The sequence below is a fragment of the Lolium perenne genome, chromosome 2, assembly GCF_019359855.2.
Source record: "Lolium perenne isolate Kyuss_39 chromosome 2, Kyuss_2.0, whole genome shotgun sequence".
Classification (NCBI taxonomy): domain Eukaryota; kingdom Viridiplantae; phylum Streptophyta; class Magnoliopsida; order Poales; family Poaceae; genus Lolium; species Lolium perenne.
The window spans coordinates 248393725-248465557 of record NC_067245.2 but is presented as its reverse complement, the minus strand read 5'-3'; the positions used below and the strand labels follow the sequence as shown (position 1 = coordinate 248465557).

The 71833-nt window shown below is 42.8% G+C and overlaps 3 protein-coding genes across 13 annotated transcripts; 1 reads left to right on the top strand and 2 right to left on the bottom strand.

Annotated features, from left to right (window-relative positions):
• The first annotated feature begins 33615 nt into the window (after positions 1-33615).
• Positions 33616-36048, top strand: LOC127335538 (uncharacterized). The gene is made up of 6 exons (XM_051362214.2): positions 33616-34044; positions 34521-34653; positions 34961-35080; positions 35172-35236; positions 35679-35766; positions 35847-36048. Exons 1-6 carry the CDS (start codon positions 33853-33855, stop codon positions 35936-35938), a joined length of 690 nt encoding a protein of 229 aa, XP_051218174.1. The 5' UTR covers positions 33616-33852; the 3' UTR covers positions 35939-36048.
• A 1681-nt stretch (positions 36049-37729) lies between these two features.
• On the bottom strand, positions 37730-47496 carry LOC127335537 (uncharacterized). 11 transcript variants are annotated; one of them, XM_051362206.2, is made up of 20 exons: positions 47110-47493; positions 46730-46788; positions 46534-46615; positions 45974-46041; positions 45698-45767; positions 45283-45364; positions 44743-44807; positions 43209-44252; positions 43059-43121; positions 42908-42954; positions 42737-42782; positions 42573-42652; positions 42209-42325; positions 40550-40631; positions 39401-39526; positions 39175-39255; positions 38786-38911; positions 38541-38663; positions 38255-38313; positions 37730-38181 (listed from the first exon to the last, which is right to left on the bottom strand). In XM_051362206.2, the coding sequence occupies exons 1-18, from the start codon at positions 47410-47412 to the stop codon at positions 38616-38618; spliced, it is 2589 nt and encodes an 862-aa protein (XP_051218166.1). In that variant the 5' UTR covers positions 47413-47493; the 3' UTR covers positions 37730-38181; positions 38255-38313; positions 38541-38615. The 11 variants fall into 11 exon arrangements, with proteins under 11 accessions (XP_051218166.1, XP_051218164.1, XP_051218165.1 ...); XM_051362204.2 differs by having other exon boundaries at positions 37730-38174; XM_051362205.2 differs by having other exon boundaries at positions 38255-38301.
• Positions 47497-49085: 1589 nt separating this feature from the next.
• On the bottom strand, positions 49086-53142 carry LOC127335536 (receptor-like serine/threonine-protein kinase ALE2). The gene is made up of 8 exons (XM_051362202.2): positions 52982-53142; positions 52142-52261; positions 51912-51989; positions 51437-51808; positions 51094-51345; positions 50512-50895; positions 50074-50314; positions 49086-49981 (listed from the first exon to the last, which is right to left on the bottom strand). The coding sequence occupies exons 1-8, from the start codon at positions 53037-53039 to the stop codon at positions 49282-49284; spliced, it is 2205 nt and encodes a 734-aa protein (XP_051218162.1). The 5' UTR covers positions 53040-53142; the 3' UTR covers positions 49086-49281.
• Positions 53143-71833: the final 18691 nt, after the last annotated feature.

Below are 71833 nucleotides of genomic sequence, written 5' to 3'. Positions count from 1 at the left end.
CGAGTGCACACACACATTATTAGAGGCACCCGCGCCTTTGCGCATAAAGTGCATGCGTATATATATAAGTGTGTTTTTTTGGCCACCAACGATATATATATAGATCGAGAGAGAAAGATTGAAATATATATATTTATCCCAAAGAAATATGTTCAGATATATATTGAAATATATGCACAAATGATATGTGCAAGGTACGTATGCCATGCGCGCATGCACACTAATTGTATATATATTATGAGGCAACTTAATCAAATGTGTTTTCATTCGAGAGAACTTGTCAAGATTCAAGTTAATTAATTTATCAGCGCGCTAGCTAATTAGTTGGTCGCCTGCTTGATGCGCAATTAATTAAGTGTCGTTGGCCTATATATATATATGTAGGGTTTAATTAGGGTTTAGGGTTAGCTAGCTAGGGTTTTAGGGTTAGGGTTAAGGTTAATTAATTAGGGTTTAGGGCCTAGGGTTTAGGGTTTAGCAGGGTTTGGGGTTGGGGTTTAGGGTTTAGGGTGTAGTGTTTAGGGTTTAGGGTCTAGGGGTTTAGGGTTTAGTGTTTAGGGTGTTAATTTAGGGTGTACGTTTAGGGTATAATTAGGGATTAGGGATTAGGGTTTTAGGGTTTAAGGTTTAGGGATCATCGATCGAGTGCACACACACATTATTAGAGGCACACGCGCCTTTGCGCATAAAGTGCATGCGTATATATAAGTGTGTTTTTTGGCCACCAACGATATATATATAGATCGAGAGAGAAAGATTGAAATATATATAATTTAACCCCAAGAATATGTTCAGATATATATTGAAATATATGCACAAATGATATGTGCAAGGTATGCCATGCGCTCATGCACACTAATTATATATATATTATGAGGCAACTTAACCAATGTGTTTTCATTCGAGAGAACTTGTCAAGATTCAAGTTAATTAATTTATCAGCGCTAATTAGTTGGTCGCCTGCTTGATGCGCAATTAAGTGTCGTTGGCCTATATATATATATATGTAGGGTTTAATTAGGGTCTTAGGGTTTAGGATTAGCTAGCTAGGGTTTTAGGGTTAGGGTTAAGGTTAATTAATTAGGGTTTAGGGTCTAGGGTTTAGGGTTTAGGGTTTAGGGTTTGGGGTTTGGGGTTTAGTGTTTAGGGTTTAGGGTCTAGGGTTAGGGTTTAGGGTTTAGGGTTTAGGGTGTAGTGTTTAGGGTCTATGGTCTAGGGTTTAGGGTTTAGTGTTTAGGGTGTTTAGGGTGTACGTTTAGGGTATAATTAGGGATTAGGGATTAGGGTTTTAGGGTTTAAGGTTTAGGGATCATCGATCGAGTGCACACACACATTATTAGAGGCACCCGCACCTTTGAGCATAAAGTGCATGCGTATATATAAGTGTGTTTTTTGGCCACCAACGATATATATATATCGAGAGAGAAAGATTGAAATATATATATTTATCCCCAAGAATATGTTCAGATATATATTGAAATATATGCACGAATGATATGTGCAAGGTATGCCATGCGCGCATGCACACTAATTGTATATATATTATGAGGCAACTTAATCAAATGTGTTTTTATTCGAGAGAACTTGTCAAGATTCAACAAGTTAATTAATTTATCAGCGCTAATTAGTTGGTCGCCTGCTTGATGCGCAATTTAGTGTCGTTGGCCTATATATATATGTAGGGTTTAATTAGGGTTCAGGGTTTAGGATTAGCTAGCTATGGTTTTAGGGTTAGGGTTAGGGTTAAGGTTAATTAATTAGGGTTTAGGGTCTAGGGTTTAGGGTTTAGGGTTTGGGGTTTGGGGTTTAGTGTTTAATTAGGGTTTAGGGTCTAGGGTTAGGGTTTAGGGTTTAGGGTTTAGGGTGTAGTGTTTAAGGTTTAAGGTCTAGGGTTTAGGGTTTAGTGTTTAGGGTGTTTAGGGTGTACGTTTAGGGTATAATTAGGGATTAGGGATTAGGGTTTTAGGGTTTAAGGTTTAGGGATCATCGATCGAGTGCACACACACATTATTAGAGGCACCCGCGCCTTTGCGCATAAAGTGCATGCGTATATATAAGTGTGTTTTTTTGGCCACCAACGATATATATATATAGATCAAGAGAGAAAGATTGAAATATATATATTTATCCCCAAGAATATGTTCAGATATATATTGAAATATATGCACAAATGATATGTGCAAGGTATGCCATGCGCGCATGCACAGTAATTGTATATATATTATGAGGCAACTTAATCAAATGTGTTTTCATTCGAGAGAACTTGTCAAGATTCAAGTTAATTAATTTATCAGCGCTAATTAGTTGGTTGCCTGCTTGATGCGCAATTAAGTGTCGTTGGCCTATATATATATGTAGGGTTTAATTAGGGTTTAGCGTTTAGGATTAGCTAGCTAGGGTTTTAGGGTTAGGGTTAGGGTTAGGGTTAAGGTTAATTAATTAGGGTTTAGGGTCTAGGGTTTAGGGTTTAGGGTTTAGGGTTTGGGGTTTGGGGTTTAGTGTTTAGGGTTTAGGGTCTAGGGTTAGGGTTTAGGGTTTAGGGTGTAGTGTTTAGGGTCTATGGTCTAGGGTTTAGGGTTTAGTGTTTAGGGTGTTTAGGGTGTACGTTTAGGGTATAATTAGGGATTAGGGATTAGGGTTTTAGGGTTTAAGGTTTAGGGATCATCGATCGAGTGCACACACACATTATTAGAGGCACCCGCGCCTTTGAGCATAAAGTGCATGCATATATATAAGTGTGTTTTTTGGCGACCAACGATATATATATAGATCGAGAGAGAAAGATTGAAATATATATATTTATCCCCAAGAATATGTTCAGATATATATTGAAATATATGCACGAATGATATGTGCAAGGTATGCCATGCGCGCATGCACACTAATTGTATATATATTATGAGGCAACTTAATCAAATGTGTTTTCATTCGAGAGAACTTGTCAAGGTTCAACAAGTTAATTAATTTATCAGCGCTAATTAGTTGGTCGCCTGCTTGATGCGCAATTTAGTGTCGTTGGCCTATATATATATGTAGGGTTTAATTAGGGTTTAGGGTTTAGGATTAGCTAGCTAGGGTTTTAGGGTTAGGGTTAAGGTTAATTAATTAGGGTTTAGGGTCTAGGGTTTAGGGTTTAGGGTTTGGGGTTTGGTGTTTAGTGTTTAATTAGGGTTTAGGGTCTAGGGTTAGGGTTTAGGGTTTAGGGTTTAGGGTGTAGTGTTTAGGGTTTAGGGTCTAGGGTTTAGGGTTTAGTGTTTAGGGTGTACGTTTAGGGTATAATTAGGGATTAGGGTTTTAGGGTTTAAGGTTTAGGGATCATCGATCGAGTGCACACACACATTATTAGAGGCACCCGCGCCTTTGCGCATAAAGTGCATGCGTATATATAAGTGTGTTTTTTGGCCACCAACGATATATATATATATCGAGTGAGAAAGATTGAAATATATATATTTATCCCCAAGAATATGTTTAGATATATATTGAAATATATGCACAAATGATATGTGCAAGGTATGCCATGCGCGCATGCACAGTAATTGTATATATATTATGAGGCAACTTAATCAAATGTGTTTTCATTCGAGAGAACTTGTCAAGATTCAAGTTAATTAATTTATCAGCGCTAATTAGTTGGTCGCCTGCTTGATGCGCAATTAAGTGTCGTTGGCCTATATATATGTAGGGTTTAATTAGGGTTTAGGGTTTAGGATTAGCTAGCTAGGGTTTTAGGGTTAGGGTTAGGGTTAAGGTTAATTAATTAGGGTTTAGGGTCTAGGGTTTAGGGTTTAGGGTTTAGGGTTTGGTGTTTGGGGTTTGGGGTTTAGTGTTTAGGGTTTAGGGTCTAGGGTTAGCTAGGGTTTAGGGTTTAGGGTGTAGTGTTTAGGGTTTAGGGTCTAGGGTTTAGGGTTTAGTGTTTAGGGTGTTTAGGGTGTACGTTTAGGGTATAATTAGGGATTAGGGTTTTAGGGTTTAAGGTTTAGGGATCATCGATCGAGTGCACACACACATTATTAGAGGCACCCGCGCCTTTGAGCATAAAGTGCATGCGTATATATAAGTGTGTTTTTTGGCCACCAACGATATATATATAGATCGAGAGAGAAAGATTGAAATATATATATTTATCCCCAAGAATATGTTCAGATATATATTGAAATATATGCACGAATGATATGTGCAAGGTATGCCATGCGCGCATGCACACTAATTGTATATATATTATGAGGCAACTTAATCAAATCTGTTTTCATTCGAGAGAACTTGTCAAGATTCAACAAGTTAATTAATTTATCAGCGCTAATTAGTTGGTCGCCTGCTTGATGCGCAATTTAGTGTCGTTGGCCTATATATATATGTAGGGTTTAATTAGGGTTTAGGATTTAGGATTAGCTAGCTAGGGATTTTTGGGGTAGGGTTAGGGTTAAGGTTAATTAATTAGGGTTTAGGTTTAGGGTTTAGGGTTTAGGGTTTGGGGTTTGGGGTTTGGGGTTTAGTGTTTAGGGTTTAGGGTCTAGGGTTAGGGTTTAGGGTTTAGTGTTTAGGGTTTAGGGTTTAGGGTCTAAGGTTTAGGGTTTAGTGTTTAGGGTGTTTAGGGTGTACGTTTAGGGTATAATTAGGGATTAGGGTTTAAGGTTTAGGGATCATCGATCGAGTGCACACACACACACACATTATTAGAGGCACCCGCGCCAATTTGTGCATAAAGTGCATGCGTATATATATAAGTGTGTTTCTTAGCCACCAACGATATATAGATCTAGAGAGAGATTGAAATATATTTAGGGTTTAGGGTTTAGGGTCTAGGGTTAGGGTTTAGGGTTTAGGGTTTAGGGTTTAGTGTTTAGGGTTTAGGGGGGTTTAGGGTCTAGGGTTTAGGGTTTAGTGTTTAGGGTGTTTAGGGTGTCCGTTTAGGGTATAATCAGGGATCAAGGATTAGGGTTTTAGGGTTTAAGGTTTAGGGATATCATCGATCGAGCTAGTGCACACACACATTATTAGAGGCACCCGCGCCTTTGCGCATAAAGTACATGTGTATATATAAGTGTGTTTCTTGGCCACCAACGATATATAGATCTAGAGAGAGATTGAAATATATTTAGGGTTTAGGGTTTAGGGTTTATTAGGGTATAGGGTTAGGGTTTAGTGTTTAGTGTTTAGGGCTTAGGGTCTAGGGTTTAGGGTTTAGTGTTTAGGGTGTACGTTTAAGGTATAATTAGGGATCATGGATTAGGGTTTTAGGGTTTAAGGTTTAGGGATCATCGATCGAGCTAGTGCACACACACATTATTAGAGGCACCCGCGCCTTTGCGCATAAAGTGCATGCGTATATATATAATAAGTGTGTTTCTTGGCCACCAACGATATATATAGATCGAGAGAGAGATTGAAATATATATATATCCCCAAGAATATGTTCAGATATATATTGAGATATATATATGCACGAATGATATGTGCATGGTATGCCATGCGCGCATGCACACTAATTGTATATATATTATGAGGCAACTTAATCAAATGTGTTTTCATTCGAGAGAACTTGTCAACATTCAAGTTAATTAATTTATCAGCGCTAATTATTTGGTCGCCTGCTTGATGCGCAATTAAGTGTCGTTGGCCTATATATATATGTAGTGTTTAATTAGGGTTTAGGTTTTAGGGTTAGCTAGCTAGGGTTTTAGGGTTAGGGTTAGGGTTAAAATCCCCTAACGATAGATCGAGAGAGATAGATAGATTGAAATCCCAAAGAATTAGAGGACCCCTTGCACAAGTGTTGGCCATCTATATATAATATGAATCCCAATAATGTTCATACATGATAGGGCATATGTGTGAAGCAATTTTTTTTCGAGAACTTGTAAAGATTCAAATTTATCAGTGCTAATGGAAACTAGTGCACATTAGAGGACCCCCTCTTACACGTGTTGGCCATCTATGTATAGTTTGAATCCAAATAATGTTCATACATGATAGGCTATATGTGAATCAATTTTTTCTTCCAAGAACTTGTCAAGATTCAAATTTATCGGTGCTAATGGAAACTAGTGCGCACTAGACGAGCCCCTTGCGCAAGTGCTGGCCATTACATATAGTTTAAAACTCAAGAATGTTCATACATGATAGGCCATATGTGCAAAGGAATTTTTTCCCGTGAACTTGTCAAAATTCAAGTTTATCGGTGCAAATGGAAACTAGTCCAAAAAATTACATAGAGGTCCAAGAGAACTAGACAATAACTAATAGGACCTGCAACTTTACAAAAAGGACCCCAAAACATATAGAAGAAAATCAATCGAGTCCTTCTGGACCGCACATCAGATCTCTGCTCCGCATCCTTTCCAGCAACTCCGTCGCCGGGGACGCACCACTTGGGACGGTGTCGCCGGTAGTCGCCAGTACGAAGGAGAAGAAGGGCCTCAGCAACGGCACATTGGCTCTGAGAAGGGCCGCTGAAAGGCCAAGATGTTCACGGGCAAGACGGATGACGCCGTCGTATGCCCCGAGCTTGTGAACGTTAGCAGCTTGACTTCCCCATTGGCCAGATCTGAAGCACTGACCAAAGCAAGCCTCACCGTTAGCGCCATCACCTTGATGGCACCAGATCGGGGTTTGGCCGGCAAGATCCGCCAGATTCACCGTAGGCCAGATCTGAAGCCAATGACGAGATCCCCGACTCCATTGCACCATTCTGCTCATGGGAAACACTGGATCTAAGCTTACAACAACATGAACTCCCTCGGATCCAAATTAACTGACTCAACTTTGCTTATCTAAATATGGATGTATCCACACATGTTTTTACTCGAGATACATACACGTCTAAGGAAAGTTGAATCAATTAATTTAGTTCGGAGGGTGTACGATATACAGAGAGAAGTCGGCCTCGTCTCCGGCCGGCGAGGCTGCCGGAGAGAAGGGCGAGAGGAGCCAGGGGAGTGGGAGAGACTCGAGAGAGAAAGAGAAGAGGAAGAAATGAGAGCTCCCTGGGGAAGAACATTATTTTTGTCGTTCTGCTCGTAGCTTGAAACTGAGAATTTCGGCCGCGCCCCAAATCATCCCGCCGCATCCATTCGAAAATCCCGTGACCAGTTTTACCCTTTTAACCATGGTCCGGAAGCTACAACCCACCGACCATGGAGGGCTCATTCGGTAACAATGAAATATCTTGCCTAGATCCCGAACCCTCCCCACAGGCCCACACCCACCCACCAACCATTCGCCCCATTAGCTCAAAAATACTCTCACACGCCAAAGCTCTGACTCTCTACAATACTAGATCTGCTTCGCCGCCGGCATACTCCTCCACAGCGTAGCCTTGATCGTGTTGGCTGTCCACCCACCTGATCCGCTCCCCCGCCGCCCTCGCCACCGACGGATCTGCTTCACTGCCGACCTCGCCACCGACGGATCTGCTTCACCGCCGACCTCATCCACAGCGTAGCAATCAATGCCTTTCCTGTAGACGCACCGGATCCTCTCCAACGGAACCGTGTCTACTTCACCGCGCCCCCACCCCCTCCACAGAAGCCGATCTATTCCACCGACTACCTCGGCGCAGCGGCTGTATCAACTTCACCGAATCCCTTGCCAGCCAACCAGATCTGCTTCACTAACGCCCGCTTCTACTGAAACAGGGTCGACTCATCGTCTCCCGCGTTCGCCGCCGCTAGAATGCAAGTTGCCGCCCCCGTCCACCCCGCCGCAGCTTGGTTAGTACGCTGGCCCGTTAGATCGCGGTGTTTCTTTAGCCATGTTTTGTGTAGTTATTTGCAGATCTCATATGCCATTAAATTTCTTGATGTGTTACTTCGCATGAAGTTCGTTTAAATAGTGTACAGTACCAAAGCATTATCCGGTCGCTACCATCCTGTTCATTCTACTGACACCTGTGTGCATCCACATATTTATAGGGGACCCATTCATTTGCTGCCAACCATTTTTGTACTGCATGCTATTCCTTTTATAGTCATGCTATGGGCATTTCCAATCTGGTTGTTCTTATACCACGTCATTAGCTCACCGCTAGCCGCTAGCTGTTTTCTCGTGTCTGCTATCCTTTTACTGCTTTTATAATCATGCTATGTGCATTTCCAATCTGCTTGCTCTTATACCTCGTCTTTAGCTTATAGCTATTTTTTTCCATGAATGCTCCTGTCGCACAGCTTGTATAGTTATTGCTGCGTGCATGTCTGGTCTTTGTATTATCGTAGACTAACTTGTCAATGTTATTTTTCCTAGGGATTGATCAGGCGAACCACTTATTAGAATATCCAACATTAACAGCGGGGACGCTAGGGAAGGTTGGAATCTGAGTTCTTGGTTGGTAACTTTGGCAGTTTACTTCCGTTATTATCTATAACCTATATGCATTGTTCCTTATGCAAGAGATAAACACTTGGAACCCTGCCATAGCAATGCCATCCATGCTTTACTATGTTTCTGCCTATTTGATATGCTTGTCTTGGAGCAACTGCGAAGGTGATTTGAACCTGACATTTGGTCATTCTTAATGCCAGTTTACTTTATGTGGAAAACCTTGGCATTACCCTACTCTAAATCTGAATGTCTGAAATTCGTATCTCATGCAAAGCAACATCTAGTTGGTTTTAATCTGATATCTGGTAAATATTGGCTTATTCATTTGGCAGCTCAAGTTTTTTGTTATTTGAAACCAGCTGATTTGGTCTTAAATGTGATATCTAAACACAGATTAAGGACAATGGAGCAGGAGGATTAGCATTTCACTTGATGGCTGAACCTAAAATGATTGGCATGTCGACCACGACTAGTGCACGCAAGAGAAGGACCTGCAGCGAGCCAGTATGTTCTGCTACATGCTGTTATCTAATCTCTACATTGCGTAATACATGTTTGAATAGTTAATTGTTGTAACTATTTTTGCAATATTACCAGAATGCAGTTTTAGTGAAGCAGTCATCATTAGAAGATAGTCGCCAAAGCGACCCTGTGCAACATTATGATGTAAGTCTGCTTAGTACAAGTTCCATACATTGTCTTATTTATGCAACTTGTTATTATCTTATATCTACATTGCATAATAAATGTTTGAATAGTTCACTGTTGTAACTATGTTTGCAATTACTAGAATGCAGTTGTAATGAAGAAGTCCTTAGTAGAAGATAGAGCGCAAAAAAGGTTCCGGCGTGAGCCTATGCAACGATATAATGTAAGTCTGCGCTTAGTACTTGTGACTATCTCATATCGACAATGCTTAATACATGTTTGCATAGTTCATCGTTTAACTCTTTTTGCATTATTATCAGAATGCAGTTCTGATGAAGCAATCTTCATTAGAAGAGAGGCCCACAAAAAGTTCTGATCTTTGTTCTGATGCATCCTCTCATAGCCGTCAACCTAGACCATTCTTTTCATCAAACAGTGAACATCTCAAGGCTGTACTTTATAAAAGACATGGTATTGCTGCTTTAAGGTCTGTAGCTGATATGTTGACCAAGAGTACACAAGATTCAATCAAGGCGATTGCCAAATGTCAACGTGTTATTGATGATGCTAATAGAAGTCCTCAATGATTCTATGTAATTTTTTTATTTGGGCACATTAATTGCCTTGTAATTTTCCTAGTTATTTTATTTGTATATGTAATTGTGTGTATCATTGATATCAGATTTTAGGCTCATGAAATTTAATGCAAGTTGACTAGTCAAAAAACCAGGGCCCTATAACAGATTTGGCCGGCCCATTAACAGTAGTGTGGGACGCACTTTCATTTTGGGCCGGCTCACTTACTTACTGGGCCAGCCCGTTAACAGGAAAGTGGGACCCACCTGTGCTTTTGGCCCGGCCCACTGTCTTGTTGGGCTGGCCCACTTGCTACATGATGGACCCCACATACTAAATGGGCCGGCCCTTTAAGAGGAAAGTGGGACCCACCTGCGTTTTTGGCCCGGCCCACTAGCGTGTTGGGCCCGGCTCTTTAACTGGAAAGTGGGACCCACCTATGCTTTTGGCCCGGTGATACGTCTCCGACGTATCGATAATTTCTTATGTTCCATGCCACATTATTGATGATATCTACATGTTTTATAAACATTATATGTCGTATTTATGCATTTTCCGGCACTAACCTATTAACGAGATGCCGAAGAGCGAGTTGCTGTTTTCTGCTGTTTTTGGTTTCAGAAATCCTAGTAAAGAAATATTCTCGGAATTGGACGAAATCAACGCCCAGGGTCCTATTTTTGCACGAAGCTTCCAGAAGACCGAGGGGGAAAGGAAGTGGGGCCACGAGGCGCCGACACAACAGGGCGGCGCGGCCTGGCCCTTGGCCGCGCGGCCCTGGCGTGTGGGGCCCTCGTGTGGCCCCCTGCGTTGCCCTTCCGCCTACTTAAAGCCTCCGTCGCGAAACCCCCAGTACCGAGAGCCACGATACGGAAAACCTTACTGAGACGCCGCCGCCGCCAATCCCATCTCGGGGGATTCTGGAGATCGCCTCCGGCACCCTGCCGGAGAGGGGAATCATCTCCCGGAGGACTCTTCACCACCATGATCGCCTCCGGAGTGATGAGTGAGTAGTTCACCCCTGGACTATGGGTCCATAGCAGTAGCTAGATGGTTGTCTTCTCCTCATGTGCTTCATTGTCGGATCTTGTGAGCTGCCTAACATGATCAAGATCATCTATCTGTAATTCTATATGTTGTGTTTGTCGGGATCCGATGGATAGAGAATACTATGTTATGTTGATTATCAATCTATTACCTATGTGTTGTTTATGATCTTGCATGCTCTCCGTTATTAGTAGAGGCTCTGGCCAAGTTTTTACTCTTAACTCCAAGAGGGAGTATTTATGCTCGATAGTGGGTTCATGCCTCCATTAAATCTGGGACAAGGATGTAAAGTTCTAAGGTTGTGGATGTGCTGTTGCCACTAGGGATAAAACATTGATGCTATGTCCGAGGATGTAGTTATTGATTACATTACGCACCATACTTAATGCAATTGTCTGTTGTTTGCAACTTAATACCGGAAGGGGTTCGGATGATAACCTGAAGGTGGACTTTTTAGGCATAGATGCATGCTGGATAGCGGTCTATGTACTTTGTCGTAATGCCCAATTAAATCTCACAATACTTATCATATCATGTATGTGCATTGTTATGCCCTCTCTATTTGTCAATTGCCCGACTGTAATTTGTTCACCAAACATGCTATTTATCTTATGGGAGAGACACCTCTAGTGAACTGTGGACCCCGGTCCTATTCTTTACATCGCATACAATCTACTGCAATACTTGTTCTACTGTTTTCTGCAAACAATCATCTTCCACACAATACGGTTAATCCTTTGTTACAGCAAGCCGGTGAGATTGACAACCTCACTGTTTCGTTGGGGCAAAGTACTTTGGTTGTGTTGTGCAGGTTCCACGTTGGCGCCGGAATCCCTGGTGTTGCGCCGCACTACATCCCGCCGCCATCAACCTTCAACGTGCTTCTTGGCTCCTCCTGGTTCGATAAACCTTGGTTTCTTTCTGAGGGAAAACTTGCTGCTGTGCGCATCATACCTTCCTCTTGGGGTTCCCAACGAACGTGTGAGTTACACGCCATCAAGCTCTTTTTCTGGCGCCGTTGCCGGGGAGATCAAGACACGCTGCAAGGGGAGTCTCCACTTCCAATCTCTTTACTTTGTTTTTGTCTTGCTTTATTTTATTTACTTTCTTGTTTGCTGCATTATATCAAAACACAAAAAAATTAGTTGCTAGCTTTACTTTATTTACTGCCTTGTTCTCTATATCAAAAACACAAAAAATTAGTTACTTGCATTTACTTTATCTAGTTTGCTTTATTTACTGTTGCTAAAATGACTACCCCTGAAAATACTAAGTTGTGCGACTTCACAACCACAAATAATAATGATTTCCTATGCACACCTATTGCTCCACCTGCTACTACAGCAGAATTCTTTGAAATTAAACCTGATTTACTTAATCTTGTTATGAGAGAGCAATTTTCTGGTGTTAGTTCTGATGATGCTGCTGCCCATCTTAATAATTTTGTTGAACTATGTGAAATGCAAAAGTATAAGGATGTAGATGGTGATATTATAAAATTAAAATTGTTTCCTTTCTCATTAAGAGGAAGAGCTAAAGATTGGTTGCTATCTCTGCCTAGAAATAGTATTGATTCTTGGACTAAATGTAAGGATGCTTTTATTGGTAGATATTATCCTCCCGCTAAAATTATATCTTTGAGAAGTAGCATAATGAATTTCAAGCAATTAGATAATGAACATGTTGCTCAAGCATGGGAGAGAATGAAATCTTTGGTAAAGAATTGCCCAACCCATGGACTGACTACTTGGATGATCATCCAAACCTTTTATGCAGGATTGAATTTTTCTTCGCGGAACCTATTGGATTCAGCTGCTGGAGGTACCTTTATGTCCATCACTTTGGGGGCGGCAACAAAGCTTCTTGATAATATGATGATAAATTACTCTGAATGGCACACGGAAAGGGCTCCACAAGGTAAGAAGGTAAATTCTGTTGAAGAAACCTCTTCCTTGAGTGATAAGATTGATGCTATTATGTCTATGCTTGTGAATGGTAGATCTAATGTTGATCCTAATAATGTTCCTTTAGCTTCATTGGTTGCCCAAGAAGAACATGTTGATGTGAACTTCATTAAAAATAATAATTTCAACAACAATGCTTATAGGAATAATTCTGGTAACAACTATAGGCCATATCCTTCTGCTAATGGTAATAGTTATGGTAATTCTTATGGGAATTCTTACAACAATAATAAGAGTGTACCCCCTGGTCTTGAAGCCATGCTTAAAAAATTATTAGTACACAAACTGCTTTTAACAAATCTGTTGAGGAAAAGCTCGATAAAATTGATATTCTCGCTTCTAAGGTTGATAGTCTTGCCTCTGATGTTGATCTTTTATGAAAGTTATGCCTAATAGGGATATTGATAATAAGATTGTTACTACAGCAAATTCCATCCAAGTTCGAATTAATGAGAATATTAGATTGATGGCTGAATTGCGTGCTAGGTGGGATAGAGAAGAAAATGAAAAACTTGCTAAAGAGAATAATGTAGCTAAAGTTTGGACTATTACCACCACTAGTAATGTTAATGCTCAACATGTTGCTGCACCTCCTACTAATAATGGTGAAAGAATTGGTGTTGGCAATGTTCCTACTCCTAGTGCAAAGCGTACAAAATTGCCTGAAATTGCTAAAACTGCTGAAACTGCCTGTGCTAAAACTGCTGAAATTTTTTCCAACATTGGGGATGATGATCCCATTGCTGTAGCTCATAATGATTTAGATTTTGATGATTGCCACATCTCTGAAGTTATAAAGTTCTTACAAAAACTTGCTAAAAGTCCTAATGCTAGTGCTATAAATTTGGCCTTTACAAAACATATTACAAATGCTCTCATAAAAGCTAGAGAAGAGAAACTAAAACTTGAAACCTCTATTCCTAGAAAGCTAGAAGATGGTTGGGAGCCCATCATTAAGATGAGGGTCAATGATTTTGATTGTAATGCTTTATGTGATCTTGGTGCAAGTATTTCTGTTATGCCTAAGAAAGTCTATGATATGCTTGACTTGCCACCATTGAAAAATTGTTATTTGGATGTTAATCTTGTTGATAATGCTATAAAGAAACCTTTGGGGAGAGTTGATAATGTTCGTATTATGGTTAACAATAACCTTGTCCCCGTTGATTTTGTTGTCTTGGATATTGAATGCAATGCATCTTGTCCCATTATATTGAGAAGACCTTTTCTTCGAACTGTTGGTGCTACCATTGATATGAAGGAAGGTAATATTAAATATCAATTTCCTCTCAAGAAAGGTATGGAACACTTCCATAGAAAGAGAATGAAGTTACCTTTTGATTCTATTATTAGAACAAATTATGATGTCGATGCTTCATCTCTTGATAATACTTGATTTACACTTTCTGCGCCTAGCTGAAAGGCGTTAAAGAAAAACGCTTATGGGAGACAACCCATGTTTTTACTACAGTATTTTTGTTTTATATTTGAGTCTTGGAAGTTGTTTACTACTGTAGCAACCTCTCCTTATCTTAGTTTTGTGTTTTGTTGTGCCAAGTAAAGTCTTTGATAGTAAGGTTCATACTAGATTTGGATTACTGCCCAGTTACAGATTTCTTTGCTGTCACGAATTTCGACCTGCCTCTCTGTAGGTAGCTCAGAAAAATATGCCAATTTACGTGCGTGATCCTCAGATATGTACGCAACTTTCATTAAATTTGGGCATTTTCATTTGAGCAAGTCTGGTGCCATTTTAAAATTCGTCTTTACGAACTGTTCTGTTTTGACAGATTCTGCCTTTTATTTCGCATTGCCTCTTTTGCTATGTTGGATGAATTTCTTTGATCCATTAATGTCCAGTAGCTTTATGCAATGTCCAGAAGTGTTAAGAATGATTATGTCACCTCTGAACATGTTAATTTTTATTATGCACTAACCCTCTAATGAGTTGTTTCGAGTTTGGTGTGGAGGAAGTTTTCAAGGATCAAGAGAGGGAAATGATGCAACATGATCAAGGAGAGTGAAAGCTCTAAGCTTGGGGATGCCCCGGTGGTTCACCCCTGCATATTCTAAGAAGACTCAAGCATCTAAGCTTGGGGATGCCCAAGGCATCCCCTTCTTCATCGACAACATCATCAGGTTCCTCCCCTGAATCTATATTTTTATTCAGTCACATCTTATGTGCTTTGCTTGGAGCGTCGGTTTGTTTTTGTTTTTATTTTGTCTGAATAAAATGGATCCTAGCATTCATTGTGTGGGAGAGAGACACGCTCCGCTGTTGCATATGGACAAATATGTCCTTAGGCTTTACTCATAGTATTCATGGCGAAGGTTGAATCTTCTTCGTTAAATTGTTATATGGTTGGAATCGGGAAATGCTACATGTAGTAATTCTAAAATGTCTTGAATAATTTGATACTTGGCAATTGTTGTGCTCATGTTTAAGCTCTTGCATCATATACTTTGCACCCATTAATGAAGAAACACCTAGAGCTTGCTAAATTTGGTTTGCATATTTGGTCTCTCTAAAGTCTAGATAATTTCTAGTATTGAGTTTTGAACAACAAGGAAGACGGTGTAGAGTCTTATAATGTTTACAATATGTCTTTTATGTGAGTTTTGCTACACCGGTTCATCCTTGTGTTTGTTTCAAATAACCTTGCTAGCCTAAACCTTGTATCGAGAGGGAATACTTCTCATGCATCCAAAATCCTTGAGCCAACCACTATGCCATTTGTGTCCACCATACCTACCTACTACATGGTATTTCTCCGCCATTCCAAAGTAAATTGCTTGAGTGCTACCTTTAAATTTCCATCATTCGCCTTTGCAATATATATCTCATGGGACAAAATAGCCTTAAAAACTATTGTGGTATTGAATATGTACTTATGCACTTTATCTCTTATTAAGTTGCTTGTTGTGCGATAACCATGCTTCTGGGGACGCCATCAACTCTTTGTTGAATATCATGTGAGTTGCTATGCATGTCCGTCTTGTCTGAAGTAAGAGATCTACCACTTTAATGGTTAGAGCATGCATATTGTTAGAGAAGAACATTGGGCCGCTAACTAAAGCCATGAATCATGGTGGAAGTTTCAGTTTTGGACATATATCCTCAATCTCATATGAGAACACTAATTGTTGCTACATGCTTATGCATTAAAGAGGAGTCCATTATCTGTTGTCCATGTTGTCCCGGTATGGATGTCTAAGTTGAGAATAATCAAAAGCGAGAAATCCAAAATGCGAGCTTTCTCCTTAGACCTTTGTACAGGCGGCATGGAGGTACCCCTTTGTGACACTTGGTTAAAACATCTGTATTGCGATGATCCCGGTAGTCCAAGCTAATTAGGACAAGGTGCGGGCACTATTAGTATACTATGCATGAGGCTTGCAACTTGTAAGATATAACTTACATAATACATATGCTTTATTACTACCGTTGACAAAATTGTTTCATGTTTTCAAAATAAAAGCTCTAGCACAAATATAGCAATCGATGCTTTCCTCTTTGAAGGACCTTTCTTTTACTTTTATGTTGAGTCAGTTCACCTATATCTCTCCACCTCAAGAAGCAAACACTTGTGTGAATTGTGCATTGATTCCTACATACTTGCATATTGCACTTGTTATATTACTTTACGTTGACAATATCCATGAGATATACATGTTATAAGTTGAAAGCAACCGCTGAAACTTAATCTTCCTTTGTGTTGCTTCAATACCTTTACTTTGATTTATTGCTTTATGAGTTAACTCTTATGCAAGACTTATTGATGCTTGTCTTGAAGTACTATTCATGAAAAGTCTTTGCTTTATGATTCATTTGTTTACTCATGTCATTACCATTGTTTTGATCACTGCATTCATTACATATGCTTACAATAGTATGATCAAGGTTATGATGGCATGTCACTCCAGAAATTATCTTTGTTATCGTTTACCTGCTCGGGACGAGCAGGAACTAAGCTTGGGGATGCTGATACGTCTCCGACGTATCGATAATTTCTTATGTTCCATGCCACATTATTGATGATATCTACTTGTTTTATACACATTATATGTCGTATTTATGCATTTTCCAGCACTAACCTATTAACGAGATGCCGAAGAGCCAGTTGCTGTTTTCTGCTGTTTTTGGTTTCAGAAATCCTAGTAAAGAAATATTCTCGGAATTGGACGAAATCAACGCCCAGGGTCCTATTTTTGCACGAAGCTTCCGTAAGACCGAGGGGAAAGGATGTGGGGCCACGCGGCGCCGTCACAACAGGGCGGCGCGGCCTGGCCCTTGGCCTCGCGGCCCTGGCGTGTGGGGCCCTCGTGTGGCCCCCTGCGTTGCCCTTCCGCCTACTTAAAGCCTCCGTCGCGAAACCCCCGCACGAGAGCCACGATACGGAAAACCCATCGAGACGCCGCCGCCGCCAATCCCATCTCGGGGGATTCTCGAGATCGCCTCCGGCACCCCGCCGGAGAGGGGAATCATCTCCCGGAGGACTCTTCACCGCCATGATCGCCTCCGGAGTGATGAGTGAGTAGTTCACCCCTGGACTATGGGTCCATAGCAGTAGCTAGATGGTTGTCTTCTCCTCATGTGCTTCATTGTCGGATCTTGTGAGCTGCCTAACATGATCAAGATCATCTATCTGTAATTCTATATGTTGTGTTTGTCGGGATCCGATGGATAGAGAATACTATGTTATGTTGATTATCAATCTATTTCCTATGTGTTGTTTATGATCTTGCATGCTCTCCGTTATTAGTAGAGGCTCTGGCCAAGTTTTTACTCTTAACTCCAAGAGGGAGTATTTATGCTCGATAGTGGGTTCATGCCTCCATTAAATGCAGGACAGTGTGAGAAAGTTCTAAGGTTGTGGATGTGCTGTTGCCACTAGGGATAAAACATTGATGCTATGTCCGAGGATGTAGTTATTGATTACATTACGCACCATACTTAATGCAATTGTCTGTTGTTTGCAACTTAATACTGGAAGGGGTTCGGATGATAACCTGAAGGTGGACTTTTTAGGCATAGATGCATGCTGGATAGCGGTCTATGTACTTTGTCGTAATGCCCAATTAAATCTCACAATACTTATCATATCATGTATGTGCATTGTTATGCCCTCTCTATTTGTCAATTGCCCGACTGTAATTTGTTCACCCAACATGCTATTTATCTTATGGGAGAGACACCTCTAGTGAACTTTGGACCCCGGTCCTATTCTTTACATCGCATACAATCTACTGCAATACTTGTTCTACTGTTTTTTGCAAACAATCATCTTCCACACAATACGGTTAATCCTTTGTTACAGCAAGCCGGTGAGATTGACAACCTCACTGTTTCGTTGGGGCAAAGTACTTTGGTTGTGTTGTGCAGGTTCCACGTTGGCGCCGGAATCCCTGGTGTTGCGCCGTACTACATCCCGCCACCATCAACCTTCAACGTGCTTCTTGGCTCCTCCTGGTTCGATAAACCTTGGTTTCTTTCTGAGGGAAAACTTGCTGTTGTGCGCATCATACCTTCCTCTTGGGGTTCCCAACGAACGTGTGAGTTACACGCCATCACCCGGCCCACTATCTTGTTGGGCCCGGCCCTTTAACTGGAAAGTAGGACCCACCTGTGCTTTTGGCCTGGCCCACTATCTTGTTGGGCCGGCCCACTTGCTATATGGTGGACCTCACATACTAAATGGGCCGGCCCTTTAACTGGAAAGTGGTACCCACCTGTGTTTTTGGCCCGGCCCACTATCTTGTTGGGCCGGCCCACTTGCTATATGGTGGACCCCACATACTAAATGGGCTGGCGCATTAACAGGAAAGTGGGACCCACCTGTGCTTTTGGCCCGGCCCACTGGCTTGTTGGGTCGGCCCATTTGATCTAATGTGGACACCACGCACTAAATGGGCCGGCCCGATAGCAGGAAGGTGGGACCCACATGCTAATTGGGCCGGCCCAATAACTTCTTGGGCCGGCCCACTTGCTTTAAGGTGGACCCCACTTGGTAAATGGGCCGGCCCGATAACATGAAATGGGTCCCACATGTTTTGTGGGCCGGCCCTTTTGCCTGTTGACCGGTCAAACGAGTGCATTCGGCCCGGCCCACATGCTTAGTGGGCCGGCCCATTAATCTTTTGACCAGTCAACCTTAGAGGTTAGGCCCGACCCACGTAACTAATGGACCAGCCCAGCTATATAGTTGACCGGTCAAACTAATTCAGCTGGCCCGGCCCGCAAACTTAATGGGCCGGCCCGCTTAAGACGTGGCAGGCCTCGTGTGGGCCTACCATCTACCACGGGGTTTCAGCGGTTAACGCCGTTAATCGCCGCTAACGGCGTCACACGTGTCGGTTGCATGACGTCGGCGATCAACGGGCTCCCGGAAACACTTCTGCAACGGTCCGATTTTCCGTGGCGGAAGGGCGCCCAAGCGCGACGGACCGAAAAAATCGTCGTAGGACTTTGCCTGACGCAGTTTCGACAACAGAACCCATATCGTCGGGTTAGGCCCATAGGCGATGAAAAATACCCCTTAGCGGACGATTTTGAGACGTTGTCTATCAGAACTTTTCTTGTAGTGAACTTAGTTGGGGACCAACAATCCAAAACTTGATCAATAGGTGATTGTTGGAGGGCATTGGAGACTTGGCTACATCATGAAGAATTAAGTGGTCTTCATCATTTATATTATCTCAAGCCAAGTCTTTTAGTTATCTTGCTTATATCATATATTCAATGTTCCTCCTTGCGGTAACATGTGCTCAACTCATTTATATTGAAAGTTACTCGCCCCTTTGCATGTGTTAGTTTTGTTCCTAACATGTGTTTGTATATGTTGTTCCTACTTGCTTTTCTTGAGAAATCAAGTCTATGCATGTTGGGTTGCACACCATGTATTTGTGTTTGTGTTGGAGCCACTTTGCATCTTCTTGTATCTTATGTGGCTCTTATGAGCGATTAATGGACTATCCCATTTTGGGGGAGTGATATTCCTTTGGGAATTTCATGATCCTAACAATGTGTGTACATGAGGAATATAACTTAGAATTGATATTGCAAGATTATCTAGTCTCTATATGGTATGTCATCTTCATGAGAAATTCAAATTCCAAATGTCCATAATATCTCTAGTTGGATCTTATTTGCCTCTTGTGAAAATAAATTCCTTATCACATTATGGGGGAGTAATAAGCTTTGTGCATATTACAAGCCTAGAAAATGTGAACGTTTGAGGTTGTGTCACATAGAATTGATATTGTAAATTATCTCTCTCATATGTGGCATGTTTGCTCAAACAAGTTCCAAATTGCTTAAATGGCTTCATTGCTAATATCTTTGTGGATCTTTTTTGTGAAAGTTTTTCTTGGCATGGTTTTTCACAACGTGTTCCTCAATACACTTTTAGGAAACCATGTGCTTCAAGTCATTCTCTTAATTGCTTTGCATGTTGGCATGAATGCTATTAATTGCTTTGCATGTTGGTATGACTAATTGAAGCTATCAAGAAACTCTCTTTGCATGATGGTTAACTCTTATCTTTTACCATATGCTTTATATGGTGTAAATATGATCTTACGTATACTTACGAACTACCACCGGGAAATATTTCCTAATACCTTTTGTCCTAGGACAATTGGCAATCTTTTATGTGGTAGAAATTTATTAATCATATTTAAATTGGCTCTTGTGTTTAAATTGTCTTATTTATTACCATGAATTTGTTGTGCTTTGACTCCCATGTGTCTTCCTTGCATCTTATGAGTCTAATTTGTCTATTCAAACTTTCTTAGCATTTTAGTAGATATAGGTAGCGTGATGATCCTAGTTTTGTGCATTTTGTATTCATATGCCAAATCCTAGATAATGCACTAATCTTGGGGGAGCTCTCCTATATTTGTTAGAATGCTTAACATCTCTTGATCATTATCAAAAATTTGGTTTTGGGAGACATAAATTTTCTTTTTGGTACTTTATGCCATCATAAAAAGTTTCGAGGGTTTGGTTTATTTGTTGGAACCTTGCTCTCTTGGTAGTTGATTATATCATTCCTTTGTGTTTAGGTTTAATTAGCTTCTTATAACGAGATAAGTCTTTGGAGTCAATCTTGTGTTGATTTGATTCTTTGATATAATTTGGACAACCATTGTCTCTTGATTTATTTGGTGTTTTGTCCAAATTGTATCTTCCTTTGGTTCTTGAAAGTTTTGTGCATGCATATTTAATATATGTATATCTTATGGCATGTGTTACTTTCTTTGATCCAATATACAGTGTAAACTCCATCAAATCCTAATTTGGCTAAGATGTGCATGAAATTCAATTCATATCTATATGCATATAATATTGTGGAGTTTGTCCTATATGTTGTAGTGTATCTAACTTTTTTTTCGAAATGAGGATACCCCAGCCTCTGCATCAATTGATGCATACGGCTTAGTGTATCTAACTACTTAGGACCCAATTAGTTTGGGACCATTTTGTACTTACCTTTGTGTTAGGTACAATGGATATGCATTGGATGCTTGTCTCACTCTTGGGAAGAAGTGGTGAATCAATGGTAACTTGAGGCAAGCTAGGATGGACAATGAACACATATCTACTACATCCACACCAATGCTATCTCGGTAACAAGTATCTTCTCATGCATATTTTTCTAGCATCCAACCATGTGGTTGCATCTTGGCATGAATCTCTTGATTTGCAAATGTTGTGCTTCTTGCAAAAGCCTTAATGAAACCTCTTTATTGTGAATGTGAGTAATTTGAGATGAGTGCATTTGTTGGGAAGTATATTAAATCATGCTCATGATTCATCCATCCCAACTATACCTATCTACCAATTTTATTGCATATCAATTTCTCAAGGCTCTCACGTGTGCAATATAGATGAAAGTGCAAATTTAGTTATTTCTTTTGGTATCCTCGTTTGTGATACTTGTTGCCCTTCTCAATGCATCCCAACTATCTTCTATCCCTTGTTAATATTTGTGATGTATTTTATGTGTTTATGGTTGAAGTTCATGAATGTACCATAAGATAAAATTGAGCCTTTAGCCATGCTATTAAGCAAAAAATTCTTATTGGTATATTGCATGACTTTGTCTTGGATATCATGCTATATTTCTTGTATATCTATTTTGTGTGTGCATGTTTCTTTGTGGATAAATATCTTTGTGATATTGCCCACTTAGAGAAATTTATACACATAAGAGATGATACATCTCCATTTGATATCTTATTTATTTGTTGCGTGTTGATTGGTCATGCTAAGCAATATAATTCATTGAAGACTATGATGATGCTATTTTCTCATCCTTGTAATAGTCCTATAATATGCTTTGTCATGTCTTTCACATATCCTCTTGGTTGAGCCTTTTATTATGGTGCCTCTTACTTGTTGCTCAACCATTTGTTTGTTGCAAGTGTTAAGCTTAATTTTCTATCTATGATCTATTGCAAATGTTTGTGTTTTAAATGGTAATGAGGGAGTGAGGATTCCATGTTATGCATATTCTATTCAAATGCAACATTTTAATTTATACATGTACCTTGGGGAGCTTCCTCATTTTATTTAAGGCACTATTTTGTGGTGATCATTAGAGTTTGATTCACTTGGTATCTTTTGTTTTGAATGATATTATGGGAGTGATGATTTCATGTTTGTGCACTTTATACTCCAATGCAAATTGTCTAGTTTTTGTGCACAAACCTTGGGGAGCTTCCTCATATTATTTAGAGCAATCTTCTTGATCTTATCATAATATCTATCTTTCTTTTGGTATCTTCTTTGTGGTTCATTTGGTTGCTTGCTTCATTTGTTGAAGCTTCTTGACTTTGTTATCTTTTTGCAATCTTTGATCCTATCTATAGTGTGATTCCTTCCGAATATTCGTTATTGGATACGTGCATTTGATTCCACTCAAATTATGAGAAATGCACAAGCTATGGAGGAACTCTCACTATATTGGCCTTCTAAATTTTTCACCCATTTCGGCAATTGGTGCCAATGGGGGAGAAGTTTGGAGGGTTTAAGGGAATTTGGTTATGTCTTTGCTTTGTGCTTAAGCATGTGCCTTTATTGCATTGCATCTTGTTGCTTTGCATAGTTGAATATTTAGAGGAAACTCCACTAGGCTTTGAATGCCAATATATGCAATGAAATTCAAGATCATTCACACATGCATATATTATGGGGAAGTTTGCTCTATATATTCAACTTGTTTGTTACTTAAATTCCTTATATAAACCCTCTCAAAGATATCATCATCAATTACCAAAATGGGGGAGATTGAAAGTGCATGGAGCCCCCATGTGTGGTTTTGGTAATTAATGACAATCCCTATGGAATAATGTTTGCATTGAGTTATATTTGTAGGAGTTGTCCATAGGCAATTCTTGAACCATATGTTGGCTTCAAGGTCAATAAGAAGAAATTGATGAAAGATATCAAGTGTCAAGTATGTCTTGAAGATGAAGATGAAGTGGGCCCTCAAGTTACTTCAAGACATCAACATGATGAAGAATGAAGAAATGAAGTGCAAGTTCAAGACAAGCCATCTAGAAGAGATCATTTGCTTGAATCTTGTCATCCATATGGTGATCATGGATATGTGAAGATGCTCCGAAGAAGAAGCTCTCCCATAGTGGAGTATGGGGGAGCAATTCACATGACTTCATCAAGCAAGCACAATCGAGAAAGGCATTCCATCTTGTTGCGGTCAAGACCGTCATCATCAAGCTCGGGTGGAATGTGCAAGATTAAGGTTTGCTCTTGATATGTTTTCTTTCTCACCGGTCTCATGGTGTAGTTGGAGACCGGTTTATAGTTTAGTTGTCGTACTATCAAGAGGGCTCTCGAGTGAGTAACTCGATCGTATCATTCGGAGAGAGCTCAAACCTTTGCATCCTTGCATCATCTTTCTTGGTTTTTATTTGGATCTTATCCATGTGATGGTTTAGAGATTGTGCTTATTCTAATGACAAGCTCTAGTTCATCGAGAATGGTTTTTTGCACGGGCAACTTGTTGCATTTTCAAGGTTGGAGGTTTTACCGGTATGTCCTTTTTAGATAGGTCAAAACTTTCATCATTTATTTCTATCCTCCCTTGTTGGACTATGATGGTTCCCTGCATGATCTTGTAGATCTTGTTCCTAGCTTCAAAACAAGTCCAAGATCATCAAAATCGGAGTCCGGATGCTAAAGTTATGCCCGTTTTAGTTTGTTGTTTCTGCCAGTTTTCGAGGGGGCGGATATTCCGGCCCAAGTTTGGGCGGATTATCCGGCCCCCGGATTATCCGGCCCAAACGAAATATCCAGCCAAATATCCGGCCCCCATCCATGGGCATGTTTTTTCTGGTCCTTAGCCGTTTTTCGGGGGCCGTATTTTTGCAAATATCCGGCCCCGGATAATCCGGCCTGAGCATACCCAAACGGTCATATTTCGATGGGAGGGGTATTTAAGCACCCATTCTTCCTCCTTGGGCTGCCACCTCCTTCCCCATTTGCTCTCCACCATTGTTGACCTTGAGAGCTTTCCATATCCCTCTACTCCTCCTATGCTTCTTGAATCTTTTTGAGGCAAAAGGAAGAGGAGATCTAGATCTACATTTCTACCAATCAAATCCCTCTCTTTGTGAGGGAAATCCACTAGATCTAGATCTTGGAGAAATTTGGTGTTCCTCCTCTTATTTGTTCTTCCTCTCTTATTCCCCCAATAGCTTTTGTAGCTTTGTTGGAATTTGAGAGAGAAGGACTTGAGCATCTTTGTGGTGTTCTTGCCATTGCATTTGGTGCATCGGTTTGACTTCTCCGCAGTGATACGTGGAGGTGAAAGTTCGTGAGATATTCTCTTCGGGAGCTTGTTCCCGGAGCTTGTCCTCTTGGGTCTTTGGACCCTAGACGGCTTAGTGGTCTTTGTGGTGTTCTTGGGGACTCCAATTAAGTTGTGGAGATTCTTCAAGGGCAAGGCCTTTGTGGCGTCTTTGTGGTGTTCTTGGGGACTCCAATTAAGTTGTGGAGATTCTTCAAGGGCAAGGCCTTAGTGGAAATTTATTGGGAGCCTCCAATTAAGTTGTGGAGATAGCCCCAAGCTTTGTGCGGGTTCGGTGACCTCCCTAAGGTTCCATAGTGGATCAAGGACATCCCTTTTGGTGGGAATTCTCAAGGAGAATACGGTGGCCCTCGTGCATTTGGAGTGACTTGTCCTCCACACCGCTCCAACGGAGAGTAGCACTCGCAAGAGTGTGAACTTCGGGATACATCGTTGTCTCCACGTCACTTCGGTTATTCCTATACCTGAGCTCTTTACTTATGCACTTTACTTTGTGATAGCCATCGTGCTTGAAGTTATATATCTTGCTATCACCTAGTTGCTTATATTTCTTAGCATAAGTTGTTGGTGCACATAGGTGAACCATAGTATATAGGCTTTGGGCTTGACCAAGTAAATGCTAGTTTTATTCCGCATTTGTTAAGTCCATCTCGTAAAAGTTTTAAACTGCCTATTCACCCCCCCTCTAGGCGACATCCGTTTCTTTTCAGAAGGTGACCTTGCTTCCATTGCAATTTATCGCAGCCCCTACAATATTTAAAAAAGGTCTACCAAGAATAATGGATAATTTATCATTTTCAGGCATTTATAATATCACAAAGTCTGTAGGAATTTGCACATTAGCAATCATGATAGGAACATCTTCACATATACCATTAGAAATATCAGAAGATTTATCAGCCATTTGAAGTGAAACCTCAGTGGGAACTAACTTATTTAAGTTGAGCTTCTTATAAAGAGAAAATGACATGACACTTACCCCTGCTCCAAGGTCACATAGAACATACTTCACATGGATATTTTTAATTGTGCAATGAATAGTTGGAATACTTGGATCTCCACACTTTTCTAGTAACTTTCCCTTAAAAGAATAGTCAGCAAGCATGGCAGTAATAGCTTCATTAGGTATTTTTCTCTTGTTATTAACAATGTCTTTCATATATTTAGAATAAGAAGGAATCTTAATAGCATCAACAAGAGGAATTTGCAAGTATAAGCTTTTTATCAATTCAATAAACTTCTCAAACCTTTCATTATCTAAAGTTTTCATTACCTCTTGGGGATATGATATGGGTTTATCAACCCATGGATCCTTTTCTTTACCTTTTGGTTGAGGTGGAGCCTTCTTCTTCTTACTTTTCTCCATAGAGGATTGAGGATCTTCACTTATTATAAGCTCGTGTTCTTTATTAGCATCAACTTCAGGAGGTTCTTCATGTGGTTGAGACATTTCCACATCTTCTTCTTACTATTATCTTTAGTTTCAACATCAGAAATAGATATATCATTCTCTTGATCTCCAGAGTTCTCATTTTCTTCACTTTCATTTGGGGATTATCCTGCAAAAGATCTCTTCTTACGAGCCTCTTGCTCTTTTCTCTTTGGATGCCCCTCAGGATAATCAGGGTCATGAGTGCTGGAGCCTCCTCTAGTATTAACTCCACAAACTTGCCTCTTCTCAGCAAGAAAATTCTCATACAATTTATTTTGAAGAGAAATCTTTTTCCCCACTTGATTATTAATCATATGATAGTGTTTAAAGTCATTCTAAGAGAATCTACACGTACAAGAACTCAATCCTTCATGAATAATTTCTATATTACGAGAGTTTTTTTCTTCATATCCCTTTTAATATCATGTCCCAAGCATCTCTGATCATAAGTAAAATTGTTTAAACCATTAACATAAGATACTTCAGTAGGAAGTGATACCTCTTCGTTACTTTTACCAGAACATATAGCATGTACTTGGATAGGAAAGCATGGTTCATCAATAGGAAGCTTGATATCCATTTCAGAAAGTTCCTTCAAGTGAGAAGTTTTAATACCCTTTTCTTTAATAGACCTTGAAGCTTCTTTCATGTCTTCATTAGATATAATTCAAGAATGCCTCTCTTATTATGGATCACTTCTTCTTCTTCAATATGACAATCATTATAATTCCGATGGACGGTTTTTTAGTAATTCTCTAGCTTCCTCCACAGTACTGTGCTTGAAAATAATACCCGCAACACTATCTACATATGATCTAGATCCTTCAGTTAGCCCATTATAAAATATGTCAAGTAATTGGTTCTCTTTTAAACCATGTGTTGGGCACCTTCTTTCAAGGGCACAATACCTCTCCCAAGCTTGGGGTATATATACCTTCTTCTTTACCTTGAGCAAAGTTACTAATTTCAGCAACCATAGCATGTATTTTGCTAGCAGGGAAATATTTATTATAAAATAAGAAAATGCATACTTCTTTGCCAGTGATTGACTTTGGTGCTAAAAAATTATACCAAGCCTTTTCCTTTCCTCCTAAAGATAAAGGAAACAATTTCAAGAAGTAATAGTGTTGTTGGATTTCAATATTACCAACTAAATTAGCTAGCTCATTAAGGTTTCTTAAGTGTTCATATGGAAGTTCTTGTTCTCTACCACAAAACTTAATTTCTTCATCCTTTTCTAGTTTCTCAGGGTCAACATCGAACTCAGAATCTTAATCTTTGATGTATATTGTCGGCACTTCACTTTCTCTAGCAACAAGGAATAAATCTCCTAAACAAGAACTTAGACTAGCACCATATTTATCCAAATCATCTAATTCAATGTTCATGAAAGCTTTAGTAAAAGCAATATCTTCCTCATAATGTGTTATTTTAGGACTTAGTGCTGTATTATTTTCATCATAAAGTTCATCTTCTTCATATTCAGATCCCTTATGTTCATCAGACAAAGACTTGGACAAATTAGGTGTCCCTTCTTTATCCTTGTAAACATCTAACAAATCTTTTTAAATTCTAGTAGACATTCTAGACAATGATGAACTTGTTTGAACAATAGCTTTCTGCAGCATTAAGTGAAAAGTGTGGCCTAGAAGGAAAATCCGTACCTTTCCTTGCAGTGGAGGGCATAGTAACCTTCTTAGCCAAATTTATCCTTTCCCATGATGAGAACAAATAAGTACATAAAGTAAATGATAACAAGTTGTCTTACCAATAAAGTTAGGTTCCCCGGTAACGATGCTAGAAAATTTCTTGATGCCCACAAGTATAGGGGGTCGCTGAAATCTTTGATGGGAAGTATTACCAAAATTTATAGTTCGACTCAAGGGGAACACAAGAATACCAACAAGACTTTAGAAATTGAGACATCACTCTCAACCACACTTGTATATCAGTAAACTCACAAAGAAAGTGGTAATTTTATAGCAGTTGATTCAAAGTAGTAAAGACAAGTAGTAAACAGCAGGAACAAATTTCCAGTTTTCACCAGAAGTAGTATATGTAACTTGCAGTGGCTAAAAGCGTAGGCATGAGGTAGTAGTGGGGTGTTCAATGAATGATGTTGATCATATAATGTAATCCAACTAATATAGCATCAATCTCTAATTCAGTTGTGTGTAGGTGTGTGCCGCAAATATAGCTATGCATACTAACAAAGAAAATTTACATAACATCTTTTATCCTGCTTGCCCAGCTTGCCCATTTTACCGGGGACAAGTTGCAACTACAAGTAATTAAGGTCTATCCTTTTGAATAGACTGAAACAAAGAATTAAGTTTCATGAACACACAATATCCTCGAATTATCACATATTCCCCTTGTTTTTTTCATATCTAACACCTTAGGGATTCGTAGGTTCAACATAATAATAAGTAAGTAATACACCTTGCAAATAGATACCAACCTCATATATATGATAAAATAAATATAGTTTCAGTACTGAAATCATGGCACTCGGGTCCTAGTAACAAGCATTAAACATAGCAAGGGTGCACCAACACTCATACACATGAATATCCTCAAGACAAACACCTCAAATCTCGATACATATGGATGGTAACATGATCAATCTCATCCAAACCCCATCCACCTCTTAAGACTATAGATAACTACTCACTCATGGTGATGGAGAGTGAGCACATGGTTGTTGGTGATGACCTTGGTGGCCGTGATGATGAAGAAGTCCTCGAAATTCCTCTCTCCGGGATGGAGAGCACGATCAATCTGACCCCCGAAACGAAGATCGTGGTCTCGGCGGTGCTCTATTTCGCGACGTTTCGTCCTTCTAGCAGGGTAGTTTTTAGGGTATATAAGGCACCACACGAAGGGGGGAGGTGAGACGATGCTCGAGGGCCAAAAGGGCCCCGGTGGCGCGACGAGGCCAGGGGGTCGCACCACCTGTGCTCTTTTGGACCTTGTGGCCCCTCTCATCTGGTCCAAAGCTCTTGGTACCTTTTTTTAGTGAAAATCTTTCATGGTATTTTTCCCCAATTTTATTTCCTGCAAAAACAAACAGAAAGAAGATTTTTGCTAAAATCAGCGTTAGATTCAGCAGTTTTATCCAAGTATGGTGCGATTCCCGAGCAAATCTTTGAGCAAAGTGCTTGGAAAAGTAGATATATTTGAAATGTATCATCTATTGATTTGAAATATGGAGAACATGCCTTCAAATATTAGGAAGAACACGTTCGCGGGGTGTTTATCGATAAAGCCAAAGCCCTCAGGAACCTAGACGACAAAAAGCGGGTATGTTGGAGATGCCATACGAAGAAGATGCATTTCTTCATCAAGAATGAGGCTTGATGAGGTCATGCAGATTTTTCATATCACCGGGTAGCATTAGGTACTTTTCCCACGATACCATAGGTTCACCTACCACATGATATTACCGCTCTTGCGTGGAGATCTTGTGCATAACCTGGGTTGTCTGGCAAGAGACATAATCCTTTTTCTTAGGTCTTTTCCGTCGTTTTTTCTTTAAACCAGGAGGATCCGACACCACATGTGTTGCAAGCTCGGCAGCAGGCTCGGCAGGACCTGGCGCCAACTCAACTGGTCTTGCTGTCTTGCCTGGTACTTGGGATGTGGCCCTTGTCGACCTCCAGCAATTCAATCTTTGATTGACTAGATCAAGATAGGAAGGTGGCCGCTGACCCTATTTTCCACTTGGCTTTCAACAATGGTTGCCATGTTTGCTTTCAGGGTCGCCAATTCTTGCTTAACTTCATGAAGTTCTTCTTGGAGTGTGTGAACCGTGTCTGCATTTTCTTCTTCGCCTCCTTGCCAGCCGCTTGAAGATGAGCCGGCGACAACGTCATCGTGTTTTCCGAAAACGACATGGCTAGCTAACACTAATCAAAATTGTAAACTATTAGTAACCAAAAAATCACGGAAAAAATTGGCATGACCTTTGCTAAAAAAAAAGGACAAACGCAGTGCTAGAAATTCGTCGAAATAGAAATTAATCAACATTACATCAGCAATTCATATTCCTGTTAAACAAAATATTTTTGCCATACACTATATATCCATGTAACTAATCAAGCATATCAATGTAATCACCGCAATCAATCAAGCATAGCCAGTGTAATCGGCATTTCATCGAGCAGGTGCAGGGCACGCGGGTTCATACCGGGGTGGGGCAGGGGAGGGGGCGCGCGGGTGAGCTCGACGGCGAGGAGTAGCGGCGCGGTCGGCGGCCATTTTGTTGGTGACGGCGAGGCGCTGAGCGGCGGGGTCAGAGTCGTGGCACGATTGACGAAGTCGAGGTTGAGCGCTCTGCCGTGTAGAGAGATTGACGAAAGTGTACTGGGGAAAACTAAGCCGCGCGTCGATTGAATTATGGTTAAGTACAAATAATGGTAGCGGGCGGCAACACGGTATGCTGCCACTATTTGGCGCACCCTCTATCATAAACTATTGGCAGCGTGTGGCACTGATAATAGCGTACTAGCCGCCGTGCAAAGAAGGCAACACGCTGCAGCAAGTGCCCAGGCGTAGCTTGGACTCACATACTAGTCACGTGCCCTAGGCAGTGGCGCTCTTCTAGCAAGCTCATACTAGTCGCGTGTGGCTATGCCACCCGCTACTAAAAATAGTAGTCGTGTGCCCTGACTGTCGCCCGCTTCCATTAGTCGTGCCCCTATAGCCTTTTCCCTATTAGTGAACACTCTCGCATATTAAAAATTTATATTATAGGTTTCAAAAATTATGAAACAAAATTTTAAAAGTAGTTAATGATATATAACGTGCACAATCTCAAATTTCAAATGTTTTGTATTCTAAACTACACAAAAAATAGCAAACTGTCTTTTTTTAGAGATTTGAAATCACTATGTCCGGATCTACATTTTTATCATTTTTATGTAGCCCAAACTACACATGTTTTTCAACTGAAAATTTGCACGTTTGGAAGGTACATTACTGGCTACATTGTGATTTATATTCAGATTCTTTTGAAACTTAGAAATATATATATATTTATTTATTTATATTTAAATAAAAAGATCACTAGTATCCATGTGCACCAAATCTTTGTCCTAGCTTATACCCTTTAAATATCCATGAAGTCCCTGGTAAATTTTATGTATCATCATCATTGAATATTTACAGAAAACTTGAAACATTGAATTGTAAAATCGGATAACCTACATTAAACTACAGTTTCTTGATTCTCTTATCATGCCACCTTTAACATTTTTTTAGAAACTTTAGCATTTTTCTTTTTATTTCTCCATTTGTCTAACATATATATATATCGAGAACTAGATAGATGCTACAACAAGTAGTTTGGATGAGGTGGAGAGAGATGGCAATATTGAATGTCCTAGACGAGATTGGTACATACACGATGTATCCAGGTTTAGCCCCTCTCAGTGGAGGCAAAGATCTACAGCTATTTCATTATGTTGATAGATGTGTTTACATCATACGGGCGAGTCACGGAAAACCTAAGTCGACTAGCCACCGTTAGATCCTTGACTTGTCCTTCGCGTTGACTCTTAGTGGGTCGACTGGGCCTTCACGTCATCCTGATCCTTAGTCAGTATAGTAGGGAGGATCAGGTCACTCTGGTCGTGCAACAACTCGCTTCAATGGGTCTATCTAGTTGGATATTTCCTCACTATTATCCTCCGAGTTGGTCAGGGATTTACCTCCGGCCTTAGTTCTTTGCTTAGAGTCGGTTGCTGACTCGGTTGAGAGATGAACAGCTGGTGGAAAATCGTCGAGGGACTCCTGAAAAAGATACAATCAAAGAGGCGGGGCCATTAAATTAGTCTTGGTGACCTCGCGCCTCGGGTTTTACCCGATTTTTAGTCTAGCAGACTCGCACCCTTTTTAATGAACTAAATGTTGCAATGTGCTCGCATTCATTCAGCAATGCATTAGCAATGTTGAGTACCCTCATCACTACAATAGAAGAGGTTACCATAGCAACCTCATATGTCTAACCAAACAAAAGCTGTTCTGCACCAGTCTGCCAAACAAATACAAAAAAGTCATGTGCGCAGCCACCAAACAAGAGGGGCAGAGTTTCTGAAAATACTTTCAGGAACAACCAAATCTAACCTGGAGCACGTTTACAAAAGGAAAATGCTTATTATCCGGAGGTTAGGAGCGGTAGCAACCTCCGGGTCGAGCTACGGACGCGTGTCTGCCTAGGCCCACCATCCTCCTCCTATCCCCTACCTTCTTCCTCGCGAGAAAACAAATCCCCGCCTGCGCACGCGCCCACCGCGACAGTCTCCGCCGCCGGACCGAGCTCCGCCGCCGTCCACTCCCTTTGACCGTCGCCCTGCTCCGGATCTCGCCGCCTCCTCTTGTCCCCCACCACCTTCTCTTCTCCCCCTTTCGGGCGACTCTCCTCGCTCGCGGCCGCCACGATGCGGCCCTCCCTGGTCTTCCATGGGGTCGTCGGAGGTCGGCGCCACCGAGGGCCGCACGCTGAAGCCGGCCACGTGCCTTTCTTCTTCTTACTGGCTCTACCTCGACCCCCACCATTGGATCCCGAGCCTACCAGACGCTCCGCCGCCGGCGACACGCCCCGGACGTCTGGTGCTTCCCACCGGCTCGTAGAGCTCCCACCGGCCGCCGCAACTTCTCAGCACCTCGTCGGCCATGGCCTGCATCTTCCAATCCTAGAGCTTTGTGGATTTTCATCATGTGACCGTGGTGTTGTAGGTGCCACAACTTCAGAGAAGTGTTGCTGCAAACCGCCCACATCGGTGCTACAAAGGTTATGGTGCAGGATCCTAATTCCCGCATACTAGGAGGCAGCGCCGACTAGATTTGATTTGCGGCGGCACAGTGCTGCAAAGGCTTCCTGCTACGTGTGGTTGGTGGTGGAGCTGCAAAAAGGGACTGCCATGCTGCGAGCGGTGCGCGGCGGCAGAGCTTCAAAGAAAGAGTGGCGATGCTGCGAATGGTGGTCGGCTGAGCTGCAAAAGAAGAGCTATCTTGCTTTAAATAGTTAGCGGTGATGCTTCAAATTGTCAGCGGTGATGACAATAGTTAGTGGTGATGCTGCAAAAGGTCAGCGGCGATGCTGGAAATGGTCACTCATGGTGCTGTCAGCCGGAGTTGAAATGCTGCCAGCAGTGCGCCGGCGAGGTGTAGTTCTCGATGCTACAGTAGTATAAATATTTTGCTACAAATGTTATGTGGTTTTGCTACTTCGGTATAATTCTTGTCCTACAATGTCTCCGATAGTGTCTCTGATGAGTAGTGGACGATGCTACTATAGTATAACTTTTTTGCTACAAATGTTCTGTTGTTTTGCTACTTTAGTATAAAATTGTTGCTTCAATGTCTCCAGCGAGGTCTCTAGCGAGACCGGTTTAGCGTCAATAGCATAATTTTTTTGCTATGAAGTCTCCGGCAAGTCTCCGGCGAGGTATCCGGTGAAGTATGGTGCTCTGACGAGTCTCCAGCGAGTCTTCTTTTATTTTCATTTGAACCGTTTTTGCTTCAATGAAGCAAAAGCGGAAGGTTATTTGCTGCGACGAAGCAAAGTCTAAATGAGTCACAACTCTCTTTCTATTTTAGTCGAACCGTTTTTTGCTTCAGTGAAGCAAAAGCGGGAGGTTTTTTGCTGCGATGAAGCAAAATCAAGATTTTAGGTAAAAGTGGACACGTGTCACGCATGCAAGCAGGAGGCTGGAAAGTTTGGAGCCTCCGGAGGATTTCTAGCACTGTCCTTTACAAAAGCACCAGAAGCCTAAATTCGGCCTGACTACCAAACGCGGCCCAAACCGAATTATTCCTGCTTCGGTCGCAAGTCTGTCCGATCTCCCCTGCTTCAGGCACGGCGTGCTCGGTCAGTCGCCTCTCATCGCACCGACGACCTCCTGGCCTGACCAGTGAGTGACCACCCACCTTGCCGCGGCGTCGTCTGTGATTGATCTCGTCGGTGGCACCCGCGCCCACGCACGAACCAAGAGGGGTTTGGGCGCGGCAGTATTGGAAAATCGAATCGATGGTTGTGGCGGCGGCGGCGGCAGAGGAAGAGGAGCTGTGTCACATGGGACCCGCCTCTGGAGTGACACATGCGGACGTCGCGGTAGCGGAGGAAGGGCTCGGGGGAGACGACGGCGAGATCCTACGATTCATGGACTCGGCGGACGGCTACCTCCTCCTGATGGACTCGCTCTCCTCCTCTCTACGCCAGGTACGTCACACCCCGGCTGACAGCCGTTGCCCCCCTTACACCAATATATCAATCCGCCGCCCAGTATTTACTGTCTTTGGCATGGGGTTCTATGGTCTGTACTCTGCAAGGTTTCCCCTTGATCTGTGGAGCAGTTGGATTGACTTCAGGTGAAGTGAAGTAGTATGTGTCAGGCAGCCGAACAATCTTATTTCAGTGCGATCTTCAGAACTCTAGCTAAATGCCTGGATAGAGGCAGCAGTATCGGACTAGAAGCTTGTTTGCTCTGATAATTATTCTATTAATGTTGTATTGGTAGTACCAACCATTGCTTAGTGCCCTGAAAGGCTGAAACTTATCTGGATCTGGGTTTCTTCGTGTACTTGGACAATTTCCACGCATTAGTTGCTTTCGTAAGATTTACAGAAGAAACTGTTTGCCTATTGTAATGCTGCCACAGTTCTCTAGTAAATATGAATGATTTCTTCATTTCCTAGGGTTGGCTTGATCTGGCAAGTGCGCGTCATTCGATGGGCGCATCGCGTGTCTCCAGCACACTGTTTGATCATAAAGAGCAATCTGCGGCCACTAAGCTGCAAGTGGATTGTTCTGCAGACTTGCACCCATCAGGTAACCGCTTGTGTATTACTTAAGTTAACAACCTTTATCAACAACTCAGAACTGCTACGGGAATCACCTTTTTTTTCTCTCATGGAGTGTAGCACATAGTTTATATCTCATCATCTATATCTCCATATAGACTAATTCCTCCTCTGCATCTCTTCCATCTCCAGCCTCCAGCAGATAGTCTAAACTCCATCCTCTATATTCTCTCCCCTATATTTTTCATATATCCTACATTGTCTATTTCATTTGAAAACCGTTTTAATGATGGTTTCATGTACAAGTAATGAGCTGTTCCTTAATCATGTTTCAGACTCAAGCCCACAGTTTTCTCTGTCGAAGTGGTGTTTGCCAGAAGAATCAAACTCCAGTGGCGCGCAAGATAGTGCTGAACCAAAACTAAGGTATCGAGGAGGAGCAGCTACTACCCCAGGTATTAGCACATGCACTATTTCTACTTTTTAAATATTTATATTTTTAGATTGATTTCCCTTTCTCACCTTCGATTTTATTTGGTTAAGTAGATGGTAACACTGAATCAGATGCAAATACCGCAAAGTCTTGTACTGGTGTTGACGGTAGCGGTCAGGTAAGTGCAATATAAACAAGCCTGTTATCTTTTATAAATATCGTGGCTAAAACAACATATGCAACTCCTAAAAATAGAGCACAGTTGATGGCAAATGACGGCTTAAAAGCATCAAAAAGTAAAAAAGAAAATGCACTAGACCACTAGTTGAGCTAAATCAGTGCAAGTCCATTAAATCAAGTTCATGTTCTTGAGTGGTTAATTTGGCAAAGCCACCCTGCCTGATATGATGATGCTAGACCTAGTATTGCATTACAATATTTGTACTCAGTTTTGAGATACTTTGTTCAAGCTAGTCTGGCTTGTGATGACTCTACCAAGTTTCACATTGTTGCTAGTAAACACGTAATTTAATTTCAACTAGGTGCTGCCACTTATTGGTGTCATAAAGTTGAAAGTTGTTGCTTAAATTATACTAATTTTCCTTCTCTTTGTCCTGCAGGTTCAAAGGGCAAGATCAAAAGCATTATCAGTCTTCGGAGCATTGGTGTCTCCAAAATTACGAACAACCCAAGTATCCTTCGAAACAGGTTTTGTTCCTAACACGGACAGTAGAATACACTATGCTTTAACCTTATGTTGTTCTAACTGATATTTTTGTTTCATGTAGCACTTGAACTAATCGTGGAATTAGCAAATTCAAGATCAACCATACTCTCTAGTTTCTCCCAGATAAAACATGAATCAGGAGTTTCTGCCTGAATTTGAGGTTTTGTACCCACACCATACGCAATCAGCATTGCTTGCAGAAATTATCATAATCCCATTTGCAATGTTACTATACGTGGAAACGTAATTGTTCATTTTTTTTTGCCATGTTGTACTCTGGGTAGGCTTACAGCCACAGGGACAGACACACCATTTTCTCTTCAAATAATATTCAGTTGCTAAGCTAAACTCTAGTGATCACTGCTACAAAATTTAGGGTAGTATGTCTGAAATAAAATATTTTTAAATTTTGGTCTCAGAACTGATTGTGTTGGCTTCTTCTCCTTGTATACGCTGGCAAGATACAGGCTTAATTCTTGGTTGAGACTTCCGCTTACCAGAGTGCTCTTAGTTTTTCGTCCTAAGGTGTGTCTCTTTAGGTTGATTGGAAAAGTTTTTACTATTCTCTTCCAATTCTTGGTTTTATCACCTGCACAATTGTTTCTGCGCTCGACACTAAAAGGCCACCACACACATTGACTTGTTGAACTAGTGTGAAACATCAGTCACCCCCTTTATCATCAAAGTTAGCTTGCCTGAATGGTGTAAAACTTTGGTTTTCTGTGACATCCTACTTATAACCGTTGTAAGAAAAATCTGAAGGTGTCCTATGGACTTGTCGAATCTTAGGCACAAATGATATCGCTTTAAAGATGGCTAAATATTCCCTGCTCGATCCTGAACTAGATTCACGGCAGCATCTCATATACAACCTCAGATTTAGGGTGGGAGTATTCGTTGGATGGAACTTGCGATCTAAAATGGTGAGGGGAACAGTTGGATCTCCGGTGGCTGTAGGGATGGCAATGAATACCCATGACCTGCGTACCCGTCAGGTAAAAACCCAATAGGAATACGAGTATGGGGCAAAATATTACCTGCATTATGGATTTGTAAATGAAAAAAATATCATACCCATCGGGTAGAGCGGGTACGGGTTGAGATTGTACAACCCATACCCACGTACTCATTTACCCATATAAATTTGATAAGTGGATGACTGTAATATTCTGAACTACTTAATTTTCCCCTAACCACGCCTTCGTATTGCTTGGTTGAACCTCACGCTTTCTGATCTGACAATCGTTGGTAGGTTAGTAAGGATTAGACCCCTATTTAGAATCGCTTTACCTCATTTCATATTTTTTTGAACAATTTGATATGTTGTAAGTGCGGGTATTTTTTTTACCCGCGTGTACCCATTTACCCTGCCCGGTGACGGGTATAGAAAAACTTGTACCCATTGACGGGTATGGGTACGAGTGGCGGGTATAATTGAAGGCGACGGATATGTATGAGATGACTCTACCCGTACCCATACCCTGCGGGTGCCATGCCATCCCTAGGTGGCTGTATGATTTTTTCGCGAAAACGCAAAAGTCTTGCGTTTCGATGCATTGATAGAAAAGAATAGGTGGCTGTATGATTTACCTTTTGGCACGATTTTTTTTTGGCACGAGTTAAACAGTTTGCTGAGTTGGGTCGGATGACCATTTGTCCCTCTATTCCACGCTGGATGGAACTTGCGATCTAAAATGGTGAGGGGAACAGTTGGATCGTGCATTCATGCTTGAAGTAGCTTGGATTATCCGCATCATCACCATTGTCGGTGTGCTAGTCGAGTCATTGTCATGGCCAGTGTGCAGGTCGAGATGTTTAAGTTCAAAACTTAATTCAAATCAAGTTTGTGAATTATGAGAAAATCCCACTTCATCCGATCCATAGTAAGTGTCAAGGATTTAGTACAAAGTTATATTATTGATCGAAGGGAGTAGCAAATAAAACTGTACATGGAAAATCCAGTGGAATTTCTTTCCAGGGCTCCTGGGGCAAACTACCAACAGAGAGTGCCCCAGAATATACTCTCCCATTTCTTTAGGCTAAATTAACTCCAAAACGGATTGATTTAGACACACTATGGATGAACTACATTATTGTTAGTTACAGACCATGTAACATCCTTTGTCAAAGTAAAATTTAACGAACAAAATTCAGGATGTTAACAATGTTTCTGCACATTCACTCATTTTCCTGGATGGTTGGGCTTTGCAATATACCTTGTGACTTCTGATGGAGAATACACATCTTCCCACGCCACATCTCAATTAGTTACATCCACCAGTCAGAAATATCGTTTGCTATAGGTTGGCAGACTATTATATGCTGTTGTTTTCTGGATCAGATTTTCTTTGGTCGCAATATTCATTAGTACATCTTTGTCGAAGGAGCCCTGCAAGCTAAAAGGCTACATCAGACACCATGGTCAGAAGTAAATACCTTATGCTGCAAATAAAAAAGATCAAAACATACCAGTCACTAGGTAAGAGGTGTGCAGTTGCAAGTGTGGAGGAGGAGTACTGCAAGAAAATCTGAATGATATAAACATGCATGTTTCCTTAAATAATACAATGAGAATGAAACCGTCCTAATATACGGAGTACTATGTATATTCAGTTCATCACCATGTAACATATTAAAAGGTACCGGCAACTCTGGATCTCAATATAGACGGAGCATGAAATTTACATGAAATTATTTAAACAATGTCAACAATGTAGACATAACCTTTTAAATGTGCATGCTATTCAAAGGATACCTTTGTATCATTTCCCATCCAGTGTGAATCAGGTCTGGGAAGTTCCATCACACAATTTTACTCAGTCAACTGGTGCTATACTTCATTTGTGGTATCAACCGCTTGGTACCTTGATCTCACAGTCTGCATCAATTCAGTTGTTCTTTATTCAGTTATCTTCTCTTGGGGAAGCTTTTGACAAAAGTTGCGTACTAAAATAGCAGAAGTAATTGTTAAGCGGAAGGCAAGCTAGACGATTGATGAACCTCTAGAAGAGTGACATAGTAAAAGTCTTCCATGTGCTGCATAACAGCTGACCCATCCCTGATCGAGCGGAGTAGATTTATTTCCGTCTGTAGTAATTTTTCCACAAGCTGCGTCTCTCCTTTCATCTGAAGAGAATTTAGCATGCCCAACTTGTCAAATATAACTTGAGTAACATCAATTTTGTTTAGTTATGCATCATTTGTTCTCTTTGATGTTCTTTTTTTTCTAGGTAGTATCTTGGAGCAAACTAGTTTAAGTCATGGGATTTTTTTATGCTCCTATAAACTAATTTCGCATCTTGTAACACTTCCCATTTAGACAAACATATCGATTTTCAGTTGGTAATCGGCGGTAGATGTTGCTAGGGCAAGGATCCAAAGACACTTACAAATTCACTAACAAGGACATCAGGGGTGTACTCGCCAATCTCATCCCCTTGGTCTTCATCATCCAAAATTTCCTTGTTTTCCTGTGTCAGAATACAAATACATTTCTAACTTTCAGGTGAAAATTGAAGATCTGAAGGATAAAAGAGGGAATGTTGACAATAATGGACTAAGCACGGTATTATAATAGAAGTGAATTGAGATAGGGCAAGTTATAAAAACTATCACCAGTGCGTGTTTTAGATTTCCAGATTTAAGATAAATTGGTGCCTCCACATGGCAATAGCCCATAAGACGTGGCACTGTTGGAATGATATCTCGGTGGTTGACAACTCTCCAGCTATCTTTTACTTTCTGCAAAATCAATTGTTGGTTTTAGATAAGGCTATGATTAGCATCTGAATTGTCAACTTAATACATAAATAATATATTTACACATGATCCAACGCAAACAGGATTAGCACATAGCTATTGATACTTGAAAACATCTTACTCTATAGTACATTTGTATCCCTCTCCTTCCATGCAGACAAGGAACACTAATTATTTATTTATTTTCTATTTTTAGTCCAATCTTCTCTACATAGTAACCCACAACTTGGACAAATTTATTTTCTAAATTTCACATTCCAACATTCCAATCTAACCTATGCTATTGGTAGTGCAAGGTTGTGCTTGTCATTGTGATGGATTATGATAATGTCGACTGTCCAGCCAGCTTTTGTGCATTACCATTTGGCTAACCAACCTTTTCTTACTTTCTTTGCTATTTTTCCGCAATAGATTAGAAGATAAGCTCAACAACCACAAACTAAGCCTAAGTTTCCTGCAGGTTTTAAGTTCTAACCAAGGCCAATCAACCTCTTCTTGCTTTCCTTGCTATTTTACTGCAATACATTATAAGATAACCTCAGTAACTACACACGAAGCCTAAGTTGTAGGTTTTAAGTTCTAGCAAATAACTTCCCCATAATTTACAATCTAGTTATCCAAGGAGGGGAAGCAAATTAAATCAAATTAATATGCCAAAAGACATAAGAAAATGACATTGTTCAATGTTCACATTCATTCCCTCATTCCGCACGTCCATGACAATATGACTTAGATAATTTCTTTAGAACATGACAATAGTATGTGCAAATGGTCCAACCATATTCATTTGCACAACTCAGAAATGGAGCAAAAGAGGTCGATAATATAGTTTGGATATTCCAAAAAGAAAAAAATGGAACAGAACCATAACATTATGTAGTTTGGATCATCCAAAAGGAAAAAAATGGAACAGAACCATACAAATATATAATCATTTTACTATGCACAGAAAACATTAACTTGATTTTTAGCTTCTTCCTATTTAGTAAATTATTCGATAGTTACCGCATTGTAGACGTCAGCAAACTTTCTATTTCCGACTCTAGGAGAGCCAAAGTTGTACACTGTCACAAATATAACACCATCCCTACACAAGGTGGCATGAAAAATATGAGTATACAATTATGGAAAAAGGTGCGTGGAAATAGGATTTTTTGCGAACTACATGAGAAGAGGTAACGGTATGCCAACATCTTTATAACTTACCGTGAAAGAGTCGGATGTCAACCATCCAATTCTCTTAAGCATCTTCTGTTTAACAGAAGTTTAAATATAACGAGGAGCAACCCCATGATGCTCTCTTGGGGCCTTTGGGGATCTGGGCCAAAAACGCCTCCCACCGGTGCCCCCAAGCGCTGCCGGCGTGAACTGCCACCCAATAACTCAATCCCCCCTCCCCCTCCCCCTGTGCCGGCCCCGTAGAGTGGGGGTCAAACGGGGGTGCCGGCACCACATGGCATGCAGAAAAAGCCGTCTAGGGGGCATCGACGCAACGCTGTCCCAGGCGCCCTCTTTGTCCCCCTGACCTACTCCACACCCATTGCCTCCTCCAAATCGCGGTCGCCGCCGTCCGCGAATCGACGCGCCGAAATCTCGGCGGCTTGTACCGGAGCAACATGACCCAATGTCCGTCGCGTCGCCGACTATTGGAGCCGCCACAACGCCCGCACGACCCACCGTAGCAACCTCTCCGTTGCCGGACCGTGCCCTGCTGAGCTGGAACGACGGGGAGACCTCCAGCGAATCTTGGCTCGGAGATGTGAGTCCTTCCTCCACTCTAGCTCCTATCCTACACCGACGATGTACTTATAGGTTTAGGGTTTTGGCGAGCTTGTCAATTTAGGAAAAAAAATCAAGAATTGATAAGTGAGATTTTTGTATTGAGAGTGTGTGCTAAAAAAAGTAGTTGTAAAATATTTATGTGTGAGACTTTGTGCTATGGAAACTATTCTAGTAGGCGCCGGTATAGTCTTCATTGATAATTGTCACACGAACCAAACACATTTATGCATATTCAAACAAATAAAATGCCATGCCAACCTGTGCTGCAAGCAGATTTAAAATGTGATGTCTTCTTGTGTTGTGTTAGTAGAGATGTGCCATTACTTTGAGTGACAAGTCACTAGAAAATGGCTTGACACATAAAGTAATGTCTCATCTCTACTAACACAGCACACGGAGGCATTGCATTTTCAAGCTGCTTCTGTCGCAGGTAGACATCACATTTTATTTGTTAAAATTATCCAATCTGAATTACAGATGTGTTTGCTGGCTCTATTTGGGAGGCGCCAGGGCGGACAGCCTCGCCTCAAATGGCGGCAGTTTCTACCGGCGCCCCAAATGGCTCTTCCAGCGCAATTGCCGGGCGCCATGGGGGGGGCACCGGTGGGGATACTCTTACATGGATGACCCTACGTGGCATTGCTTAACGAAGTACTTTAGCCAAGTATGTGGTATTTCTTAACAAAGAATCCCCTGTGCTAGGCCATGCCACTTAAACTGGGTTAAAGCACTTTAGGCAAGTATGTGGCATTGCTTAACAAAGAATCCCCTGTGTTAAATGTTTGACTGGCACTTCTTTCAGCTTTTACCCTAGACTGAATGATATCACATTGCCTATATATGAAGCAAGAAGCGTATGGATCAGGGTCAGCTTGATCTTACTTGGTCATTTGACTTGATGAAAGCTCGAGAGCAAGAAGGGTTGCTAGAGCTCCACCTAAACTATGTCCAGTTACATAGATATGCCACTTAGCTATCGTTTCTGCATCTTCTTCATCCCTACAGTGGAAAAATTAGATGCTCCATGAATAGAGTTGAGATAAATAATTGACAAAAAGAGATTGGTATATACCAGCCTGTACGGTTGCTTTCGCAATAATTTATTTTGTGTGATAGCAGTAACAACTGGAGAATGGCAAGAGCGTGCACAAAAGGTAAAACTTGAGGTTTTCATGCCGCATCATATTGGACTGAACTGGTACTTTTTATACTTCAAGAGATGCTTAATTTGTTACGACATACTCACATATATCCAATGGCGTATTTGATAAGAACCATGATCCTGTTCCTAACAGAATCATATGCACTTAAGAATCCACTGTGAACCTGAAATATAAGATGGCAAGAAGTTGGTAAGCATAAACTTACAGAAATGGATAAACAAGTGACTGAAGAGATTATATAACTAACTTGAACTTCCTGCTTGAAATCACCACCCAACCTCTCAGGGTTTAGTCTGCAATCAACTTCAAAATATGATGTGTAATATAGTAAAATTCATTACAATTCTAGTAAGTATTAGAAATGGAAACATACTATAACTAATGAAAGGAGAAAAAGGCTAGGTGTGTTGACTCTTACCCAGCCGGCACAAGATTTAAGTCAGTTACCAAATCCTTCCACCTTGTCTGGAAATGACACAGAAAACAAAATAAATAAGATGGGAGGTGAAAAAATAATTATTGCCTTTATATTCAAAGAACGCAAGTGGGTCCTTCATGCCATTTCATACTTGCTCAGTTCCTCGAAAAGCAACAACCAGCCTTCTTCGTGAAGAATCACGCCAAATGGCGACCTGGCGACATTTGTTAGCATTGGCAACACAACATAAGGGCAAAGAGATAGTAGACTCACAAATAGCACAACAACTAATGTTACTAACCTGTGTGTCTGTTGAACCATTGTCCAGAAAACATATCTTCTCAAAGTCTGATTTTATAAAACTGGAACGCCCCATTGAAGTGGCCAGCATAGCCCATGCCTCCACGGCAGTCTCTGCACTTGCAAACAGTTGTTGTGTGTCATCTGCTTTCTTTGTATCTTTGGGCTCTTTGGTGGATGCAACAGCACCAGCCTTATCAATGGAATCCGCAGCACCTTGATCTTCTCCAATCAAACCATCTTTCACGTCCGCTTCGTCAATAGTTTCTGAACCCTTCTCTTGCGATGAGAAATTCTTAGAAAGGATCACCAAAGCTCCTAGTATATTCTCTGTTTGGGACAATACATCCCGAGATACTTCATTAATGTCTGGAAATGAAGCCTGTGCAGCCTCTTTAGTTGGCATTGTGCTATCTTTATCATCAATACCGACTGTAAGTTCAGGAGTTGTTTCACTGCCATCACTAGTTGAGGTATCTGATGTTGCCAGTCCGGAATCCAAATACACCTGTTCCGCGATTTCACGTGATTTCGAACCAAGGGAACTTAATAAGTCAAATCCATCCAATTGCTTGGCCTCGGGAAGAGAAATTCCGAAGTTTTTTATAACGTTTTGGTTTAGTGTGTTGGTGAAAGCACTCCAGAAGTCATCAGGTTCCTTCGTATCAAGTGGCGTATTTCCTTCACTTTTAACAACTGCAGCAGTAGATACAGGTTCACTCTGAGAATCTGAATTGTCCCCAGAAACTTTTGAATCAATCTTCTTCTGTTGAAGTTCATTTGGTCCAATAGAGTTATCCAGGGATTCCTCGGGCCTTTCAGAAACCTCAGATTCAGTATCAAAAGGATTTTGAGCCTTCGTGTCAGTGAAAGAACTCAGTTGACCAAATGCGGATTGCACAAACTGACTTGCATTTACAGTTTCAGATCCAAGGACCGACCTAAGAGCAGATCCTAGGCTGCTCTTTGCAAGAAAGTCAGACACAAAAGGTGTACTCCACCATTGCTTATCACGCTCAATGTCATCATAACTCTTGTACCTGACCTGATGTGTTAATAATAATAATTTTTAGATAAAACCTGAAATGAAGTCTACAACATGTGAAATTCTTGATATACAAAACATAATAGGTAGGCTCTATATACCATTGTACCTGTTTGTTCTAAGAGAACAGCATAATAAACAGGGATCCTGGTAACCATTAAAATGTTGTTATTGTGAATGTTGCCTATATAATCCATGGTGTTATTATGTGATTAAAATGACGATCATACCTATGACTAGCAAAAGGGTTTTGTTTGTAGAGTGAAAAAAATCCTATGCCAGTTAACTGTTCAAATTATTCTGCTGGTTTTGGTTTTCTAAAAAAAACCTATACACAGAAGGGTGTAGAAAAAAGGATAAGAGGGCTTTGCTTGTGAAAAATGGTACTTCCTACCCCTCTGCAAGACAAGGATCAGTTCACTGTGGTATGCAACCTTTGGAAGGGAGTACATCGATGACAAAGACATTCTTGTAAGGATCACGTTCTTACCTCTAAATCGATAGTTCCACCGCCACCAGGACCTTCTAATTCAATAGTAATGTCATGTTTATTTCCTAAAAAGAGGAAGGTAGTTACAAGGTTGTCCCAAGAGTGAGTCTTACAAATGAATTCATATAACCATAGTGCAGACAGTGCAATAAACCAGTATGATTACATGCAATTGAGCAACATCAGGAGTCGTCACCAAAGTTCCAAAACTTCCATCAACCGTATATTGTGGTAGATTACATGTTGGATGTTTTCAAAATGGTGAGTTCATAAGTTGGTTGGTTTTTACTCAGCCAGGTTTATTCTAAATCAATTTTTCTCGTGTAAAATCAGTATTCCAGAAGCACAAACTAATAGACTGGGAACTGCATTTCTCGAACTTCCATCAACCGTAAATTGGTAAGTTCTTATGGTTTCTGGCCAATTCAGCCGGCTTAACTATGGAATTTGGGTTGGGGTCTGTATAGACAAGCTCCACCCTCATATGGAAATTGGTTCCAAAACCGTAATTAACACCAAAAAGAAGTATCAGAGAGTTACCATCGCAAAGTGTTTCAAGGTACAACCCAGCATTTCCCATGCGTTTGTGTGGAGTGACAAGGTTTGCATCCCAAGCCTCAACCTATTGAGTAAAATTGTACAAGATGTTAAAAGGCATAAAAAATTGTGGTGATGCCAGGACATACCCGAAGTAGGTGATCAACTGGGACACTAAAGGGTGCTTAAAATCAGATGATATTATGTCACTTGCTAAAATGAAATTTATAGGTTGTTTATGTACTTCTTGATGATTAAATAAAAGAATTTGCACCATGTATTCCAGTTGCCTTGTATACTGTAAATGTATCTCACAACTCCAAAATGCAGAAGTACAATAACAACAAAGAAATGTGTAGTAATCACAACATGGAGTGAGTTCAATATCACCATGAGCACACATTATTTCTCTTCATACCTGGAGTAGATTTTCTAGAGATTTCCTAATGTTTAATGTGAAATCTTCATTCCATGTTGGCTCCTTCGTCCTACATTGATCAGAAATCAGAAACTGCACCAACCATGGAAGACATAGCAGTCTTCAAGCGTATCAGATATTTTGCCAACACCCATTAGTTGCCACCTTGAAGGCGATGATATATATGGCATACATTATTTTTATACAAAATTTATTGTCCAGAGGTGCCCCCAGGCCCACCAACATACATACACAGAAAAGGACAAAGTTACTCACGCCCATTTAACTTGGCTCTTTACAGTTTGACCATTAAGTTGTAGAACTACATAAGGATCACTTGTACCCTGCAATGGAAGCGGATTAGGAGTTGCTCATAAAGTTGAAGAAGAAAGTGTTGAGTAATAGTAGTTGAAATGTGCAAACTACTACATTAAAAGAAATGTTGCAGTTCAGAAAATTCTTGGAATCTGCACAATGAGGACGCTATCTGTAAATCATCCCAGATATCTTGTATACCCAGCAGTTAACACACAGACGAATCACTGGGTGTTTTCCCATATAATCCTGGGTATCAAGCGAATGAGTGAATTTTCAGTTATATTCAAGTATTTGTCTAAGGTTAATGATAACAACTTAAATGGTATTAATGACATCTTAAATTCTTCAACGATCAATTATTCTACTCAATATGCATGTTAACCTTCTCATCCATCAATTATTCAGCATTCTCTGCAACAAAATAGTAATATATGAAGCATCAAGAACAAATACTGTATGCAGCATACGGCATCGAGAAAACAAACGGCGACCACTCACGGGCATATGCATCATCATACCCATGGATCCATTGCAGGAAGACTCGTGCCTTTCTTCAGCCTCACAACTAGTTGGCCATCATATACTTCACGGAGAAATACACTGCATCACAATGCTTTCAGAATTTACAACCAGGGCGAGACCACACACACTTGCAGCACAATTTATAAACATGATGGTTCGATCGCCAGGGGAAGGGAAGGGCCCACAACTTACTCGGATAGGAACACCGTCTGACATCCGGCCTCATCGGTCTCACGCCAGCCTGCATCTTCCTGCCAAGTACAAGGAACCAGATTGAGATACTGAATCCTCTGCCAGTGCACAACACTGCTTATGTCATCAGCTTCTGTTTTTATCAGTTTAATAGTTTTGGTTTCCTACTTTCCTGTTGGTGCGGCTGAGTACTCGCTCAAATTGGTTTAGGCTGCGAACTTGTGTTTATCAGTTCTCATGGAAATGAAAATTGGATGCTCTGAAGCTTAAAAAAAACTCGCAGGAAAAGTGCAGTTGAAGGAGATGAGTAGGAGATGAACCAGCGATACAGGATCAGTGCAGTTCAATGATGACGAGCAGGGCGGGAACAAGGAGCTCACGGGTGGGCTGCTGTAGGCCTCGAAGGCGAACCCGGCGAGCACGACGGCGAGGTTGAGGTCGAACTCCGGCTTCGCCTGCTCCACGTCCCCAACCGGCTCCTCCGGGGCGCTCTCCGAACCGGGCTCTACGGCGGGCTCGGCGCCCGCGCACCTGGCCCTCAGCCCCGCCCACCTCCGCCTCCTCCCCCTCCTCGCGCTCCAGCACCTCGTGCTCGCGGCCCGGTAGCTCGCCGGCGGCGACCACGGGCGCCCGGAGACGGACGCGAGCCGCGGCGCGATGGGGCACACGCTCGTGGGTGCCATGGGAGAACCTTCTCCAATCTGTTCGCCCCGCCCGCGGCTTCTGGAAGTTGAAAGAGAAGCGAGGAGGCGCTTCTAGCGGAGTGTGCGCGCGGCGCGCTAGTGTTCGGACTTGAGAGTGGCGATGAGGAGGGAGGCGCGCCACGTCTGCTCCAGAACGCTCGGTGGCTGCTCGCTGGGGCCCCGGCATTTTGCCAGCTTGGACCTATGCGTGTCGCGCCATCTGTCGACTGTCGTGCTGGCGAGGTCGGCAAGCAAGACGCACGATTCTCCTGGCAAAATTGGGGAGAAACCAAAAATGTCCCCACAAGTCATCCATGGTTTCGTTTTCATCACCCTCGGAAAAATTCAGTGTTTTCGCTTTCATGCTTCTTTGTGTGACATTTTTCATTTCGTTTATCTATCTGTAAATCACTTTCCGCAACCAAGAGTATTTCAGGATAAAACACTTCTCGAGTTTGTTAGTGTTCAAAGATCAGGTAGTGATGTGAACTAATTGGGCGACGTGTCAAATTTACCATGGAAATAGGTTGATCCACTTCCCGTTTCACTCGATCGCGATGGGCATGATCCACTTCCATATGCATCGTCGATAATAATGCAACAAAAAGTTGTATGCATCTATCGATGCAAAGTCTGATGCTGACCTTATTTAAAAAATTATCCACTTTCATATATCTCTCTAATCCATGTGGGGTATAGTAATAATCGTCTGCAATCGGTCACTTTTGCTTGTCAAAATTCCACCGATTTACTAATAACCAGTATAAATAGCAAAAAAACAAAATCATAAATAGGTACTCGGATCACCTAACGACGACTACAAACACTAGCACGAGCCAAAGACATGCCGCCGTCCTCGTCCTTCATCACCAGAGCCGGGCAAAGCTTGCTATAATAAAGCTTCTTGTAGCAGATTGACGAAAAGTCGTCGTGATCAACAAACCAGGGGAGCAACCATCGCCAATGATGATAACTATAGATCGGAAGAGATTGATATAAAACCACATGAACGAACACAAAAACCGATCGGGTCTTAGTAGATCTGTCGGGCACTCGACTCCACACACCCTCTGTCTACGCTAGATGTACCACTGGAAGAGGATAAGACGTGAAGGACCTTTATATAGCCTCACCACCCCAAAAAAAACCTAAAAAGGGGAAACTTCCCTGCCGGCGAGGGGCTATGGTCTGCCACACCTTCAAAATCCCAAGGCCAATGGAGACGGAGCTCACCGGCGGGAACACCGACAAGGAGAACGCAATCTTAGTTGAGTTTTGTGGCCACCGTCTCCTGATCACCTCTCCTGTTACAAATACGAACAAAAAACTCGCAATACGAATGGAAAACTTGCTCCCTCTAATTTATAATACTTGTCGCTGAATCACTTGCATCTATGTTTTGGGTTGGAGGGAGGAGGGCGCGAACAGTTTTAGACCATGTTTTGATGGCAGTTGTCATCTCTACTGTCAGCTAAAAACTTGGATGGCAGACAAGTCATCCGCTCGGAGAGATTACAGTATAATTTTTCAAAAAATTAACTGCCACCATTCATTCTCCTCTATGCTACGGTCAGACCAGCAAAAGAGCCCTGAACGGTTTTTTTGAAAATTTCCTCTATGCTAAAGGTCAGACCAGCAACTGGTAAAAAAAAAAGGGTCAGATCAGCAATGCCTTCAGATATGAACCCATTATCTAGTACTCCCTCCCAGATTATACATTCGAGCAAAGTTCTGGCCAAAACGCATTCACCCACTACATTAAAACGATCTAAGAACCAGGGGTTCTTCGCATCAAAATCTCATCAGGAAGCAGTACCTAGCGGGGCTATACAGTTACAGAGTGAAACACGACGAGCTCTATCCATCCTGCTACATCCAGTCGCCCTCGACGCTGCAGTCGTCGGAGGGGTGGTGGCCGTGCTCGCTCATGCTCCCCCTCAGCCGGTAGAAGTTCCGCGTCCTGGTCCTCAGCGGGCCGGACCAGTCGTACATGGCCAGGGACTCGATCTTGTCCAGCACGGCGCTGGGCGTCGACCGCGGCCGCCGCGCCGACGCGTCATCGGCCGGGCCCGAGCTGTACCCGATCATGCTCGGGCGCGGCGCCCCAGGGATGCGCGGCGGCGGAGGCGTTCCGTCAGTGTCGTTCCACGAGCAGCTCCTGCCGTCGTTCCACGGCGACTCCTCCTCCGTGGCGCCCCCGCCGAAGGAGCCGCTGCATGTCTCGTCGTTGTTGCCGCTGTAGATCAGCTTCAGCGCCTGCACGACCTCGCCCATGAACGGCCGCTGCGGCGCCTCGACGTGCACGCACATGGAGGCGATCGCCGCCGCCTTGGCCAGCTTCTCGAAGTCGCGGGTCGCCGGCGGCAGCAATGGGTCGACCAGCCGCTCCAAGCCTTCACGGTTGGTGAGCAACGGGCGCGCCCACGTGACGAGGTTCTCGGACCCCGATGGCTGAGTCATGTCCACCGGCTTCCGGCCCGACAACAGCTCCAGGAGCACCACGCCGTAGCTGTAAACGTCGCTCTTGACGAGGAGATGCCCCGTCATTGCATACTCTGGGGCAACGTATCTGCAATGAACCAAACCATCCATCCAAAATTTCAACAAGGATTCAGAGAAGTTCAGTAGCGCGGTGTACTCTGGAATGACATGACAGCTTACCCGAAAGTCCCCATGACCTGAGTAGAAATGTGCTCCATTCCTTCTGATGCCTCCTTGGCCAACCCGAAATCTGCAACCTTGGCAGTGAAATCATTTTCCAGTAGAACATTGCTAGCCTTGAAATCACGGTGAATAACATGGGGATTGGCATCCTCGTGCAGGTAGGCCAGACCCCTTGCTGCACCAAGGGCTATTTTCATTCTGGTATCGAAGTCAAGTGGTCCATATATTTTATCCCGACCTGAAATATAGAAATGTAAGTAACCGCACAGATGGCATCAAGTTTATTTGCAGTACAGAAATAACTGATATGTTGATGCGCCGGCAAGAATGATGAGATTATATATGCATATGGTGTGCTATCCTTTGAAGGTAAAAGTTTCTTAAGCACTTCATGGAGGTCTACCATGCTATGTAATACAACATAGGTTCACATACCGTGCAAATGAGACTCTACGCTTCCGTTTGGAACAAGCTCAAATACTAAGCATCTCGTGCTCCGTTCAACACATATACCGATCAGCTTGACAAGATTGCGATGATGCAAACGACTTAGCATCTCAACCTCTGCTATGAACTCACGATCTCTATTTTGGTGTTTCCCGGTAAGCAATTTGACAGCAACCTCAACTCCATCTTCAATTATGCCGCGATAAACACGCCCATACCCTCCTTCGCCAATTATTTTATTGAAGCTAAATTTTCCGGTTGCCTTCTCAAGCTCGGAAATTGAGAATGTCTTGACTGTCGAAGGGCAGGTTGCTATCGTTGAAGGGAAAGATGTTGGCGAGCTACTCATACTGGAGAATGATGACCTCATACCTGAAGCACCAACAATATGTTACTACAAACATCAAGGGATTTAGACATTATATAATCTGAAAATGCGGCTCTATTGTTCCTGGTGTATAGTGGCTAGGAGACAGTAGCAAGATCGAAATTTGTATAGTCAAGGCCTAGCGTTAAGATTGCAGCTTGAATGAGTGCAGCATATTATAAAATAGCTGCTACCAAAGTTACCTGCTTTTCTCGTGATTGACGAATTTGAAGCATGACCACTACCATGAGGCTTTTGACATCCTTTATATTTCCATATAATGCCAATTCCAAAACACGTCAAAACAAGCACAACAGCTGACAGAGCAATTATGGCGACAATTTTAGAGTTAATCCTCTGATGGCTTCTGTTGTGTACATTTGCACCAAGCGGGTACTCATTACTGCCTACTGGACCCAAGGATCTTGGAGCAGTAGGTAACAAAGAAGGAAGCCCTGCAATGTTTATAAGATTATAAATAAAGGAAGCAACACAAGGCCATTATGCTAGTGAAGTGGATGTGCCAACAACAATCATGTTACTCACCGGGATAATGAACATATGTTACATCGTAATCACCAAAAATAGACGATTTTATCAGAACCTTCTTTTGCAAAAATCTGTTGCTAGTCAGTAAGGCTGAAGTTGTATCAAACTTCTGACCTAGTGGTACCAAATCAATGGTGACCGTTGTCTTTTCAGGATCTTGAATACTGCTCCCAGCACCCATTATCCGGACTTGGCTCTGTTTCAGGAATGTACCTGCTGCAATCTCAATTTCCAGCTCATCGATTCTTGGGAACAGCTGGTAAGGTGCTACTCCAAGATCAAGTTGAATTTGCATAGGATATACACAGCCACAGGGGGAACCAATTGGGGTAGAAGTGAGCGGAGCGGAACAAGTTATTCCACTGCAATCTGTTAAATTTCAGCAGGCAGGCATGTATATTAATGCTATGCTGTTAAGGAGTGACAATACTAGTATTTGTGGTCTCTATTGGTCTGAGGAGAAAAGTAAAACCTTGTCTATCAAATGATGGTGGGGCAGCATGACGTCGTCTTCCGTGATGCCTATGCGCTGGGTGATTAAGATAGGCATCTGATAATCAAAATGATAGATAAGGTACAGATAATTCTAAATAGACTGGATACTTGAGATGGAAGAATACACAGAGAAACAAAACAGTTGATTGCTATGTTACACCTGCATTACCACTTGTATGTGGAAACCTCATGAGTAGTGCTACTTACATTGAGGTCCAGGAGAAGGTGCTGGGGCAGGGGAAGGAGCTGAATGCTGTTGACGCGCTCTGCTCCATAATCCAAGTAAGTATGCCGTGATGGTTGTTGAGCTTGCTGTTCCCAGTGGCACTGCACATGATATTCAGAAAATAAGAAAAGTGTTTGAAACCATGCAGTGCATACAAACACCAAAACAGTTAACAGAAAACTTGCATTCACTATAACCAAAATGACAATATGTTTGATGGACTAAAAGATGCAAATGCAGGCTATTTTTTCCCCTCGGTTGGGGTTTGGCAGTATGTATACAGTTGGTCGAGTGACGCCGAGTGCGATGGCAGCTGTACGCAAGGCAAGAAGATGAGGGCGGAGCGGACACTGCCCAAAAGGCCAAAACCCTCGCCAGCATTGCACCAAAACCTAAAATTTTCGGGATCAAATCGGCCTAGCGGCACCAATGCCAACGAAATGGAAACCACAAAACTCCAAGCTCGAGGTACTGAGCCCTGATTGGATGCACGAAAAGCAGAGAGAGAAAGGAGGCAGGAGAGCTGACATCCCTGTACCTGAACTAGATTCAGATGCGCAAATCACAGGAGGAGGAGAGCTCCGTGCATGAAGCAAAGGCAAAATCCCTTTTTTCCCCGCATAACCATGGTCCATGGGGGACTTGCCACACACGCCATGCCGGCGGCTTTTCCCGGGCGCCGATCCCAGTGCAGGGCCGCGAACTATGCTAGGAATTCTACTCGGCATTGCAGCTCGAATCCAAGAAAAGTACTAGTAGGAAACGCCTCGGCAAGAAGAGCAGGGAGGAGGTAGAAAATCTCAGAGGATACACGTACTTACCATAAATGGAGAGCACGGCGAGCGCGAGGAGGAGCAGCGCCGCTCCCCGCGGCCGCATCTCTGCCGCCGGAGCGCGGTGGGCGCTGAGGGCTCAGGGCGCGGCGGCCATGCGGCTCGGGGTCACTCACAGGGATCCCACTGCGACTGCGGGCGCCTTCTTCCTCGCGCTCTGCTTCTACCGCTGCTGGTTTCCTCCTCGGGTCCGAGTATTTTTTTTTTCGTTCTCCTCGGGGTCTTTTGGTTCTTGGCATTGAAGTGATGCGCTGGTCCCGAGGGGAGCATTAATTGGGCGGGTGGGCAGATACATCCAGGTCTTTGAACCTTTTCCAAATGTAAAAACACGGCATTTCTACCGTGCATCCTAAACTTTAAGATCCGTGCCGTGCTAGTAATCAGTTTTCGTCATGTTTTGCAAAGAATGGTACCGACTGATACAGCTAAACTTGCTGAAATCCTGCATGCCAAACTTAGATTAGTGAAGTATGGCTAGAACCAAACATGCACTACAAATTTAAACAGTTTAATTACTTAAATTTAAGAAATATCAGGAAAAAAACGAATCTCTAGCAGATACTTTAAAATCCTTCATTTATGAAGAATTTCACAAATCTTTCTTGTATTTGTCCAAACATTATTTGTATATCTTACTCCGTAAAACAGTTGAGCATCAAAAACACTAGTCAAAGTTCTTGTTTGTTTGCCTCCACTTTCCTAGTTGCTCTCTGTTTTTTGACTTCACCTTTTCCCAACGCCGCTCTCCGATTTTTCTGACGTCACCGCCTCCCAACGTCACGTACAACAGCCGATATAGCCATGGTGTCATATGTTATTCCTCTCCTCACATTCTGCAATCATGACTGAACTTGTCTCGTCCTCCGCAAGTTCTCTTTTATCGATGTTGATAAACTTGTCTTCGCTCATCTTACCTGGAAAAAGAAATAAAATATGATATATTTATTCGACACCCTTCTGACCATGAATATCGTTGTCAATGGATGCTTTTCAACCACCGTAGTTGTCGTTATTTCCTTCCTCCTTCAACTCTCTCTACTATGGCCACTACTTCCACCCCATCTGCCTCTATGTGGTGCTCATCCCCTACCTTCTTTCTGAGGAGAGGAGTATTTGCCCACCATTTCCTGGTAGAGTTGGTTGACTGCTAGGTCCACATCCCCATACTTAGTTGTGTCAGAGGATGAATGTGGGTTTAAACAGCGATGTTGGGGCTCGCTCGTTCGGGTCTTTGGACAAAATTTTGAAGAAACATGTTTTATTGAATCTAATCTAGCACCCTCAATCTTAGATTCTACAAAAAAAAAATGAAAGTCCGTATAATGGTTTTACGGAATGAGATTCTACCTAATTTGCTAGAGATATTGAACCATGCAATGTAGTTTCTAGTTTGAAAGTTCATAGATGGTAAACCTAGAGGGGGCGAATAGGTTTCTACAAATTTTAATTCTTTCTTTGCAATATTAGGCTTTGCGGAATATAAAGGTGAGCCTAATGCAAACTAGGTGAGGCAACCTATATGATGATACTAGTAACTCGAACACGAAGGCTCTCACAGGCAATTATATAACAAGTAAGGAGTTCGGTTAGAGATAACCGATAGCACGCGGAGACGAGGGTTTATTCCCAAGTTCCCTTCCTTTGCAAGAAGGTACGTCACGTTTGGAGGGGTGGAGGTCCCACGAAGGATTCCCCAACGCCACGAAGGCTCACCCTATTCTCCGGAGCCTATCCCACGAAGGAATAGTTCACTCACTTGTGGCAGACTTTGAGGTAGCCTCCAAACCTTCACAATCTTGTCAGGAGTAAATCCACAGCCCGGATGCTTCCGGACCACTCTTGCCCTTCAAGAAACCCTAGAGAGGAAGTATCTTGATGAATACAAGGTGGAACAAGATTTGGCTTGGTATAACGGTAGATCGGGTCCTCCTCTATCTTTTCCCCGAAGGGATTTGAGTTTGGGTGGAGGAGGAGAGATCTGAGGCTTTTGGTGTTTCTAACAATGGAGTATGTGAGAGAGAGCTCAAGAATAGCTTGTAGTGTAGTGACTAACCCTTCAGAGGTAGAAGAAGGGGTATATTGTAACACCCCAAATTTCAATGAAAAGAAAGTTAGAGAATTCCAGAGAACAAAATTTCAAACCAACAAAAACTTTTCTTTTGCATATAGTACCATGCATAGGACTTGTGCATTTGAGTGATATGCCATGATGAGTGCTATTACTTGTTTTAGATATGCTCTAAAACCCTAGGATGATCCTGTGAAGACCACCAACCAAATAAAATCAAAGAAGGAGAAAATCCATAAAATACAAAACCCTAAAAACCCTCACATAAGCCCTATGGCATTTTTATAAATTTTGACCCTAAACCTATTTGGTTTTCACCATTAGTTGAATAATGTTATTAAACACTTATTACAACTTTTGGAACCAGGGTTGCACAATTCAAATGAATTTCAAACACTTTTCCCACTCACATGTGATGATGACCAAATCTGCCAATTTTAGTCTGATCACCACTTTGAGCCCCTGCAATTCAATTTTCTCAAACCAATTCTTGCTAACTCTTTGCACCATTTCAAAGTCAACATCAAGGTGAACAACTTTGATGAAGACCACCCTGCCAAATTCATCTTTGATCACTAGCTATGCTCATCCAAAGTTGCAACTTTATAACAAGTTCAACAATCTCCACTTAGCCATTTTGGCCAAATTTTGAAATCTAATTTTTCCACCACCACCTCAATTCATCTCTGGTCAATTACAACTTATCTCAACCTTCACATATCACAAACTTTCACCTTTTGAACTTTTTCCAATTTGGATAATTTTGCATTTTCCAAAATTGGGCACTATTTGCAACTATTGCAAATAGTGATCTACCTCACCAAATTTAAACCAAAACTATACTACAATGTTCCCTGGTCCCCTTAAACCCTAAATGAAACATAGTGGAGCTAAGGAGGGAGAGAGAGCAAGCATGGCATGGCCATGCCGGCCACATGCCGGCCATGCCGCACCACCCCCTCTCCCCTTGCTTCCCCAACCCTGGCCCTCGCGCCACGCATGCCACCGCCTCTCCTACGCCACCCTAGCCCAGCCCCGGTCGAGGAGGAGCTCGACAACGCCCAGACCAGCACGCGTCCACGACGCCCTGGACGCCGCTCACGTCGCGCGTGTGCCCGACGCGGACACACACTGGCCACGCGCCGCGCCACGACCTCGAGCACCCCCTGGACCCCCTGCGAGCACGTTGAGCATCACCGTGACACCGCAACGCTCCCAGACACGCCCTCGACCAAGACCCGCAACCGCCGTCGCCGGAGAAGAGAACCCTGGTCCGCCGCGGACGCGACGGACACGGAAGCAATGCGACCTAACCCAGCCTCCCCCGACCGCGTTGTCGCCGCCAAACGCATCGCCTGGCAGAGGAGAACCAGACAGCACCCTCGCCAAGCCCAACCGCTCGCCGGAATCGCCGCGAGCATGTCGACTTCGCCGCAGCCCCCACGGTCGCTCGCTCGCCTATAAAAGGAGAGCTCCGCTCGTCGATCTGAGCACACCATCGCCTTCCCCTCTTCTCACTTGACCGCCTGAGCCACTCCACCGTCGACATTCCCCACCGCAGCCACCCAATCGCCACCTCACTGCCGCCGGACGCCGCGGAAGATCGCCGTCGATTGAAGCCGATCCAGGAGACGCCGCCGGTGCCAGGAGCTTCGCCGTCGTCCACATCTACATCACGCACACTGCCAGCCCCCGCGGGAGCCCTGGTTAGCTCTCCCACCCCCTAGGCTCGCCGCCAGAACCTCGGCATCTCGCCGGAGAAGACGACGACCGTGCGCCGTTGGATCTCCTTCTAATCCTACGCTCCACGTCACCCCGTACCGTTTCGGGTTTAAACGCCCACTGACGGGTGGTCCCCACCCTGTCAGCAGGCCCGCGCGCACTGGATGCGCTGCTGGGCCATTTTTCTCTGTTTAAACAGTTTCGGCCCACGTTGGTTTCCCGCCGGCCTGTTTAATTCAAATTCGTTTTAAACATTTTCCAAACAATCCAATACTGCACAAACTTTGAAATTAAATAGTTTCAAATTGGCTAAACCAAATTTAGTGCATTTGATATTGTTGGAAAGCCACTGAAATTCTCTACAAAATGCCACTGGCCTCTTGGTCAATTTCTTTGTAGAATTAATGTGACAAAAATAACAAGCCAGGGACTTTTCCCTATTCAAATAATTTTTAAAAATCAACCAAAATATATATTAAGTTTTTTCCAACTCTGATAGCTCACATTGGACTTACACTAATTGTTTATGCAATAAAATGGTGTGGTCACTTTGCATGATCATGCCATGGTGTAGTGAATGGATATTTTGACTAGTTTAACTAGTTGATATTGTCCAAAACTATTAAAGTTAAATTGTGTGAAGTCTTATACTTCATTTAAACTTGTCTCACATGAATTCATGGGATGTTTGGACCCTTGGTTCCAAACTCTCTTATATGAAATTCTTGAGATTTAAATCAAATGTAGTGTTATTTAAATGGTATGAGGTGTTCCACCTCATTTAAATCATTCTCCCAAATGATGATGATGAGGAACATTTGACTTAGGTCAAGATGAGTTCATCCATGACTGTTGGAGAAATTAAATCTTAAGAAGATTTCAATGAGAGGAATTTATTTCTCAAGAACCCTATGGAACTATCATCTACAGATAGAATTCAAATTCTATTTTAAATCCCACCACCCATGCACCCTAGTTCATTTATGTGTGTGCATAGAGTAGTTTGTGTGTTTATTTGTGATGTGTGGAATAGCCATTGAATTAGTGAGTAATTATACTCGTATTCAAATTTAGACGGTAGCACCGGAGAGTACACCGAAGAAGAAGGTTGCTACCAGGAGGAGGAGGAGGAACAGTTTGAGAACTACCAAGGCAAGCTAAATTACTATGCAAGCTTTTACCCTTGCAAAGTGCAAAGCCCCTTGGGGCATGGCACTATGTTTCTTATCTTTTCTTATGTGAACCCATCCCAAGTTTTTACTTGTTTTCTAAATGATTTACTTTTATAGTTAACTTTGGTCAAAGTACAAGTTGGGTACTAGAGTAGTGAGTTAGTCTCTTCCAAGCAAGGCAAGATAGCACCCCTCATGAATTAGAGCTAGTGCTAATAAACTAAATTTGACTACTCTAGATGGGAGCCTTGTGATTTTTGAAAGGATTTTGAAACCTTGGAATGAAGATGCATTCCATTGAATGATTTTTGAAGGTGAATATGACCAAGAGAAGATGGTGATTTTTTTATAAAACATGATGTTGGTTTGAATGCGATACCTTTCCAATTCTCAAGTACCCCCACAATACACGATTATGGGTAGGGCTTAACCGGAAGTTTATGCGTCTTAGTATGGGTTCCCTCTAAACAAGCGTCATCGGGGTTATGCCGAAAGCTGCCTCTACCACAAAAGAAACGATACGATATGATGCGAAATGAGGTGAATGTCCGGCCCAAGCCTGTGCAGTTCCCGAGGTTGGACAGTTGGTCTTCACTGGGAGGCCAAGCTCATGGGGAGAGGTGCTCATACTAGGGTTCGTAAGTGAAAGGTTATGGTTGATAATCCGCGTACTGTGTTACGATCATTCGGGGAAATCCCGACGGATGAAATCAAATGTTGTGGCACAAGTGTGCAACCTCTGCAGAGTGTAAACCTATTCGAATAGCCGCGTCCACGGTTACGGACGGTTGGAAAGGCCATACAGTTTCCGATGTCATATCTTTGAAAATGATGTTGAAAGGTGATGGTGAAATGATTTGTGGTGGATTGAATTGAAATCACCACTTGAATGGTGGGGATGACACTAATGTTCTCACTTGAGTTAGTTAGCACTTGAGTAAGCTTTTCTCAAAACTTTGTGAACTAAAACTAGCTTTATGCAAATAAACTAGAGCTTAGCAAACCCTACTAGAATGTCTAGCACTTACATTAGTTTGAGTTTGCGAGTACTCAACGTACTCACGGCTTTGTCCCTGGCTATTCAAATGGCCAGAGTATGAAGATGAACAAGGAGATGACCAGCAGGACGCCTACGACAACTAAGCGCCTTCCGACGTCAAGCGTTGGCCTGTGGACTCGAGAGTCCTTGTATCTTACGCTTCCGCTATGTTGAACTATGAACTTGTGTTGGTTCGTTGATCAATAGATCAACTATTCGTGTAATATGGATCATGTGATTCCAATTTGTAAGACTTATGGTTTGTAAGGAATGATGACTGTGATACTTAACTATTATGCCTCGCAACAACAATATTCCTGGGATTGCGATGTATGACATAATAGGCATTCGGACTTAAAAATCCGGGTGTTGACAAGTTGGTATCAGAGCCATTGTTTGACCTTAGAAGACCTTAGTTAGACTGGGCGTTCTGAAAAATTTAACTTTGTAATCAAATGAAAGAATTACTTGTGAAAATTTACTACACTCTTGTCTTTGAGACTTTGCCAAAATTTGATCATGTTCTATCTTATTTGAATCAACTTAAAACTTTGCCACACTTTGCACTCTCTAACTTACTCATCCAATTCTCTTTCAGATGGAGCCAAATGAACCCCTCAACACCAAGTTTTATCAGCTTGGAAACGGAGGAAGCTTGATCTTCGAGCATGACCTCGACTCCCTGTCGGATCACCTTGGCCGCCCACACCCCGAGTTTCACGGGATTCAGGTGGACGACCAGCCGGGAGGGGAACTGCAGTGGATTATCACTGCCGACTTGAGGGGCAAGCTGGAGCCTCCCACCTCGGAGAGGATCCTTTTCTCTTTCAGGGAAAGCAACTGGCTCGACGGGCTTGCACGTGCTCTTCAGGAAGCACTTGCTCGTCTGTGCGGACAGAATACCGAAGCCCTTCGTGAGGAACGCTTTGCGCATCTCGCACGGCGTAACTCTGACGGAAGACCCATGGATGTGCCACTCCACCCCCAGTTGAGGCACCATGTGGATCACTTGGACTTCATGCTCTACCAGACTCAGAGGGACCTCGACGCCTCTCGCGCTTACGCGAACCAGACCCATGCTCACATCATCGAGCAGGGTGAGGCGATCAAGCTACTCAACAACGACCGCAGGAACCTTCGCCAGCAGCATGCCAAGAAGGACGCTACGATTCGCCGCCTTCGCGACCGGATCGCGTCACTTGAGGCCACTGTCACGGCCCAGGAGGATCAGATTCGTCACATGGAGGAGGACGATGAAGGCATCGATATTCGGGGAGGAGACGCCTTCCTGAGCGATGACGATGACTTTGAGGAGGACGAGAACACCGAGGAGGAGGACTACGAGTTCCTAGAGGCCGGACAGGATGACTACGTCCCGATTGATATCGATGATGAGGAGTAGTTGCACTAGTTTCACTTATAGTAGGTGTGAGTTGTATCCCGTCCTTTGTATCGTAGCATGAGAATGGTTCTTAAAACCATTGGAGTATGTGTAGTTTGTACTATGTATTGCATGAATGAATGAATGTTATGTTTGTCATGAAAAGTTTACAAGTTGTCAAATGTTTTTCAAACTTAACCCCAAAATGAACGCAGCCGAGCTTGTGGAGCTGAAGAAGCAAATAGATGACATGTTAGCCAAAGGTTTGATTAGACCAAGTGCATCCCCCTGGAGATCCCCCGTCTTGTTTGTTGACAAGAAGGATGGTGCAAATCGTTTATGCACAGACTATCGTAAGCTTAACGATGTCACCATCAAAAACAAATACCCCTTACCCAAGATCGAAGACTTGTTTGACCAACTCACCGGATCCCGAGTTTTCTCGAAGATTGATCTTAGAACTGGATACCACCAACTGAAGATCCGAGCCACCGACATTCCAAAAACTGCCTTTACCACCAGATATGGGTTGTATGAGTACAACGTCATGTCGTTTGGATTGACCAATGCCCCCGCTTACTTCATGAACCTCATGAATAAGATCTTCATGAACTTTTTGGACAAGTTTGTCGTTGTTTTCATCGACGACATTCTGGTCTACTCCAAGTCCGAAGAGGAACATGAACAGCATTTGGAGATTGTTCTAGAAACCCTTAGACAGCACCAGTTGTACGCCAAGTTTAGCAAGTGTGAGTTTTGGCTGGAAGAAGTTGGATTCCTCGGACACATCTTGTCTGCAGGAGGAATTGCCGTAGATCCCGCCAAGATCAAAACTGTTATGGAATGGAAAGCCCCAACCACACAAACTGAGGTCCGTGCTTTTCTTGGATTAGCCGGATATTACCGCAGATTTGTAGAAGGTTTCTCGAGCATCGCTCGACCAATGACCCAACTGCTGAAAAAGGACAGAAAGTTTGAGTGGACCGACAAGTGTGAAGAGAGCTTTCAACAGCTCAAGAGTAGACTGACAACAGCCCCAATCCTGATCATGCCAGATATCGCAAAGCCCTTTGACGTATATTGCGACGCCTCCAAGACTGGACTTGGATGCGTGCTTATGCAAGAAGGAAAGGTTGTATCCTACCTTTCTAGGCAACTCAAGCAACATGAGCAGAACTACCCAACCCACGACCTCGAGCTTGCAGCCGTGGTCTTAGCCTTGAAAGTTTGGCGTCATTACCTCATGGGTAATCGATGCGAGATCTACTCCGACCACAAAAGCCTCAAATACATTTTCACCCAGAAAGAGTTGAACATGAGACAACGCCGATGGATCGAATTGATCAAGGATTACGACATGGAGATTCACTACCACCCCGGCAAGGCCAATGTGGTAGCGGATGCTTTGAGTCGACTGCCGTGCCAGTTGAACTCCATGCTCGCAACCGAACAGCCCAGTTTGCACCAAGAGTTTGAGCAGTTCAGACTTGAACTCGTTAGTGAAGGATTCCTAGCCAGCATAGAACTACAACCCACCTTGGTTGGTCAGATCAAGGAAGCCCAGAAAGACAACGCTAGCATTGACGGAATCAAGAAACAGATAGCCGCAGGAAAAGCCCCCGGATTCACCATTGACGAAGCCGGAGTGCTTTGGTACAAAGAACGTCTCTGCGTACCATCGGACTCTGACTTGAAGCAAGTCATCCTGCAAGAAGCCCATGACACCCTTTACTCCATCCACCCCGGAGGTACCAAGATGTACCAGGACCTAAAGGAACAATTTTGGTGGCACGGAATGAAGAGAGAGATCGGTAGCTATATCGCTAAGTGTGACATCTGTCAGAGAGTCAAGGCAGAACACCAAAGACCCGCCGGACTGTTGCAACCCCTTCAGATTCCAGAATGGAAATGGGACTCCGTAGGAATGGACTTTATCACCGGACTGCCCAAATCCAGCAAAGGCAATGATTCCATATGGGTAGTGGTCGATAGATTGACCAAAGTCGCCCATTTCATCGCCGTCAAAACCACCTATCAAGGCCCCAAGTTGGCTGAACTTTACATCTCCAGAATAGTCGCCTTGCACGGGACCCCCAAATCGATAGTGTCTGATAGAGGATCACAGTTCACCTCAAGGTTACGCGAAGGTGCATGAAGGACTAGGCACTCGCCTAAATTTCAGCACCGCCTATCACCCTCGACCGACGGACAGATCGAGAGAGTAAACCAGATCTTGGAAGACATGCTTAGAGCATGCGTACTTGGAATACGGATCCAAGTGGGAAGACCGCCTACCTTACGCAGAATTCTCATACAACAATAGTTATCAAGCCAGCCTACAGATGGCCCCCTTTGAAGCCTTGTACGGAAGGAAGTGCCGTACCCCCCTGAACTGGTCAGAAGTCGGAGAGAGTCAAGTTTTCGGCCCGGACGTTCTTCGTGAAGCCGAAGAGAAGGTTCACAAGATCCGTGAGTATCTCAAGACTGTGCAATCCAGACAGAAGAGCTACGCTGACAAAAGACGTCGGGAGATGACCTTTGAGATCGGAGATTTCGTCTATCTCAAAGTATCCCCCTTGAAAGGGATGCAAAGGTTTCAGCTGAAAGGAAAGCTTGCACCTCGCTATGTGGGACCTTTCCAAGTCCTCAGCCGCCGAGGTGAAGTATCTTATCAACTGGAGTTGCCTGAAGAAATGTCGGCTGTGCACGACGTTTTTCACATCTCACTTCTCCGGAAATGTCTTGAAGTCCCTGAGAAGACCGAAGTGTTCAAGAACATCGATCACCGATCGGTGGATATCAACCAGGATCTGACTTACCGCGAAGTGCCGATTCGCATCCTAGAAGAAGCGTACAGAACCACCCGCACCCGAAGCATCAAGTTTCTGAAGATCCAATGGAGCAATCATACCGAGGATGAAGCCACCTGGGAACGCGAAGACTTCATGAAGAAGGAGTACCCAGATCTCTTTAGTACCTAACTTTCTTTTTGATCTCGGGACGAGATCTTTTGTAAGGGGGAAGGGTTTGTAACACCCCAAATTTCAATGAAAAGAAAGTTAGAGAATTCCAGAGAACAAAATTTCAAACCAACAAAAACTTTTCTTTTGCATATAGTACCATGCATAGGACTTGTGCATTTGAGTGATATGCCATGATGAGTGCTATTACTTGTTTTAGATATGATCTAAAACCCTAGGATGATCCTGTGAAGACCACCAACCAAATAAAATCAAAGAAGGAGAAAATCCATAAAATACAAAACCCTAAAAACCCTCACATAAGCCCTATGGCATTTTTATAAATTTTGACCCTAAACCTATTTGGTTTTCACCATTAGTTGAATAATGTTATTAAACACTTATTACAACTTTTGGAACCAGGGTTGCACAATTCAAATGAATTTCAAACACTTTTCCCACTCACATGTGATGATGACCAAATCTGCCAATTTTAGTCTGATCACCACTTTGAGCCCCTGCAATTCAATTTTCTCAAACCAATTCTTGCTAACTCTTTGCACCATTTCAAAGTCAACATCAAGGTGAACAACTTTGATGAAGACCACCCTGCCAAATTCATCTTTGATCACTAGCTATGCTCATCCAAAGTTGCAACTTTATAACAAGTTCAACAATCTCCACTTAGCCATTTTGGCCAAATTTTGAAATCTAATTTTTCCACCACCACCTCAATTCATCTCTGGTCAATTACAACTTATCTCAACCTTCACATATCACAAACTTTCACCTTTTGAACTTTTTCCAATTTGGATAATTTTGCATTTTCCAAAATTGGGCACTATTTGCAACTATTGCAAATAGTGATCTACCTCACCAAATTTAAACCAAAACTATACTACAATGTTCCCTGGTCCCCTTAAACCCTAAATGAAACATAGTGGAGCTAAGGAGGGAGAGAGAGCAAGCATGGCATGGCCATGCCGGCCACATGCCGGCCATGCCGCACCACCCCCTCTCCCCTTGCTTCCCCAACCCTGGCCCCTGCGCCACAGCATGCCACCGCCTCTCCTACGCCACCCTAGCCCAGCCCCGGTCGAGGAGGAGCTCGACAACGCCCAGACCAGCACGCGTCCACGACGCCCTGGACGCCGCTCACGTCGCGCGTGTGCCCGACGCGGACACACACTGGCCACGCGCCGCGCCACGACCTCGAGCACCCCCTGGACCCCCTGCGAGCACGTTGAGCATCACCGTGACACCGCAACGCTCCCAGACACGCCCTCGACCAAGACCCGCAACCGCCGTCGCCGGAGAAGAGAACCCTGGTCCGCCGCGGACGCGACGGACACGGAAGCAATGCGACCTAACCCAGCCTCCCCCGACCGCGTTGTCGCCGCCAAACGCATCGCACGCGCAGGAGAACCAGACAGCACCCTCGCCAAGCCCAACCGCTCGCCGGAATCGCCGCGAGCATGTCGACTTCGCCGCAGCCCCCACGGTCGCTCGCTCGCCTATAAAAGGAGAGCTCCGCTCGTCGATCTGAGCACACCATCGCCTTCCCCTCTTCTCACTTGACCGCCTGAGCCACTCCACCGTCGACATTCCCCACCGCAGCCACCCAATCGCCACCTCACTGCCGCCGGACGCCGCGGAAGATCGCCGTCGATTGAAGCCGATCCAGGAGACGCCGCCGGTGCCAGGAGCTTCGCCGTCGTCCACATCTACATCACGCACACTGCCAGCCCCCGCGGGAGCCCTGGTTAGCTCTCCCACCCCCTTGGCTCGCCGCCAGAACCTCGGCATCTCGCCGGAGAAGACGACGACCGTGCGCCGTTGGATCTCCTTCTAATCCTACGCTCCACGTCACCCCGTACCGTTTCGGGTTTAAACGCCCACTGACGGGTGGTCCCCACCCTGTCAGCAGGCCCGCGTGCACTGGATGCGCTGCTGGGCCGTTTTTCTCTGTTTAAACCGTTTCGGCCCACGTTGGTTTCCCGCCGGCCTGTTTAATTCAAATTCGTTTTAAACATTTTCCAAACAATCCAATACTGCTCAAACTTTGAAATTAAATAGTTTCAAATTGGCTAAACCAAATTTAGTGCATTTGATATTGTTGGAAAGCCACTGAAATTCTCTACAAAATGCCACTGGCCTCTTGGTCAATTTCTTTGTAGAATTAATGTGACAAAAATAACAAGCCAGGGACTTTTCCCTATTCAAATAATTTTTAAAAATCAACCAAAATATATATTAAGTTTTTTCCAACTCTGATAGCTCACATTGGACTTACACTAATTGTTTATGCAATAAAATGGTGTGGTCACTTTGCATGATCATGCCATGGTGTAGTGAATGGATATTTTGACTAGTTTAACTAGTTGATATTGTCCAAAACTATTAAAGTTAAATTGTGTGAAGTCTTATACTTCATTTAAACTTGTCTCACATGAATTCATGGGATGTTTGGACCCTTGGTTCCAAACTCTCTTATATGAAATTCTTGAGATTTAAATCAAATGTAGTGTTATTTAAATGGTATGAGGTGTTCCACCTCATTTAAATCATTCTCCCAAATGATGATGATGAGGAACATTTGACTTAGGTCAAGATGAGTTCATCCATGACTGTTGGAGAAATTAAATCTTAAGAAGATTTCAATGAGAGGAATTTATTTCTCAAGAACCCTATGGAACTATCATCTACAGATAGAATTCAAATTCTATTTTAAATCCCACCACCCATGCACCCTAGTTTATTTATGTGTGTGCATAGAGTAGTTTGTGTGTTTATTTGTGATGTGTGGAATAGCCATTGAATTAGTGAGTAATTATACTCGTATTCAAATTTAGACGGTAGCACCGGAGAGTACACCGAAGAAGAAGGTTGCTACCAGGAGGAGGAGGAGGAACAGTTTGAGAACTACCAAGGCAAGCTAAATTACTATGCAAGCTTTTACCCTTGCAAAGTGCAAAGCCCCTTGGGGCATGGCACTATGTTTCTTATCTTTTCTTATGTGAACCCATCCCAAGTTTTTACTTGTTTTCTAAATGATTTACTTTTATAGTTAACTTTGGTCAAAGTACAAGTTGGGTACTAGAGTAGTGAGTTAGTCTCTTCCAAGCAAGGCAAGATAGCACCCCTCATGAATTAGAGCTAGTGCTAATAAACTAAATTTGACTACTCTAGATGGGAGCCTTGTGATTTTTGAAAGGATTTTGAAACCTTGGAATGAAGATGCATTCCATTGAATGATTTTTGAAGGTGAATATGACCAAGAGAAGATGGTGATTTTTTTATAAAACATGATGTTGGTTTGAATGCGATACCTTTCCAATTCTCAAGTACCCCCACAATACCTGATTATGGGTAGGGCTTAACTGGAAGTTTATGCGTCTTAGTATGGGTTCCCTCTAAACAAGCGTCATCGGGGTTATGCCGAAAGCTGCCTCTACCACAAAAGAAACGATACGATATGATGCGAAATGAGGTGAATGTCCGGCCCAAGCCCTGTGCAGTTCCCAGGTTGACAGTTGGTCTTCACTGGGAGGCCAAGCTCATGGGGAGAGGTGCTCATACTAGGGTTCGTAAGTGAAAGGTTATGGTTGATAATCCGCGTACTGTGTTACGATCATTCGGGGAAATCCCGACGGATGAAATCAAATGTTGTGGCACAAGTGTGCAACCTCTGCAGAGTGTAAACCTATTCGAATAGCCGCGTCCACGGTTACGGACGGTTGGAAAGGCCATACAGTTTCCGATGTCATATCTTTGAAAATGATGTTGAAAGGTGATGGTGAAATGATTTGTGGTGGATTGAATTGAAATCACCACTTGAATGGTGGGGATGACACTAATGTTCTCACTTGAGTTAGTTAGCACTTGAGTAAGCTTTTCTCAAAACTTTGTGAACTAAAACTAGCTTTATGCAAATAAACTAGAGCTTAGCAAACCCTACTAGAATGTCTAGCACTTACATTAGTTTGAGTTTGCGAGTACTCAACGTACTCACGGCTTTGTCCCTGGCTATTCAAATGGCCAGAGTATGAAGATGAACAAGGAGATGACCAGCAGGACGCCTACGACAACTAAGCGCCTTCCGACGTCAAGCGTTGGCCTGTGGACTCGAGAGTCCTTGTATCTTACGCTTCCGCTATGTTGAACTATGAACTTGTGTTGGTTCGTTGATCAATAGATCAACTATTCGTGTAATATGGATCATGTGATTCCAATTTGTAAGACTTATGGTTTGTAAGGAATGATGACTGTGATACTTAACTATTATGCCTCGCAACAACAATATTCCTGGGATTGCGATGTATGACATAATAGGCATTCGGACTTAAAAATCCGGGTGTTGACATATATATAGTGTCACTTGAAATATGGCCATTGATGACTTGCCACCTCAGCAACTTCTTCGAGGAACCCGTTCAACCGGGCCGGCCGGCTCAGGCAGGGGCGGGCCCACTTCAATTCAAGGGTATTCAGTTGAATACCCAAATACTTTGAAAAATACATTGATATATATGAATATTGTACATAATATATAAAAAGTAAAACGCCCCTAGAATGACATGAGTGTTTGAAGTAGCACAAATGGTTTGTTAAGAACTATCTATTCGTTAGGTCTTGAGTTCAACCCCTATTTTTGCATTTTATTGTTCATTTTTTGCAAAATATATTTTGTGCATGTATTTTTGTTATAGGAAGATCATATCGTGTTTTCTCTACTCTTACGTTTTCATATTAACCCCAGTTGTTAGAGATTTGTAAGAATTTACACATTCAGCATAATAATTTATAAACTTTGTTTCGTATAATAATTATTTTTTATACTTTGAATACCCATAATTAATATTCTGGGCCCGCCCCTGGGCTCAGGCACCGGTCAGACCGGGCCTGGGACCGGGCCATCCGGTCCAAACCGGAGCTGGGACCGGTCCATGACCGGGCCAGGTCATTGTCGTGCAGTAATGCCCCCAGATGTCATCAGCGTAGGAGTCGGTTGGCGCCGGGGCGCCCGGCCGACAACCCTGTCAGACCGGGCTCCTGACCGGACCAGATCGGTCCAAACCGGGCCAGTGACCGGGCCATGACCGGGAGGGCTCTGTGACTTACAGTACATCCCCCCGCTGGCACCAGCCGAGGAGTCGGTCGGCGCCGGGCTGGCCGGTGCCACGGCCGGTCTGACCGGGACTATGGCTGGCCAGGTGCTGAAGAGCTCTTCTTGATTGTTGTCGAAGTGGGGGGTCTCCATTTACCTTCTTTTTCCATTGATACACCATTTATGCCTCTTTGGCTAATACCTAGGATTAACCTCATAGACATGTATTAGGCCAAATACTCTAGCACGGTGTCAATGTTACCAAAATAATGGATAAGGGTAAAATACCCTTACAATCTCCCCCTTTTTGGTATACGATGACAAACCGAGCTAGGGTCACATATAGATATTATGATAAGCTTTAAACCTTGATTCCTTATAAGATATTAAGACAGCTCCCCCATAATGTGTGCACTTGGAGAATTTGCGTTTGAATGCAAAGTGTACCATTTGTGTAATATGAGAAGATCCCCCAATATCTTTAGGAAACAAGCATGGTATGGACAATATCAAGATATATAAGCATAAAGCATAATCACCCTAATATAGAGATTAAGCATACAAGTACTTGTTCATACACGAGTTATTCAAAGTAGCAAATGGTTCTTGGAATGAAAAAGCAAATAAGCACAAGAATATAGTGCAAGAAGTTATTCAATCTAAGTTTTTAGGATCAAGAATACCAAGTTCTCCTCTCAAGTTCACAAACCGGGCTTCATCCAAAGGCTTAGTAAAAATATCCACCAATTGGTACGCTGTCCCCACATGAGCAAGATCAATGTCCCTATTAGCAACATGGTCACGTAGGAAGTGATGGCAAATGGTTCTTGGAATGAAAAAGCAAATAAGCACAAGCCAAATAAGAAGCAAATAAAGTATCAATCATGGCTTGTGCAACCAAGGGACCCCGTGATCCTAGAATATACTCTCTTCTCCCCGGCCCTTTGGATCGGAACACCAAAAAGGCGAAGAAAAGAGTAGGGATGCTATCGTTCCCATCAGTAGAACTCTGTCCCAGCGGGTGGAGAGCCATCATCCTTATCCTCGTCCTCATCACCCTCATCATCATCATCACCATACGCTTCATTGTCTTCATCATAATCTTCTCTATAGCCAGTAGTATCAGGATCCTGAGCAGATCTAGGGGAAGACCACCATGAGCATACATGGAGAAATCAAAGTTCTAGAGCATCTCATCATCAATGGGAGGCATCTCCCAAGTTGGTGCAATCACAGGCTCCATCTCGGGTCCAGGAGGAGGAACATGGTGATTCCTTGCAGCCATGAACTCATTTTGGCGCCTCCCGGTCTCCTGGTTCAAGGCAAGAATTGATGAGCAACATCATTGGTATTCCTGCACATCTGCCACAAGCTAGTCAAAAAGCGAGAAGCATCGCGCTTGGGGCGCCTAGAGTAGCTGGTGAAAGTGCATGGAGCCCCCATGTGTAGTTTTGGTAATTAATGACAATCCCTATGGACTAATGTTTGCATTTGAGTTATATTTGTAGGAGTTGTCCATAGGCGATTCTTGAACCATATGTTGGCTTCAAGGTTGCAATAAGAAGAATTTGATGAAGGATATCAAGTGTCAAGTATGTCTTGAAGATGAAGATGAAGTGAGCCCTCAAGTTACTTCAAGACATCAATATGATGAAGAATGAAGAATGAAGTGCAAGTTTAAGATGAGCCAACTCGAAGAGTTCATAATCTTGAAGCTTGCCATGGAGAAATGAAGTGCAAGTTCAAGATGAGTCATCTCGAAGAGATCCTTTGCTTGAGTCTTGCCATCCACATGGTGGTCATGGTTATGTGAAGATGCGGCGAAGAAGAAGCTCTCCCATGGTGGATTATGGGGGAGCAATCCACAAGACTTCGTCAAGCAAGCACAAGCAAGAAAGGCGTTCCATCTTGTTGAGGTCAAGATCGTCGTCATCGAGCTCAAGTGGTATGCACAAGGTTAAGGTTTGCTCTTGATAGGGTTTCTTTCTCACCGGTCTCATGGTGTAGTTGGAGACCAGTTTATAGTTTAGTTGCCGTACTATCAAGAGGGCTCTCGAGTGAGTAACTCGATCGTATCATTCGGAGAGAGCTCAAACCTTTGCATCCTTGCATCATCTTTCTTGGTTGTTATTTGGATCTTATCCATGTGATGTTTTAGAGCTTGTGCTTATTCTCATGACAAGGTCTAGTTCATCGAAAACGGATTTCGCATAGATCACTTGTTGCGTTTTCGAGTTTGGTTCATCATCATCTTTCTTGGTTGTTATTTGGATCTTATCCATGAGGTGATTTAGAGCTTTTGGTTATTTCCATAGCAACCTCTAGTTCATCGAAAACGGATTCCGCATGAATCACTTGTTGCGTTTTCGATATTGGAGTTTTTCTCGGTTTTTCGTATTGAGAGGTTTCACTCTAAAATACATAGAAAAACCTACCCCACTTGTTCTTAAGATTTTCACTCTTTGTGGGATAGCCTTTGTCATCCTCTTTACAACAAAATTGGTTTCACCTAAATCCAAGTTTCCTAACTCAACTTGTTGCATTTTCGAGGTTGGAGGTTTTACCGGTATGTCCTTTTTAGATAGGTCAAACCTTTCGTCTTTTATTTATATCCTACCTTACTGGACTATGATGGTTCCCTGCATGATCTTGTAGAGCTTGTTACTAGCTTCGAAACGAGCCCAAGATCATCAAAATCGGAGTCCGGATGCAAAAGTTCTTGAGGTTTTCGTATCGGGTGTTTGGGAAAAAACAGGGGGGCCGGAACTGCCGCCGGGAACACCCCGGCACTGCCGCCGGGCCGGCACTGCCGGTGGAAAAAGGCCAGCACTGCCGGCCACCCCGACACTGCCGGTGGAACAAGGCCGGCACTGCCGGCCTGTCGCGATTTTGGCCCCAACGGGCAGAAATCTAAGACCCATATTTAAGGCCTTCTTCCTCCTCTTTCTCCCCACTTCTTCTTCCTCCTTTGGCTCTCCACCATTGCTGACCTTGAGAGCTTTCCACATCCCTCTACTCCTCCAATGATTCTTGAATCCATTTGAGGGAAAAGGAAGAGCAGATCTAGATCTGCATTTCTACCAATCAAATCCATCTCTTTGTGAGTGGAACTCTCTAGATCTTGATCTTGGTGTTCTTTGTGAATTCCTTTGTTCTTCCTCTCTTATTCCCCCAATAGCTTTTGTAGCTTTGTTGGAATTTAAGAGAGAAGGACTTGAGCATCTTTGTGGTGTTCTTGCCATTGCATTTGGTGCATCGGTTTGAGTTCTCCACGGTGATTCGTGGAGGTGAAACCAAGAAAGTTGTTACTCTTGGGTTCTTGGAACCCTAGACGGATTCTAGGCCTTTGTGGCGATTTGTTGGGAGCCTCCAATTGAGTTGTGGATGTGTG

Bases quoted from the DNA above. Each gene is read 5' to 3' on its own strand.
- LOC127335538 (XM_051362214.2), top strand. From the start codon at position 33,853: ATGGTTGTGGCGGCGGCGGCGGCAGAGGAAGAGGAGCTGTGTCACATG. The intron at 35,081-35,171 runs GTATTAGCACAT...TTGGTTAAGTAG, and splicing joins AGGAGCAGCTACTACCCCAG to ATGGTAACACTGAATCAGAT. The intron at 35,767-35,846 runs GTTTTGTTCCTA...TGTTTCATGTAG, and splicing joins CCAAGTATCCTTCGAAACAG to CACTTGAACTAATCGTGGAA.
- LOC127335537 (XM_051362206.2), bottom strand. From the start codon at position 47,412: ATGGCACCCACGAGCGTGTGCCCCATCGCGCCGCGGCTCGCGTCCGTC. The intron at 45,768-45,973 runs GTGAGTAACTTT...TGATCAATGTAG, and splicing joins AAGAGCCAAGTTAAATGGGC to GACGAAGGAGCCAACATGGA. The intron at 44,253-44,742 runs GTAAGAACGTGA...TTAACACATCAG, and splicing joins GTGGAACTATCGATTTAGAG to GTCAGGTACAAGAGTTATGA.
- LOC127335536 (XM_051362202.2), bottom strand. From the start codon at position 53,039: ATGCGGCCGCGGGGAGCGGCGCTGCTCCTCCTCGCGCTCGCCGTGCTC. The intron at 52,262-52,981 runs GTAAGTACGTGT...TATCATGTGCAG, and splicing joins CGCCGTGCTCTCCATTTATG to TGCCACTGGGAACAGCAAGC. The intron at 49,982-50,073 runs GTAAGCTGTCAT...GGTTCATTGCAG, and splicing joins CAGGTCATGGGGACTTTCGG to ATACGTTGCCCCAGAGTATG.